This window comes from Symphalangus syndactylus, chromosome 17 (genome assembly GCF_028878055.3).
Source record: "Symphalangus syndactylus isolate Jambi chromosome 17, NHGRI_mSymSyn1-v2.1_pri, whole genome shotgun sequence".
NCBI classification, from domain to species: Eukaryota; Metazoa; Chordata; class Mammalia; order Primates; family Hylobatidae; genus Symphalangus; species Symphalangus syndactylus.
In genome coordinates, this window is record NC_072439.2 from 56909824 (window position 1) to 56981912 (window position 72089).

The 72089-nt window shown below is 37.7% G+C and overlaps 1 long non-coding RNA gene across 1 annotated transcript; it reads left to right on the forward strand.

Annotated features, from left to right (window-relative positions):
- Window positions 1-10741: 10741 nt before the first annotated feature.
- On the forward strand, window positions 10742-53510 carry LOC134732914 (uncharacterized). The gene is made up of 3 exons (XR_010116471.1): window positions 10742-10798; window positions 51637-51864; window positions 53304-53510. It is a non-coding gene; the product is annotated as an uncharacterized lncRNA (long non-coding RNA).
- Window positions 53511-72089: the final 18579 nt, after the last annotated feature.

Below are 72089 nucleotides of genomic sequence, written 5' to 3' on the forward strand. Positions count from 1 at the left end.
GGTTGCCTGTTCACTCTGATGGTAGTTTCTTTTGCTGTGCAGAAGCTCTTTAGTTTAATTAGATCCCATTTGTCAATTTTGGCTTTTGTTGCCATTGCTTTTGGTGTTTTAGACATGAAGTCCTTGCCCACGCCTATGTCCTGAATGGTATTGCCTAGGTTTTCTTCTAGGGTTTTTATGGTTTTAGGTCTAACATGTAAGTCTTTAATCCATCTTGAATTAATTTTAGTATAAAGTGTAAGGAAGCGATCCAGTTTCAGCTTGGCTAGCCAGTTTTCCCAGCACCATTTACTGAATAGGGAATCCTTTCCCCATTGCTTGTTTTTGTCAGGTTTGTCAAAAATCAGATAGTTGTAGATATGTGGCATTATTTCTGAGGGCTCTGTTCTGTTCTGTTGATCTATGTCTCTGTTGTGGTACCAGTACCATGCTGTTTTGGTTACTGTAGCCTTTTCTTTGAAAATGCCTGCACCTTATGGTCTCCCTTTATAATCGCAATTGGTATATATACAAATTAACTGCATTTATGCATTTAGAATTTGTAGAGGGATACGTTTTCTAGTTTTAAAAGCATTTTTTATTAAACTTTTTAGTGAAGCTTAATAAACATAGAGAAAGAGCCTATTTATAGAGCACAGCTCAATGAACTTTAATGCACTAAACACATCCATATAACAAAACCAAGCTCAAGTAACAAAACATCAGGAAAACCAGAAGCCTCTTTGTGAAGCCTTCTTGTCACTACCTGCTCCCTCTAATAGTATCAATTTTTCTGACTTCTAACAGCAAAGATTGGTTTGAAGGCATTTAATTTTATCAGTCAGCTTTTTTAAATGTTTATTCTGCTTGACATTCATCTAAAATTAGTGTGTAAATACTTTTGAATGATCACCCGTTTTATTAAAACATATTTTGTACATATCCCCTGCTATTTATAAATTACACAAATATCAGGTTTTAAAAACTTGAATTATTATTTCCTAGCACAATATATACCTGAGGCATGGTTCATTATAAATCTATTTTTCAAATGGATTTTCAGATAGTTACAGTTTTATAACATATTTCATAACAGATTTCTCATATGTAATTCAATAATGATTTTTTTATTGGAATGTAGTTATGAAGTCTCTTGAGGCTTATTTGTGCTGAATTTTAACATAATCTCAACTTGAGTTTTTATATGAGAGAATCTTTAGACCACCTGTCTGTTTTGTGAGGATGAATGTAGTTAAAAACTGATTAATATTTTCTCTAAGTCTATATAGCTAAGCATACATAAATGGCAATACATCCCAGATTTCTAAGGGACAGCAAATAAGTGATGGCTCCACTCTCATTCCTTCATGGGGGTGTATTAGTCAGAGTTCTTCAGAGAAATAGAAACAATAGGCTATCTCTCTCTCTGTCTTTGCATATATATAGATATATATATGTATGTATATATAATCATATATATTATTCATATATCATATATATCAAATATATATAGAATCATATATATGATGCATATATCATATATATATATATTGTGTGTGTGTGTATATATATATATATATATATATATATATATATATAAAGAGAGAGAGAGAGGTATTTTAAAGAATTGGCTCACACAATTGTGGGGCTTGGTGAATTCAAAATCTGCAAGGTGGAGATTCTGTCAGGCTGAAGATCCAGGGGAGAGTTGCAGCGTGAATCTGAAGGCAATGTGCTGGCAGAATTCATTCTTCCTCTGAGAAAGGTCAGTCTGTGTTCTATTAAGGCCTTTGACTGGTTGGATAAGGCCTATCCACACTATGGTATGTAATCTGCTTTAATCAAAATCCACCAATTTAAGTGTTAATCTCATCCAATAAAACACCTTCATGGAAACATCCAGAATAATGTTTGATGGATTGCCTGGTGCCTTGGCTCAACCAAGTTTACATGTAAAATTACCCATCATAGGGTGGAGCTCATCCTTCTGATAGGATGGCCTCCACATCCTCACATATTGACCAAATGAGGGCTCCTAGGCCAATCTATGTTTCAAAATGTAATAAAGTAAAACATCTTATTTGTTTAACATTAAACATGATATATAATGAGTATATGAAAATAACAGTATAAATATTTTTAAATGCAAATAAAAGATGTAATATTGTCTTCTAGCCACAATGGATTGTACTTTAGTGTCTTCCAGTGTTTTCCTTCTAAAAGATGCCAGGATTTTTAGAAACCACTACTGCTGAAAGTGAATAAGGTTTGTCTTAGTCTATATAATTTAGTAAAATCAAATATTTGGTATTGATTGTATTATAATTTCAAATAGTGTTTTTCTATTCAATTATTTTATTCATCTTAACTTGGCCGTTACCTAAGCTTTACTTTAAACTTTCTTAGAACCGAAGAGCTTAATCACACAATGATCTGGAAATTCATTTAACTCATGGGAAACTAAATTGTCTATGAAATATAAATGCATCCTTTTATAACATATAAAATACCCTATTGTTTAAGTATTTCATGTGTTGTATTTCCTAAATAAAGATTTTATTGGGCAAATGGACATTTTGGGGGCTCTGTATTTTAGGTAAGTAAGAATCTGCTGTTTAAATAACAAGAGGAAATGCATCTACCTCAGACAATGGAAGTTTAACAAACTCAGTTGCATTTTTATTAGGATTCCATTGTGAGAAATAGCTGATATCGTTACTTGCTTTGTCCTCCTTGGTGATTCAATTTCACCTTTGTATATTCAATAGTGGAGAAATGCTGTAGCCTGGACCATAGTTTTCATTTACATTTCGTCTCCTAGAATTTCATTACAATAGTTTTGTTTGGCATCCAAAGTCTATGTAAGTCCCAGTTTATATTCCCCCTCAGCTGAATAATTACAAGTCACCACATTTCCATAATCTTTGCCAACATTTTTTCCTTTCAGTGGTAGTGGAAAGTAGTTTTTGTTCTGATTGTCTTTGTTTGCCAAGGGCATTTATTACCAAGACTTGGTAAAGGCGCTGATTGGGCCACATTTTCTTCAGCTGGTTCCACTCATGCTCCCAGCCTTGACCAGTGTAGTTGGTTTGTTTGCTTAAATTCAGAGTTATTTTTTCTCCCATTATGTGCTTTCATGATCTGGAAAGTTTTAGAAAATAATTTCTTAAATTAACTATGAGAGCTTCTGAAAACTCAAAGTGTAGCCAAAATAATTTCACTTATTAAAAAACAAAATAGCATATGTTAAAAGCTCAGTCTTTAGGCCCTTGGGGTAGACATGTGGTTTTGAGTCCTGGCTCCACAACTTATTAATCTGTCTTTGCCCTTGTTGCCTGGTCTTACAAATGGGAGAATTATTAGTATCCTAATTTAAAAGGTTGCTGTAGATAATGCCTCACAGCATTATATATAATGCTGTTTGTTACACATGTGCCAGATACACTCTGTCTTTGGAGTAAGTAGTTCAATAAATTAAACCACTTAGCTATTTACTGAGCTCTCTAGCAAGCTAGTTGATTTAGTCAATGGAATGTTGCAGTCTCCATACAGTTAGATAATTTCTTTACGTTCAATGGATTTAAATTTAGAAGCATTAAGTTTAGTGATTCTCCTGGGAGTAAATATTAATCATAAACCTAGGTATCTTTAAGTTATAGGCAAAATGATAGCTCACTCTTAAAAGTCATTAATTCAAGGTTGGGTGTGGTGGCAATTGCCTATAGTCCCAGCTATTTGGGAGGCTCACTTGAGACCAGGAGTTTGAGGCTGCAGTGCGCTATGATTATTGTATCTCTGAATAGCCACTGCATCCCAGCCTGGACAACAAAGCGAGACCCCATCCCTGAAAAAATAAAATAAAAGATTGTAAAGACAGCTCATGTTATTAGGATACAGTTTATAATCTGTGATTGCAATTACAGTCAGCCAGACCTTGCCTAAGCATTCTCAATCTCAGTCACAGTTTTCATATTCTCATCACTTCTATGGAATTAAATGCCTTGTTAATAATATATGTGTTGGGTTTAATTGTCTTTTAAAATGTATTTTAAAAGATTACAATATAACTGAGCATTAACCCAAAAAATTATTGTATTTGCAGTAAAGCGTGGAAACAGAACATTGAGTATACATTTAATACTGAAGAAGCAGATATTTGTTTTTGAAAAGATAGTCACGATTTCATTTTTTCTTGCAAAGCAACTATCAAGTGCTCTACGGAAGCTAAGAAAGGACAGTACTTACAGGCATGAAAAGTTACAATATAGTTTACTCCTAAAATACACGTAACTGCCCCAGACACTTTTTAGTAAGGCCAGTAATATGGGGAGAAAAATCTGCAACTAATGTTCAAGAAATCTTTAAAGAAATGCCATCTTCTCAGCTCTGAGGCAATATTGTGTAGAAAACACAGACATTAACAACTGTAAGCTCAAAAGTGAGTCAGAAGCATTGGACTCAGATTGTAAAGAAGTTTAGGAAATATCTTCTTCATTAATTTATTGCATTAACATTTTCATTTTATACCCACATAAGACTAATATGAAATTCTTTAAAGTTATGTTAAGTCCAAAATTGTATTTACTTTACTAAAAGAGCTCTTTCAGTAAATATAAGATTTTAAAAACTAAGTGATATACAGGCCTTGTGGATAGCTTAATTGGTAGCATTGTTTTCTTCTTTTGTGTTAATATATAAATATTATAGCACATGTTAGATTGATGAAATCATATGTGGTGAAATATAATAAGCATAAGTAACAGTATAAGCCTATCTGTGGTAAAGGACCTAGTTTCAACTTTCGATTTGTCACAGGTATTTTGTAAAGTACAAGAAAAATGAAATTTAAAAGATATAAAAATATAATAAGCTAATTCTTTAAATTATTAGATACAACAAATGTAAAATTACTTTGTCAAATTGCTCTAAAATTTTCTAGGTGCTCATTCTCACTTTCTGAACTTATCTTGCCCCAGATCAGTAACAATCCATGGATCAGCAGTTTGTGGGCCACACTCTGTCACTGATCTGTGCTGCTATTGAAGTGATAACACTGAATATCAGATATTCTCAGGAATGGCTGGTGAAGTTCAGAAAAAGATAAACCTTAGGTTTTCTTTCTCATACACATCAACATAATGTTTTATGTTTGTATAGAACTTTGCAGTTTATGAAATACTTGCACCAATAAAGCCTTCCAGCCAAGTTGTCTGGATAAGTTGACTCAACACAATATTGCCCCAGAGCTGAGAAGATAGCATTTCTTTAAAGATTTCTTGGACATTGAGTATGTTTCTTTGATGCATACTCTCCACTCTAAACACATATATAGGTTGATAACAGCGAGACCAAAAAGACATGGCCCATCTCAAAAACAAGATCAGCATTTTTCTTGGACAGAAATGCCAAGCAAAAGCAGGGGCAAAACTCAAGGTAGACAATAGCAATCAGGAGCTTAGCCCTTGTCAGTTAAAGACCAGAGAGTGCTCCACCCAAGAAGGCAACAGAAATACTCATTTCTCAAAGCTGGAGACTGGAATGAGGCTCCTGCTCTCATGAAAGGAGGAAGACAAAAACCGCTCTGACTCAACTGTGTAAGAAGCTGTGAGCCAGGAGGCAAGAGGGCAAAGACACCATTTTATGATTTGGTGCTGGGGCATAAGCATACCTCGGGCAGGTTCCAGATTGGAACACCAATATCTTCAGGTGTCAAAGGGGTTTTTTTGTCCATTGCTCCAGGGGTTTCCCCTCAAATGCCCTGAGAGAAACTGGGTGTGTAGAATGATTCCTATCGCACAAATGAGAAAATTAAAGCTCAGAGAGTTTACCTAGGAGCATGCAGGACTAATGCCCAGCTTACTGTGCTACCTCAAAAAACACAATCTGAGTTGTGTAGTCAGAGTTAATGGAATTGATAGTAGAAAACTTATTCTTTCCTTGAAAATTGTTGTTGTTGTTGTTTGTTTGTTTGAGTCAGAGTCTCGCTGTGTCACCCAGGCTGACATGCAGTGGCACGATCTCAGCTCACTGCAACCTCTGCCTCCTGGTTTCAAGCAATTCTTGTGCCTCAGCCTCCCAAGTAGCTGAAATCACAGGCACACACCACCACACCTGGCTAATTTTGTATTTTTAGTAGAGATGGGGTGGGAGGTGGGGTTCACCATTTTGGACAGGCTGATTTTGAACTCCTGACCTCAAGTGGTCTGCCTGCCTTGGCCTCCCAAAGTGCTTGGGTTACAGGCATGAGCCACTGCAAATGGCTGAAAATTCAGGTATTTTTAAATTACAACTGAATAGATGTTATAATTTGTGGCTTTTATAATCATTTTCCCAAAGAATATCAGTTTTTATGATAAAATTTTAACAATAGGTGGAGTAAATAAACTTTTGTCTCTTACAAGTTAGTATATTGGTTTCTACATGGTAGTATCAAACTCTAAGATACAGCATTTTCCTCCAAAAGATGGAGAGGGTCTTCATATTTTATTAGATGGGGAGAAGCCACTGACAACATGATCTACAGCCTGGACAATAATTTTCAAAAGGTTGAGAAAACAATTGAGAAATATATGCCAGCATACATCCTGGAATTTTCAAAATAGTCCCAATTTCATATAACCTTATTTCTTCTACTTACCTTTTCTTAACAGATTATGGATATGTGATTTAATTTCAATGGCTTTGTAAGATGCACTATATAAATCAAGGCAAACAAGTAGAAAAAAACTTTCATCAAACATCTTAACTTGATTTTTTTTATTCAGAAGCTCTAGGCTACATTTGAGAGAGGTCCCTGAAACCAAGCAAAGTACCAATCAACAGGCATGTGGATTCAGCTTGAACAGATACGGAAATTAGTACAGGAAGCACAGTCATAACAGCAAGCATGGGTAATCTCATAAACTAAAGCCACCCTCACCTTGCCCCAGTTTCTTTAAAAAAAATTCCCCCTGAGTTTACTTAGTCCTAGCATCTGCCCATTTGTCTGTTGACAAATAAAAATTTGGTTCTCTAGTCTCATCCTTCTTTATCCCCACCAACTGCTAAGTTCATCCAAGTAACACAGTACCATAAGACATATGGTACTGTGTTTCTTGAAATTATGTGTAGGATTTTGTTAGAACTTATAGAAGATGTGGTTATGCTTTTTAATTTAAAAAGTAAATATAGGATTTTTTTATTCTTGTTCAATGCTTCCTTCTTCTCATTCTGACATTAAAATTCTGACATTAAAATAAAATCTGACATTTGACATTATACAGTCAAACATTTGGAGTGTTTAGATGTACACATTTCTTGCATACATGTGTATTTTACATAGTCTTATACATCACTTGACATGTAGCTCCTAGTTTTCACTTTGAGGATAAGTCGTCATTTTCATGCATACAGTGGAAGGAAATGAGCACATCTTGCTTTCTTGCACAGTGGATCAGACACGCCCTTAACCATGAAATCCATTAGGGAAAGGATTCCACAGTTATTAGCTCACTTAAAAATAGTTCATGCTTTAGGACAGTTTGTTTCTTTCAAGGTTATAAGACTGGATAAATAATGTAGAGACTTTTGAAATGTTGAGTTTACATCTCAGCAATTAAGAGTATTCAAAAATAAACCATAAACGCTTGTGATTTATAGTTTGGCAAAGCACTTATAAATTGAGGTTTGCTTTTTTCTTCTTAATCCCAGAATGGGAATTTTCTATTTGATTTAAGAAGTTTGAAATTTTTTTTTCTTTTTTTCCTCTACCTGGGTAGAGGAATTTCCACAGAATTTTGGTGTGTGGAGCCCATTTTCAAATAACATCTGCCAATTGTTCTTATAGATCAGATTATTTTAAGAAAAAGAAAGAAAGAAAAAGGATTAGGCCAGTTATGACACCAGCTTGTAACCAAAAATAATGGCTGAAATTAATGTGTTTCTAACTGTTTAGGCACCTAAGTGATGTTTAAAATCTCTCCCCATGTGTAAGAGAAACTTGCCAAAACTCGCTCAGTGCTAGTTCGTTCCTGATTTAAAATACTCCATGCTTGCAGAAATTATTCAGCTCCAAATAAGCTATTAATTGCAGTACACAGATACTTATTTATAGTTTTGTGGTTGGCATATATGTCTGGGTTCGGGACTCCCACTGCTTTGAAAAACACTTAGCAATGTCTGCCAACTGACATTCGTAGATATATCATTATCTATTATTTCCCAGGTTTGAAAGAGAAACTAAAAAAATCTTTTATCAGACCTTTTACCTAATTTTTTTTAAAATTCAGAAGCTCTAGGTTATATCTGAGGAAGAGCCCCTAATTCATATATAGGAGTTAATGAATTAAGACATTTATTTGATAAGCACTACTAAATACCTCATATATCATACAGTATTTTGGGTGCTGGTGATAAGACTAAGACATGATTCATACCCCCAAAGAGTATAAACAGTTTAAGTGGAAGAGAAGGCTACATAAACAGGTAAGTGGAATGAAGCTTTATAGGTGCTGTGATGGAAGTATTCATGGAGTATGATGAGTTCATAAAGGAAGGAGTCATTGCCAACTGGGTGAGGCCATGGGAAATCAGGATGTTAATCAGTGGAGAAGGTGGGGCTTGAATTAAGTCTGGAGAATGTACTCTTATTCATCAGGAAGTAAAGGTGGTGTGAGTCTACAAAGAAAAGTCATGGCACAGTTGTATGGTACATTTGGAGAACTCTGGATATTTCATTGTGACGTGAATGTAAGATACAGTAAGAACTGGGTTCAGTTAGATATGAAGCTGAAGAGAAAAGCGTAAACCAAAGTAGAGAGGATCTTGTGTTCCAGCACAGGTGTTTAAATAAAACCTTACCAATAAAAGGCAACCTTTGAAAAATTCTAAAAGGGTAAAATCCAAAAGGGTAGGGACATCATCAGATTTGAAATTTAGAGCTAAAAGTCTGGGAGCAGTGTGAGAACAAACTGGAAGGGATTAGATAAGAATCAGCGACCATACAACAAGAGGCTATGAAAAAGATGGTGAAAATCTAAATAAAGGCAGCAGTGGTTGGGAGCAGGAGGAGACACAAAGGAGAGATATTAAGGAGGCAGAATCCAAATAGCTTGATCACAGATGAAATGAATCTTTGAATGGATAGATCAATGTTTTGCCTATCAATTCTCTATGGCCCATTATTATCAATACAATTAACTTCCAAAGCACCTGAATTTGAAAATGAATGGCCATGGGGAAAGGTAATCTTTCTATCATTTAACAACCACATATTTTATAGCCCAGGCACTTAGTCTGGTCCTCAGCACAGAACCAGGGCCAGGAATGTCTTTGCTGTGTCAGGTATTAACCTCTTAGTTGTTGAATAATCAATTACTTTTGCACCACTCTAAAAGCATGCCTGCGAGAGATTTACCCCATTTCTAAACAAGCCAATAACCACATAAATTCATAGACATCCTCTTCTATGCATCACCAAACACCCTACCAGCTCAAGATTTGGTGAGAAAGAGAAAGGTTAAGAGCTGAGAGATCTAGGTTGGCATTCTGATTCTGCCCTTTGGTATTGTATGACCTCAGGCAAATACTTAACATTTCTGAACTTTATTATTTTCCTTCATAAAATGGAACTAATAGCGTTTATCCTACTTCCTCCCAGGGATAAAGGGTGGATCCAGTAACATAATATATACAAAAGATCTTTGTAAATTGTGACGCTGTCTCTGTAAAAGGTGGTTATTGTTACAATACGAATGCTGTAACCTGAGTTTCCCTAAGCATCTGCAAACTGTGGAAGCCTTAATGACATTGGAATGACATTAATTTAAGTTGCAATAGATAGTCTTTTTTCCCACCTGCTCTGTCAAGATCTCAGCCCCTGCAACATTCTCCTGATGACTTGCCAGAGCTCTTAAAGCAGTCCAGCCTTCAATCTTAGTGACACATCTTCTTCTGCTGAGCACCACTATCTTGTAGGGCACGGCAGTTGCCTCTTCTGATTCCAGTGACCACCTTCCTGGGGCAATGCAGTCATCTCCATCTGGACAGATCACTACTTCCACTGTGTCCTCGCAGCTACTGCATTGCCCCACCAGGCAGTATGGCTGAACACCATAGCCACATTCTGCTGGAAATTTTCTTTGGTCCTCCAACAAGTGTCTAGAGCAGTGATTCTCAACACCTGCTATACACTAAGTTCTCCTGGGAGGATTTTTAAAAATATAAATGCCTAGACCCTGCTCTTACCAGACTTTTGGAAACCAAATCCTGAGGTTAGAGCCTGGGCATCAGTGTTTTTTAAAACATGCAGGTGATTCTGATGCACACTGAGTGTTGAGGGCCACCCTGTGCGATGCGGAAGTACCTCTCTCTCCCCTGTCATGTGTCCTCTGGTAAAGAGGCCACAAAAACTGTGCTGCATGTGCCCCCAGCTTAAAGAGGTTCTCTGGAGCCTTGAAAAAAATACGGAGTGAAAGAAATAGCTACATGAAATTTTTCTTCATATTCAAATTTGTAGTGATAGTATATAGTTGGCCCTCTGTATACATGGGTTTCTTATGCATGAATTCAACCAACCGCAGATAAAAAATATTTGGAAAAAAATACAATAAAAAGTAATATAAATTTTAAAATACAATATTAAAACTATATAGCATTTACATTGTATTAGTTATTTTAAGTAATCTAGAGGTGATCTAAATTGTACAGGAGATGCCTGGGTTATTTGAAAATATTATGCCATTTTATATAAGGGACTTGAGCATTCATGGATTTTGGTATCTGCAGGGGTTCCAGAACCAGTCCCTCACAAACACCAAGGAATGACTGTATACTCCTTCAGGTATGAGAAAATGCTGTTTCATTTTTATACTCTTATGTTATTTTAAGTGTGTATTTTATAATGTAGTACATAAATAAGTCAAGTGTATATAATTGTACATGCTCAAAATATGTTACTTACAGGGATGTGGGGTCAAAAATTTATACAAGACTGTTTTCCTTCTAGCATTTATGACATTCTATAGTTTCTTACTTAAAATTGGCAATTTTTTCTCATCTAAAGAAACCCTACAACTCATTCAATAAATTACCTCATATATAGACTGTTAAAAATTCATAAAGTGGTTGAAATTTCTAATACTAAGGTACTAGTAAAAGCCATAAGTTGAAAGGGAATTTTTTTTTTTTGGCAGATTGGTCTCCTGATTTCCAGAGTTTTTTTTTCAAATATTTAAATATTATGTGTTTAAATACTAAATATTAGTGTACATAGATGGAAAACAAAGAAAATTTTGTCTGTGAATAACAATAGCACAGTACACTTTAAAATTACAGAAAGAGACTTTCTCACATGTTTCTAATCTGACAGTAAAATAACAATCTGTGTTTTAGCCAAGTGGAAGGAGTCAACCGTAATACTTTTCTTCGTTCAGGATAATTTTGTAAACAACATGCTCCTTAATTAAGCAGCATCAAAATGCACATCTAAGTGATCTATCTCTACTATATTTCTGAGGGATTGAAAAAGGATTATAATTACTAGTATCGGTTCCCTGCAAACAGTTTTACACGCGCACACACACACACACACAATCTTTTTCATTCTACACTGTGAATTATTTACCTCATTATACAACATAAGTTATCAAAGCAAAGTAATTATAGAAAGACTGAATGGTCATGTTACAAAAACTTGGAATTTTATTGGAAAGTGGAAAAAACATTTCCTGTGATTCTCAGATCAAAACTCCCTTGGGCCTCATCACAAGGCCTTTCAAAAGCAGCGGTTGAAATGGAGGTAAGGAAATTTTGCCTACATAAGAAACTCCGGTCTGCTTTGTTTGGGAAGTGATGACTAAAGTTTAATTCATTGGATCACAGGGCCTGGAAATGCTGTGCCAGCTTGGATCTACTTTGAGTTTCCTTAAGAAATCTGGTATGTTTTAATTCAAAGATGTGGAGACCTGTTGGCAACTCTTTGGAAGCATTTAGCAAACTATATTAAGGCTACCTTCAGGCACTTCATTTATAAGCTGTAAGAATTCCAGCTGTTTTCCCTTGAGTCTATTTTTCTAGAGAATACTTTTCTTCCATTAAATTCTGTGTCACAGATAAAATAATTTTCTGTAAAACATATGCATTAATTTGCTTTTATCTAAATATCTATGCAAAGAAAGTTGTCTAAACTCTTCAAGCAGCTACTTGTATTAGAATGTCAAATTCTTTTCTAGATTTAGCTAATAGGTTGGGAATGTTAACTTGATTTTGGTTGCTAATATTACTCGTTTTAGATCTTTCCAATCACATAATTTTATTCTAAGCTAAGTTTTCCCTTTTCCTTCTCATCCTATTTTCTTTGGTCATCTTAGAAGGTGGACTTTCTGTTAAATTCCTCCTGCTTACGCATTACAGATAAGAGGCATTTTTTTTTTACATTGTACTCACCATGGCCAACAAAGTCACTCCAGATCTTCCTTATATATGTGCCCCCGCTTAGTAACAAAAGAAGAGCATCAAAGATTGTGCTTTTGTAAACAATGAATTCAGATTCAGATAATCTATTAATGAAGAAATATAAGTAACTTTAAATTTCTTTACAGTGAATTATTTCAGTCTGCTTCTGTTTTTTAAAAAATGGAATTTTCAAGAATTAGTCCCATGAAAATCACTCTATGGTAAGTCTATGAATAAATAGGTCTCGTTTCTTTTAAGGCCAGTCTAGGAACTGTTCACTTCCTTTATCAAATCCATTTTTCAAATTTGTTATCACTTAAGCAGTAACATTAGGGAGGTGAGTCTACAGAAAAGCAGAGTATAAATATGGAGTCAAACAAATGCTACAAAGATACAATTAAGTTCAATATTAAATAACCTGTAATTGTCAAGGACTATGACAAAAGTTCCAAGAATAGGCCAAGATAAAAGAAGGAAAGATGAAAGAAGAAAAAGCATCTTACAACATTTTAGTCAAAGGTATAGAGAAAAAAACAAAGCAACAGCCTTTGCAAATAGCAACCTATTACGCATAAGGCTGGTTTTGCATAGAGAAAAGTAATTTAAGCTATAATTTTCTATTTTCACTGATCCTTTTTTTACATCAAAAACATATGTATACATGACATAACAATGTGTAACTTTAGAAACTTATGGAAATAATGTATGTATAAAAATTTTCGAAGAAAATCATATATGAAGAATGATGTGGTTTGAATGTTTGTCCCCTCAAAAATCTCATGTTGAAATTTGATCCCAAATGTTGGAGGTGGGACCTGACAGAAGGTGTTTGGGTCATGAGGGCGGATCCTTCATGCATGTCTTGCTGCCATCCTCATAGTAATGAGCGAGTTCTCGCTCTGTGAATTCCCATGAGAACTGATTGTTAAAAAGAGCCTGATGCCTCCTCCCCTCTCTGTCTTGCTTCTATCCTCTTACCATGCAACGCTTGCTCCTCTTTACCTTTTGCTGTAAGTGGAAGCAGCCTGAGGCCCTGACCAGAAGCAGATGATGGTACCATGCTTCTTGTACATCCTAGAGAACTTTGAGCCACATAACCTATTTATGAATTACCCAGCCTCAGGTGTTCCTTTATTGCAATGCAAATTGACTAAGAAAAAGAAGAAAATTATCAAAATACACATTAGGCAATTGTAAAGATGTATTAAACACCATTTATTAAATTAGTAAACAAGCTAAAATCTAACAGTATAGCTTTAAAACTGTGGTATTATTTAAATTAATTATTTTTGTTTATAAAAGTAAGCTATTATCATTAATGAAAATTCAACAAACATAAATAAAGGAGAAAGGAGAAATATTATCTAGTGTTTCACCAGATGAGTGTATAAGAGAAGAGAAAAAAATACATCAGGGTTAATTTTGGTAACAAAGAAAAACAGAAGAAAACTTCACGTTCTACAAATACGTGGAGGATGATGGCAACGAATTACTTTAAACCAGGGTTATAAAAAATTTGGTTTATTATGTTGTATGTAGCTTCAAGCAGGGAGAGAAATAGAAATAATCTTTGTTGAGAATCTACTATCCTCTGCTATCTCAATTTAATGTCCCAATAACTTTGCAAGCTAAGCACTGGTACAACTATTTAACAGATAAAGAAAACAGATCATAGATGGGCTAACAACTTTTCCAATGTTACTTAGCTAGAAAGCAATGAAAGCAAGATTCAATTCCAGGTTTCTCTGGCAAATGTCAATTTTGGAGCTTTCAGTTGCATTTGGTAAAGGCCTATGTATTCTCAAATGTGCCAAAGGGTAAGAGAGAAGAAGGCCAAGGAATTCGGTCTTAGGTCACTGCTCCCTCTTTAAATAAAATAGTTATAACTGAAACTTGTTTTTTACTAGACATTTATGTATATTTCAGTAAAAACAAACAAAAGCTCACCTGAAAAAGCTTAAAAAACAATCCACCCCACAATGTTGCCTTACAGCACAGCTTTCAGAAGTTCTGGCCAAAAAAAAAAAAAAAAAAAAAACCTGTGATAGAAATTGGGGGAGTGACATTGGCAAGATGGCTAGCTACAGACACCTGGCATTCATCCCCCCTACAAGAATGAACCAAAGCAAAGAATCCATAGCTGATTTGACTGGAGTATTGAAGGGAGATCATTAGAACGCAGTAGGAGAGTAGAGACACATTTGTGGTGATTGGAAGCCCAGGAGGGCAGTGTGGAGGCACCTAGCCTCTGCAGCCCCATCTCTCTCACCCAGATCAGATTTGCCTAAAGTCAGGAGGGACGTCCTGTTTCAGGGAGAAGGTATGCAGAAGATCCCCACCAGCCCCCATTGCCACCATAAACACCTACAATCCTTACAACAGGAAAATCTTAAGTTCTCACAAGCCCTGAGCCCAGTTTTGAAATATACTGGGAATTCACACAGTTGTATTGCCCAGATTAGAAGCTCAAGGTGTGTACTCCTCTCACCCAGCCATGGTGAGCCAACCTGCTGCAGCATGGTGCCATCTTAAGATCAGTGTGTGCCCTCTTCTGGGGCACTGTAGCTACTGCTCTCCTGCATTGGGGCTCCATCTTCATTAAACTAAGCCTACAAATGTGACAGAATGCCACAATCCTAGCTGTGTGAAGGCAACATAGACTGACTGAATGGTTACAAAAACAAGATCTATCTCCATACTCCCTACAAGAAGCTCATCTTGTTATTAAAGACACAAATAGGATGAAAGTGAAGAGATAGAAAAAGATACTCCATGCTGACAAACACCAAAAATGAGCAGGAAAAGCTATACTTGTATCAGACAAAGAGATTTCATTTTAAAAGCTATAAGAAGAGACAAAGAAGGACATTATATAATAATAAAGGAATTAATTCAGTGAGAAAATATAACAATTGTAAAAATATATTCACCCAATACTAGAGCACTCAGGTATATAAAGCAAATATTATTAAATCTAAAGAGAGAGATAAACCCCAAAACAATGATATCTGGGGACTTAAAAACCTCACTCTCAGCACTAGACAAATCATCTAGACAGAAAATCAACAAGGAAACATTGAATTTAATCTGCACTATAGACCAAATAGACCTAACAGACATTTACAGAACATTCCACTTAACAGCTGCTTGGGTGACCATATGTTAATTAAGCATAATTAACATAATTAATGCATTAATGTTAATGCTTAACATATGGTCATTTCTCCAGGACTGATCATATATTAGAACATGAAACAAGTCTCCAGAATTTTTAAAAATTGTGACCATACCAAGTATCTTATCTGATCACAATGGAATAAAACTAAACACCAATAACAAGAGTAACATTCAAAACTATACCAATACATAGAAATTAAATAGCATGCTCCTAATGACCAATAGGTAAAGAAAGAAATTAAGACTAACGTTTAAAACTTCTTTGAAACCAATGAAAGTTTAAGCATAACATACCAAAACTTATGGAGCAAAAGCAGTATTAAGAGGTAAGTTTATAGCAATATATGCCTACATCAAAAAACTAGAAATATTTTAAATAAACAATGTAACAATGTGCCTTGAAGAACTAGAAAAGCAAGAACAAATGAACCCCAGAATTAACAGATGGAAAAAAATAATGTAAATCAGAGCATACATAAATAAAGCTGAGAGTAAAAAAATACAAAAGATTCATGAAACAAAAGGGTAGTTTTTGAAAATATAAACAAAATTCACCAACCATTAACTAGACTAAGAAAAAAAGAGAAAAGTTTCAAATAAATAAAAATCAGGAACAAAAAATGACATATCTCAAAGATAACATAGAAATAGGAAGGATCATTAGAGATTACTATATACCAGTAAATTTAAAAAACAAGAGAAAATGGATAACTTAATGGACATATACAACCTACCAAAATTGAAACAAGACAAATAGAACACCTAAACATATAATACTAATAACAATTAATGAGATTAAATCAATAATAAAAAGTCTTCCAACAAAAAAAGTCCAGGACTGGATGGTTTTACCATTGGATTCTACTAAACATTTAAGGAATTAACACTAATTCTTCTCAAACTATATTAAAACAGAGGGAATTTTTCCTAACTCATTCTATGAGGCTAGCATAACCCTGTTAGCAAAAGAAGAATAGGATCCAACATAAAAAGAAAACTACAGGCCAATATCTAATGAACATAGAAATAAAAATTCTCAACAAAATCTTAGCAAACTAAATACAACAACACATCAAATTAATCATACACCATGATCAAGTGGGATTTATCCCAAGAAAGCAAGCATGAGGCAACATATGAAAATCAATACACATCATACATCACATTAATGGAATGAAGAACAAAAGCCATATGATCATCTTAATAGATGCAGAAAAAGCTTTTGATAACATTCAACATCCCTTCGTAATAAAAACTAATAAATTAGGTAGAGAAGTGTTGGCGAAACCAGTCCCACACCACCCAGTGGGTACTCGGAGTCCACTGGAGACAAAGGAGTTAAGAGACAGAATAAGTGTTTAAAATGTGGGTCCAGGGGACCAGAGCATCAGAGGTTTGCTCACAGCCCAGAGCTCTCAGGCTCTGCCCAATTTATTGGTTTAATTGGTTTACAAGCTCTTTGTTCTTAGGGCAGATGGGAGGGGGAGGAAGGGATGAGGAAAAGGATTAATCAGTGAAGGAGAACTCGTGAGTTATTTGATAAAATGTACAGTGGTGGTTTCTGTGAATTTCCTTGAGCAAACGTGTGTGTATAAACTACTGAAGATCTTTAACTTATCTGGACTGAAACGGGTGGGAGCAGGTTTCAGGAGGAGCCAAGATGTTTGATTATACTCCACTGCTTCAAGGAAGGCTTATCTCCCTGAGCAACCTATGGAATGCTGCTGAGTGGTTATGCTCTTGGGGCATAAAGGCATGAAGGCAATAAGGAGACTTATCCTCGGAGTCCACCCATGGCTTTCCATGGGTGTCTCACACAGAGGAGACCAACCAGAAACTCTCTTTCCCACAAGAAGGAAAGCAGCTCAACATACTAAAGGCCATATATGGAAAATCCACAGCTAACATCTTACTGAATAGAGAAAGGCTAAATATTTTCCTATAAAAACTGATAGAACACAACATAGAACTGGAAACCCTATCCAGCACAATTAGCAAGAGAAAGAAAAAAAGGGCATCAAAATTGTAAAGGAGGAAGTCAAATTGTCCCTATTTGCCAATGATATGATCTTATATATAGAAAAATCTAAAGACGGGGAGTCTGTTCCAAGATGGCCAAATAGGAACAGTCCCGGTCTGCAGCTCCCAGTGTGATTGATGCAGAAGATGGGTGATTTCTGCATTTCCAACTGAAGTACCTGGTTCACCTCATTGGGATGGGTTGGACAGTGGGTGCAGCCCATAGAGGGTGAGCTGAAACAGGGCAGGACATTGCCTCACCCTGGAAGCAAACGGGGTGGGGGGATTTCCCTTTCCTAGCCAAGGGAAGCCATGACAGGCTGTACCTGGAAAATCGGGGTACTCCTGCACAAATACTGTGCTTTTCCAATGGTCTTAGCAAACGGCACACCAGGAGATTGTATCCTACACCCGGCTTGGAAGGTCCCACACCCATGGATCCTTGCTCACTGCTAGTGCAGCAGTCTGAGATCAAACTGTGAGGCAGCAGCCTGGCTGGGGGAGGGGCATCTGCCATTGATGAAGCTTGAGTAGGTAAACAAAGTGGCTAGCAGGGGAAGCTCAAACTGTGTGGACTCCACCATAGCTCAGCAACACCTATTGCCTCTGTAGCTTCCACCTCTGGGAGCAGGGCGGGGCGGACTGACACCTCATACAGGCAGCTGCCCCTCTGGGACGAAATTTCCAGAGGAAGGACCAGGCAGCAATATTTGCTGTTCTGCAATATTTGCTGTTCTGCAGCCTCTGCTGGTGATACCCAGGCAAACAGGGACTGGAGTGGACCTCCAGCAAACTCCAACAGACCTGCAGCTGAGGGACAGTGACTGTCCGAAGGGAAACTAGCAAACAGAAAGGAATAGCATCAACATCAAAAAAAGGACATCTACACCAAAACCCCATCTGTAGGCCACCAACATCAAAGACCAAAGGTAGATCAAACCCCAAAGATGAAGAGAAACCAGAGCTGAAAATTCTAAAAACCAGAGCACCTCTTCTCCTCCAAAGGATCGCAGCTCCTCGCCAGCAATTGAACAAAGCTGGACAGAGAATGACTTTGATGAGCTGACAGAAGTAGGCTTCAGAAGATTGGTAATAACAAACTTCTCCAAGCTAAAGGAGGATGTTCGAACCCATCGAAAGGAAGCTAAAAACCTTGAAAAAAGATTAGACCAATGGCTAACTGGAATAAACAGTGTAGAGATGACCTTAAACGACCTGATGGAGCTGAAAACCATGGCACAAGAACTATGTGACATATGCACAAGCTTCAATAGCCGATACAATCAAGGGGAAGAAAGTGTATCAATGACTGCAGATCAAATTAATGAAATAAAGTGAGAAGAGAAGTTGAGAGAAAAAAGAGTAAAAAGTAATGAACAAAGCCTCCAAGAAATATGGGACTATGTGAAAACACCAAATCTACATTTGATTGATGTACCTGAAAGTGATGGGGAGAATGGAATCGAGTAGGAAAACACTCTTCAGGATATTATTCAGGAGAACTTCCTCAACCTAACAATGCAGGCCAACAATTCAGAAAATACAGAGAACACCACAGAGATACTCCTTGAGCAACCCCAAGACACATAATTTTCAGATGCACCAAGGTTGAAATGAAGGAAAAAAATGTTAGGGGCAGCCAGAGAGAAAGGTCAGGTTACCAACAAAGGGAAGCCCATCATACTGACAGTGGATTTCTTGGCAGAAACTCTACAAGCTAGAAGAGACTGCGGGCCAATATTCAATGTTGTTAAAGAAAAGAATTCTCAACCCAGAATTTCATATCCAGCCAAACTAAGCTTCATAAGTGAAGGAGAAATAAAATCCTTTACAGACAAGCAAATGCTGAGAGATTTTTGTCACCACCAGGCCTGCCTTACAAGAGCTCCTGAAGGAAGCACTAAACATGGAAAGAAACAACCAGTACTAGCCACTGCAAAAACATGCCAAATTGTAAACATCTTTGATGCTAGGAATAGACTGCATCAACTAACAGGCAATATAACCAGCTAATGTCATAATGACAGGATCAAATTCATACATAACAATATTAACCTTAAATGTAAATGGGCTAAATGCCCCAATTAAAAGATATAGCCTGACAAATTGGATAAAAAGTCAAAACCCATCAGTGTGCTGTATTCAGGAGACCCATCTCACATGCAGAGACACACATTGGCTCAAAATAAAGAGATGAAGGAAGATCTACCAAGCAAATGGAAAGCAAAAAAAAAGCAGGAGTTGCAATCCTAGTCTCTGACAAAATGGACTTTAAACCAACAAAAGAGACAAAGAAGGCCATTACATAATGGTAACGGGATCAACTCAACAAGAAGAGCTAACTATCCTAACTATACCCAATACAGGAGCACCTAGATTCATAAAGCAAGTCCTTAGAGACCTACAAAGAGACTTAGACTCCCACACAATAATATTGGAAGACTTTAACACCCCACTGTCAATAGTAGATGGATCAACGAGACAGAAGGTTACAAAGGATATCCAGGAATTGAACTCAGCTCTGCACCAAGTGGACCTAATAGATATTTACAGAACTCTCCACCCCAAATCAACAGAACATACATTCTTCTCAGCACCACATCACACTTATTCCAAAATTGACTACATATTGGAAGTAAAGCACTACTCAGCAAATGTGAAAAAATAGAAATCACAACAAACTGTCTCTCAGACCACAGTGCAATCAAATTAGAACTCAGGATTAAGAAACTCACTCAAAACCCCACAAATACATGGAAACTGAACAACCTGCTCCTGAATGACTACTGGGTACCTAACGAAATGAAGGCAGAAATAAAGATGTTCTTTGAAACCAATGAGAACAAAGACACAACATACCAGAATCTCTAGGACACATTGAAACCAGTGTGTAGGGGGAAATTTATAGCACTAAATGCACACAAGAGAAAGCAGGAAAGATTTAAAATTGACACCCTAACATCACAATTAAGAGAACTAGAGAAGCAAGGGCAAACACATTCAAAAGCTAGCAGAAGGCAAGAAATAACTAAGATCAGAGCAGAACTGAAGGAGATAGAGACACAAAAACCCCTTCAAAAAAATCAATGAATCCAGGAGCTGGTTTTTTGAAAATCAAAACTGATAGACCACTAGCAAGACTAATAAAGAAGAAAAGAGAGAAGAATCAAATAGATGCAATAAAAAATGATAAAGGGGATATCACCACCGATCCCACAGAAATACAAACTACCATCAGAGAATATTATAAATACCTCTACACAAATAAACTAGGAAATCTAGAAGAAATGGGTAAATTCCTGGAAACATACACCCTCCCAAGACTAAACCAGGAAGAAATTGAATCTCTGAATAGACCAATAACAGGCTCTGAAATTGAGGCAATAATTAATAGCCTACCAACCAAGAAAAGTCAAGAACCAGGTGGATTCACAGCCAAATTCTACCAGAGGTACAAAGAGGAGCTGGTATGATTCCTTCTGAAACTATTCCAATCAATAGAAAAAGAGGGAATCCTCCCTAACTCATTTTATGAGGCCAGCATCATCCTGATACCAAAGCCTGGTGGAGACACACACAAAAAAAAGAATTTTAGACCAAAATCCCTGATGAACATTGATGTGAAAATCCTCAATACAATACTGGCAAACCGAATCCAGCAGCACATCAAAAAGCTTATCCACCATGATCAAGTTGGCTTCATCCCTGGGATGGAAGGCTGCTTCAACATATGCAAATCAATAAACGTAATCCATCACATAAACAGAACCATCAACAAGAACCACATGATTATCTCAATAGATGCAAAAAAGGACTTCAACAAAATTCAACAGCCCTTCATGCTAAAAACCCTCAATAAACTAGGTATTGATGGAACGTATCGCAAAACAATAAGAGCTATTTATGACAAACCCACAGCCAATATCATACTGAATAGGCAAAAATTGGAAGCATTCCCTTTGAAAACTGGCACAGGACAGGGATGCCGTCTCTCATCACTGCTATTCAACATAGTGTTGGAAGTTCTGGCCAGGGCAATCAGGCAGGAGAAAGAAATAAAGGGTATTCAATTAGGAAAAGAGGAAGTCAAATTGTCCCTGTTTGCAGATGACATGATTGTATATCTAGAAAACCCCATCATCTCAGCCCAAAATCTCCTTAAGCTGATAAACAACTTCAGCAAAGTCTAAGGATACAAAATCAATGTGCAAAAATCACAAGCATTCTTATACACCAATAACAGACAAACAGCCAAATCATGAGTGAACTCCCATTCACAATTGCTTCAAAGAGAATAAAATACCTAGGAATCCAACTTACAAGGGGTGTGAAGGATCTCTTCAAGGAGAACTACAAACCACTGCTCAATGAAATAAAAGAAGACACAAACAAATGGAAGAACATTCCATGCTCATGGATGTGAAGAATCAATATCATGAAAATGGCCATACTGCTCAAGGTAATTTATAGATTCAATGACATCCCCATCAAGCTACAAATGACTTTCTTCACAGACTTGGAAAAAACTACTTTAAAGTTCATATGGAACCAAAAAGTGCCCACATTGCCAAGTTAATCCTAAGCAAAAAGAACAAAGCTGGAGGCATCACGCTACCTGACTTCAAACTATACTACAAGGCTACAGTAACCAAAACAGCGGGTGCTGCGGGCCAGCCTGGCACATGTATACCTAAGTAACAAGCCTGCATGTTGCGCACATGTACCCTAGAACTTAAAGTATAATAAAAGTAAATAAATAAAATAAAGTGAAGCAAAAAAAAAGAAAACCCTACAGACTCTACAAAAAAAAAAAAAAAAAACCCAGCAACTTTGAACTGATAAGCACATTAAATAAAGTTGCAAGGTATAAAATTAATATACAAAAATCAGTAGCATTTTTGTACACAAACAATGAACTAGCTGAAAAATAGTTCAAGAAGGCAATCCATTTGCAATACGTACAGAAAAATAAAATACCTAGGAATATATTTGACAAATGAGATGAAGGACATATACATGGATAACTACAAGACACTGATGAAAGAAATTAAAGAGGACACAAACAAATGGAAAGACATCCCATGCTCATGCATCAGAGGAATCAATATTGTTGAAATGACAATACTACCCAAAGCAATCTACAGATTTAATGTAATCTCTATCAAAATGTCAATGACATTCTTCACAGGAATAGAAAAAATTCTAAAATTTGTATAGAACCACAAAAGATCTCAAAGAGCCAAAGCAATCCTGACCAAAGAGAACAAAGCTGGAGATATCACACTACCAGATCTGAAATATACTACAAAGCTATAGTGACCAAAAAAGCATGGTACTGACATAAAAACAGGCACACAGACCAATGGAACAAAATAGAGAACGCAGAAATTAATCCATATATCTACAATCAATTGATATTTGATAAAGGTCCCAAAAACACCTATTGGGGAATGGTCAGTCTCTTCAATAAATGGTGCTGAGAAATGGATATTTATAGGCAGAAAAACTAGAACCACAACTCTCATCCTATAAAAAAAAAAAACTCAAATGGCCCAAAGATCTAAATGTAAGACTTGAAACAATAAAACTACTAGAAGAAAACACATTAGAAATGATTCAGAACATCAGTCTGGAAAATATTTTGGGAAGAAGTCCTCAAAAGCATAGGCAACAAAAACAAAATTAAACAAATGGAATTATGTCAAACTAAAAAGCTTCTTCACAGCAAAAGAAACAATCAACAAAGTAAAAGGGCAATCTACAGAATGGGAGAAAATATTTGCAAACTACTCATCTGTCAAAGGATTCATATCCAGAATATACAACAAGCTCCAACATTGCAACACCAAGAAAAGCAAACAATATGATTTTTAAATGGGCAAGTGATCTGAATAGGTATTTCTCAAAATAAAGCAAACAAATGATCAACAAATATATTTTAAAATGCTTAACATCACCAGTCATCAGGGAAATGCAAATCAAAACCTCAATGAGGTATTATTTCACCCCAGTTAGAATGGCTATTATCAAAACAACAAAAAAATTAAAAAATACTGGTGAGGATGCAGCGAATAGGGAACTCTTAAACACTCTTTGTGAGAATATAAGGTAGTACAACCACTATGGCGAGCAGGATGAAAGTTCCTTAAAAATGACAAATAGAACTACCATATGATCCAGCAATCCCAAGGCTGGGCATTTATCCAAAGGAAAGGAAATAATTATAATGGTTGGGGATCCACTGGCTCATCTTGCAACTGCCAAAAATATGATTTATATTTATAAGTCCCTATTAAATATTTCTCTCTGAGAAAAAAATAATTATATCAGAGAGACATCTAAACTCCCATGTTATGGCGACACTATTCATAATAGCCAAGATTAGAAATCAACATAGGTGTCCAGTAACAGACGAATGGATAAAGAAAATGCGGTATGTATACACAATGGAATACTATTCAGACATAGCAATTAATGAAATTCTGTTATTCTTTACAACATGGATAAAGTGGGAGGACATTATTTTAAATGAAGTTAATTGAAATATTACTATGTACCCCATGAATAGGTACAGTTATAATTTGTCAATTTAAAACAAAATTTTAAAAACTTGTAAGAAATGAGAATGTCCAATGTCCAGAGAGCTCTTTCTCTGAAGACTTTAAAGCAAAAAATATTATATTTTGAGAAAAAATAATATATTCACTTTTCTTCCTTAAAGTATAAGAATATAAGAGATTATTACTCACATACTTCCTAGAACAAGGATGACAAATTTAAAGCTCCTAAGCCCTAGGCCATCATGGCTATTCTGTCACCACTGAGCCAAAATAGAGCTCCAGAACGTTTTTCAGTTGAGCATTTCCAGCCATTTAACCTGTCAATAACAGATATAGGAACTGTTTCATTTTATTTATACACCTGCCTTTCCCAGAATTAAAAAAAAATAAGAAGGCTTGTGCTTCATTAAAGGGGACTATTGACACAAAACTAAACTCAAACCATAAAGAAACGAATAACATACCCTGAAGAAATTTCCCTTTCTCAGAATTAAAAAGGCTTCAACCTTGAATTTTCAAAATAAACTCATCTCAGAGCTGCCACTGTGGTTAGTAAAAACTATTAAGCTACAGACTTTGTACTGATGTTACTGCTTCTCTATTCACTACCTGTGACCCATAGCCCTAACCTGTTTCTCTTCTGCTCTCTGCTTTCATAGGTCTCTGTTGGGTCACTTAGCTCAAGCTAAATAGAAAGAGTAGAAAAAGAGGCTTTCTTTAGCCTTCCTGTCAGCATGCAGGCATATAACCTCCCTGGAATCAGAAAACCTACAGATTATCACACTCCAACTGTCACAAATGACATCAGAACTGAGTTCATGTGAATACCAATTCTAACAGCATTTTTTAAAAATCAGGGCATGGTTTGTGCCCTCAGTAGAAAATGTTAGAAAAAGAACCTGTTGTTACCCCAATCCCTATCCCCATTTTACTTTCACCTTCTCTAGGTGAAAGGACATGTCAGGCATCAAGATCAAAGTCACACTGATAGAGAGCTAACAGAAATAAAAAGACTAAAGGAGGGAGAAAGGATGTTTATTAAATTGGGGGTCAAAAAAGGAGATAAATAGTATTCTCACCCCTCCTGTTTCAAGAAGAGGTAAAACAGGCTGGAATTTGAGAAACTTTTGTTAGGTAAAAGGAAAGGATTTTGAAAATCAAAAAAAAAAAATGTTGATGGTGAGGGCAGAATTTCTCCATTGTACTTTTTTAGGTATAGAGTTTCAGATGATGGGCATTTGTCTAAAACATTTTCAAGATTTCAGGAGACTTTATAAACCTGTGGAAGTGGATAGAAAGGTAGGCAGGCAGGTTAGGTGTGCTTTCAAATATACCAAAGAAGACCAAGATTGAGCCTCTAGACTACTGGCTAAAGAATCAGTGGGGGCCTTCAGATGATCTTCTTACTTGTCCGAACAAATCTACCATTAGGAGAAAAGGCAGATTTCTGAAGAATTACTTTGAAGAAATAAAGATATTTTCAGGCAAGAAAAGCCACATTATGCTGCAGTGACAAAATCTTATTGACTTAAAATAATCAAGTCTTGTTTCTTGTTCAATCTACACATTCACCTACTCTGCTTATAATATTCATTCAGGGAACAGTCACCATCTCAAACATTAAACATTAGAGAAAAGGGAATTCTGAAGGTTCTCACCTTGGCTATTAAATGATTGCCCTGGAAATATCATGTGCTACTTTTGCTCATAACTTATTATTCAGAACCAATCACTCAGACACAATGAGGATGAAAAGTATGATACCATGTGCCTAGAACAGGAGACAGGGGAAATATTTGAGTACAGCGCTAATAACTACCTCAAGAGGGCATCCTCCTGTTTCTCAAGAACCTAAGCAAGTATAATGGAGTCTCAGAGTCAGAAGAACATTTATAACATGTCTTCTGCTTGTAAGTATGCATATAAAACAGAAATGGCATAGAGCATAAATAAACTCTAAGCTACCTGATTCCCCCACTTCTGGCATGCAAGATAAGGTTTATAAATACTTGGAGCATCTAGAAAATTGATTCCTCGATATATGATTGATTGATAGCTAGATAGCTAGCTAGAAACGAAGGAGGCTAGACTAAGGGTTAAGAGAAAATTATTTTTCCTTCTTCTACAGATAGATATAGCAAAGATATAATAGAATTTCATTAATTAGGGCTGGAATGGGAGAAATCCACACTGATTTAGTCAAAGGTATATATTATGAAATATATTAAAATTAATTTAATGTTATTTTAAGAAAATGATATTGTCAATATTACAAAATATTTAAGAGAATATTACACACAAAACCTCAATCAGATTTAGTTCATATATATTGACTTAAATAATAAGGAATGCAATACATACCAAAAATTTGGCATACGTAGTCACAGACTTACAGACCCATTGATGTCTCTACTACCAAGTTATTGGTTTCATGGCCATCCAACTTTCCTTTGGACTGAAAAAGGATTCAGTTAGCTCGCCATAACATTTTATGATAAATTCATGGTTAAACTATACTTTTAAAAGATAACTACTAATTTCAGTTTGAAAACTAATGCACACTTTATCTAAGGTCATAAAAGACACATTAGTCATTGTTATTTATTCTTGCTTTACTCAGGTTTTTGTTGTTTTCTATTGTGAGAATGATCAATTAAGATTGCAGAAAAAACTCTGAATAATATTACCAAAAAGGGAATATATTGAGAGGATCACAGCCAGTACAGGTGAAAAAGCCTACAATGGGCTTAAAAAAAAATAACACAAACTGGGGAATCAGAAACTAGACCATTATACAGGAGTGAATTGGCTACCATAGGATAAGGACACACCTATCATTGTTTAGGGTTTTGCATCATTCTCCTCAAGAGTCTACATCCTAGAGCAGATGCTATTTAATCTACTTAAAGTTGTGTTTCCATCCCCTTGGTTAGAAAAAGTTAAGATACTTTGATTGACAGGCTTCTTAATCTCGCACACAGTGAAGAGATAATTTCCCAAAGAGGATATGGGATTTTTTCCCAGATCAAGGGAAAACAGTGTAATGAATACTCAATAAAATAGGAAATATCTACTATACTAGAATCTGCTCCTAAGAACTTTAAAATTCAACAACATTCTTTTTAGGGGCATATACAAACTTCCTCTTATGGTTTGTAGTGGAAGCTAAATGATAAAGGACCTTTTATGTCAGGAGTTTAGAATTCTGCCAAGCAGGTTATGAGGTGCTACTGCAGTGATATGATTTGTGTTTGTGTGTTTATTTGCTTAACCACTAATGGAAATGTGTGAAGTGGGTTATAGGAGTAAACCCAAGTATTAATAGAAAGACTAGTTAGGCAGCTGGCAAAAATTTAGTCAAAGCAAAATTATAGGAACCTAATGTAAGAAAATGTCAGTAGAGCTAGAAAAAAGGGATCTGTATTAATTAGCATTTTGTATACAAAAAAAAACTCAAAACTTACAGATTTAAAGCAACTACCACTTATTTAGCTAATTGGTCCTCAACCAGTGAAGTGGGGAAGTGGGTGGGACATTTGGCAATGTCTAAAGACATTTTTGGTTGTCACAGTGGGGGTGAGGATGCTGTGGTCATCTAGTTATTAGAAGCCAGGGATGCTGCTAAACATTTTGTGGTGCACAGGAAAGTACACCTCCTCCCCAAGAATTATTCAGTCCAAAATGTCAATATTACCAAGGTTGAGAAACCCTGATTTAGCTTAAGACCCTGCAGGCCATCAGTATGGTTTGGGCTTCATTGGAATTCTGCTGATCTGAGCCAGGCTCACCTGATCTCAACTTGCTGATTCATACATCTCTGGTGGACTATTAATAGCTGGTCAGGTAGGAGCTGGCTAAGCTAAAGGACTCAGCTGGAACAGCTCCTTTTTGATCCCTGTGGTTTCTCATCCTTTGGAAGAATGATCAGGCATTGTTCATACAGTGAAGGCTACAAGAGATCAAGAAGAAATATGCAAGGCCTCTTGAGATCCAGCCTCAGAATGCACACTGTTGTGTGTGTCAGTCTCATTCTATGAGCCAAAGCATGTCATCAGGCCAACCCAGAATTAAAGAATGGAGAAATAGACTGTATCTCTTGATGAAATGGCTATCAAAAAAAGTGATCATTTTTGTAATCTACCAAAGAGAGAATTTTGAAATAGCTAGAATATAGAATAAAAAATAGTTGGTGGCTGCTGGTAAAAGGAGAAAGATAGTGAAATTACAATTATACTGACCAGAGATCCATGATTAATTGAATCCTGTTTTTGCCACTTACCTCTCCACATGGTTCCCAGAAAAAAATATAGACACAGAAAAAAAAAGCAAAGTAAAATTGACCCATTTTATTTCTATCTGAAGAATTTGACTCAAAAACCAACAGAGATGTGTATTAGTCCATTCCCACACTGCTATAAAGAGCTACCTGAGACAGGGTAATTTATGAAGAAAAGTTTAATTGACTCAACGTTCCACAGCCTGTACAGGAGGCATGGGTATGGAGGCCTCAGGAAACTTACGATTATGGTGGAAGGTGAAGGGGAAGCAAGCATGTCTTACATGACGGGAGCAGGAGAGAGAGAGAGCAAAGGGAGAAGTGCTATACACTTTTAAACAACCAGATCTCATGAGAACTTATTATCACAAGAACAGCGAGGGGGAAGTTCGCCCACATGAGCCAATCACTTCCCACCAGGTCCTTTCCCCAACACTGGGGATTACAATTCAACTACATGAGATTTGGGTGGGGACATAGAGTCAAACCATATCATTCTGCACCTGGCCTCTCCCAAATCTCATGTCCTTTTCACATTTCAAAACACAATCATGCTTTCTCAACAGTCCCCCAAAGTCATATCTCATTCCAGCATTAACTCAAAAGTCCAAGTCCAAAGTCTCATCTGAGACAAGGCAAGTCCCTTCTGCCTTTGAGCCTGTAAAATCAAAAAGAAGTTAATTACTTCCGAGATACAATGTGCATACACGGATAGGGTAAATGCCCCCATTCCAAAAGGGAGAAATTGGCCTAAATAAAGATGCTATAGGTCCCATGCAAGTCTGAAACCCAGCAGGACAGTCATAAAATCTTAAAGCTCCAAAATTATCTCCTTTGACTCACTGTCTCACATCCAGGCCACAGTGATGCAAAGGGTGGGCTCCCAAGGCCTTGTGCAACTCTGCCCCATTGACTCTGCAGGGTATAGCCTTCATGGCTGCTTTCACAGGCTGGCATTGAGTGCCTGCAGTTTTTCCAGGTGCACAGCGCAAGCTGTCAGTGGATCTACTATCCTGGGGTCTACAGGATGGCAGCTTTCTCAAAGCTCCACTAGGCAGTGCCTCAGTGGGGACTGTGTGTGGGGACTCCAACCCCACATTTCCCCTCCACACTTCCCTAGTAGAGGTTCTCCATGAGGGCTCCACCCCTGCAGCATATTTCTGCCTGGTCATCCAGGCATTTTCATACATCTTCTGAAATCTAGGCAGAGGCTCCCAAAGCTCAATTTTTGTCTTCTACATGGCCGCAGGCCCAACACCACATAGAAGCTGCCAAGGCTTGGGGTTTGCACCCTCTGAAGCAACAGTCCAAGCTGTACCTTGGCCCCTTTTAGCTACGGCTGGAGCTGAAGCAGCCACAATGCAGGGCGCCATGTCCAGAGCCTGCCCAGAGCAGCAAGACCCTGAGCCTGGCCCGTAAAACCATATTTTTTTTGCCTCCTAGGCCTCCAGGGCTGTGATGGCAGAGGCTGCCATGAAGGTCTCTGAAATGTCTTGAGGCATTTTCCCCATTTTTTTGGCTATTAACATTCCGTTCTTCTTTACTTGAATCCACCCCCAGAAAATGGGTTTTCTTTCCTACCAAATGGTCAGGCTGCACATTTTTCAAACTTTCCCTCATCTTCTTGTCTTCTTCTGAGCCTTCCAAACTGTTTCAACCTCTGCCCATTACCCAGTTCCAAAGTGCTTCCACATTTTCAGGTATCATTATAGCAATGCCTCACTTCTCTGGTACCAGTTTTCAGTATTCATCTGCTCTCACGCTGCTATAAAGAACTACTTGAGACTGGGTAATTTATGAAGAAAAGAGGTTTGATTGACTCACAGTTCTGCAGGCTGTACAGGAAGCATGGCTTGGAGGTCTCAGGAAACTTACAATCACGGCAGAAGGTGAAAGGGAAGCAAGCATGTCTTACTATGGCCAGAGCAGGAGAGAGAGTGAAGGGGGAAGTGCTACATACTTTTAAACAACCAGATCTTGTGAAAACTCATTCACTATCACAAGAACAGTAGGGAGGAAATCTGCCCCCATGATCCAATCACTTCCCACCAGGTCCCTCCCCCAACATTGGGAATTACAATTTGACATGAGATTTGGCTGGGGCACAGTGCCAAACCATATCAAGAGGTCTTATGAATTATCTGTTTTCAAAAGAAGTTTCTTTTGCTAGGCAAATTCAGTCTTAAAAATCGACAAGAAAAGCAGAATGAAAGATCTGTCTAGTCCGCCCAAAAATATAAATCTTTCTTCAAAATGCAGAAAGTTCACACCTATGGGATGGGATGGGAAAAGGGAGGAAAAGAAGGAAAGAGAAGAAAGAGGAAACCCATGGGAGTGTAAAGGAGAGGAGAGAAGATGAGACAAATGAATGATATATGGGGGATCTCCCAGGGAGCCTACAGTCCTGAGGGAAGAATGCATCCTCGAAAGACTTTACCGCTGTACACTGGCCTCACAAGGCCAATGCTAAATATATGCTCCTGAACCTGAGCAACTTTTGGCAATATTTCTCCTACAAGGGAGTGCACAAGGGAATGCTCTTCAACTTTCCTTTGGGAGGAAAATGTGGGGAGAAGGAAACTATTTGGCTTCAGCTTCCATCTCCTCACCAGCTGTGAAACATTAGATATGACAGATGAAAAAAGGGAAAAGGTCAAGAATGACTCCCAAGTCACATATTGGGGACTTGGGAATTCAGAGTTTTATTTGGACTGGATGCAGACATTTGGGCATACCAACTTCAACACCAACTTCAGCATAGTTGATAGTTGATGTTGCATGTATGAAGAAAACTACCTGTGGAGGGTACACAAAGTGAGAAGAGAAGAAAGTCAGTAACAGAACCTTGGAAAATATTAACACTTAAGCAGCAAGTAGGAAAAGAGGAACTCATAGAGTTGACTCAAAAGATTGGCTGGCAATTTGTAAGCAGAAAATCACGAAGGGACATGGATGTATAAAACATCCAGGAGGAAGAAAGTTCTAAAAATAAGACCATGCTCAAAATAGTCGAATGCAGCTGAGAGTGAAAGTAAGATTAAAGACTGAAATGAATATTGGCCTTAGCAATGATCATGGGTGATACATTAGTTTCAGGAGTCAATAGAAAGTGAGATTAAGATTGTGGCTAACTATTATTTTATTGCATAGAGAAGGAGGAAGAACAGAGATATTGGAACATGTGTGGGTTAAGAGATTTTTTTTTTATTTAAAGAGATTTGAGATGTGTCTACCTGCTGAGGGGAAGAATTCACTGGAGTGGCTGAAGATACAGAAAGGGGGAGAAACTCAGCGCAGTAATAGCCCAATATACACAGAATAAATGAGATGAAGGGCATGTTGAAGAAAGAATCTCTTGTAAGGTAGAGAGAAGTAGAACCTGGTCAGTGAAAAAGGTTAGGAGTTGTGGATTTTCAAGTGGATAGCTGTTTCTTTCTCTGTCAAGCAAGAGACAGCCATCAGTTACCTGTTCTGGGAAAGGTAAGGAAGGGGCATGGGGTAGCGTGGATTGGAAGATTGGAGGACAGTGATGAATATAATATCATACGCTACACATATAATTTTTATTTTATAAAGAATGTGACAAACTAGTAGTAAAAAAAGCATAACTAAAAAATAAAAGAATACAAGTATTTAAATGGAAGATGATCTAGCAATGTTTAACTTCATATATAGAAGATAAACAATTTGGGAAACACACAACAGCAAGAACTGCAATGCATTTATTCTGCATTTATTGAATAACTTTGCCAGGTCCTCCAGAAAGTAATAAGGGATCCTATGCTAGCTCAGAATATGGCAAGGAAGAGACCCAAACAAATCATTGTAAGAAAAGCTAACCACAACAGAGACACACATGATGCTCTGGAAGGAGATATGCAAACACTCCTTCCAGAAGGGAGGAAATGAATCAGTCAGAGAAGATTTCAAGAAACAAGCAGCATTTGAGCTGAGTTTCGAAGATAGAAAAAAGTTCATTCGGAAGCTGGGGCCTGGGTCAGAAAGGGCATTCTAAGAAATGGAACTAATGTGGAGAAGTGCAGAAAAGTATCCAGAAGAATTGAATCCAATGGACAGACAAGTAGGCTTCATCTCTCTACAGCTGCATAAGTAAAAATAAGAAGCTGAGCATGGTGGCTGATACTTGTAATCTCAGCACTTTGGGAGGCTGAGAAGGGAGGATCACTTGAGCTCAGGGGTTGGAGACCAGCCTGGGCAATATAGTGAGACCTTATCTCTACTAAAAATAAAATAAAATAGAAAATTAGCTGGGTATGGTGGCTCATGCCTCTGGTCTCAGCTACTGAGGAAGCGGGAGGATAGCTTGAACTAAGGAGGTTGAGGCTGCAGTGATCATGCCAGTGCACTCCAGCCTGGGTGACAGAGCAAGACCCTGTCTCAATAAATACATAAATAAATGAACAAATAAATAAATAGAAGGAGTCTCACTCTTTACCAACTAAGCTTGCCAGGCACTTAAATAATCCCTGTGTCCCTTTAAAACTCTCCAGCTCCTCATACATATTATGGGTAAGAAAATTGGAGCAAGAAAATTAGGGCTTTTTCCTCCTCCACTATCTCGTAAATACTTGGTAATATTTTTCCCCCATCCCCAAGTTCTTGCTAGGTAATTTGATAAATACATTTACCCAGAAGAGTCACAGTTTAATCATTGCTTTGCATTTAACCCCTTAAACAGGTATTTGCATTCTGCTCTCGTACTTCTAGACACAAAGCCTTTCTAAGAGAGAAAGTTTAGGCCCTGAGGAGGAAGAAAAGGAAAGTAAATGGAAAAGGGTGTCTCTCAGCATTTCTCCTCAAATCATATGTCACATCATTTACTCTGCTTATACCTTAATGCTGGTCCTGAATAACTGAAAAGGTTGCATTGTGTCCTGAATTTTAAAAAGTAACATAATATACAATCCATTCACCACATTAATTCAGGTGCAACCTTAGACAAATTGCTTTGAACAATTTCAGCCACTAGACAAGTTTAACTGCAAAATGCTCCATTCTCCATGAGGTAAATGTCTGGGAAATATAGTGAATTTGAAATTGTAAGAGTAATTCAAATGTGTACAAAAAAGATAGAACAAAAATATGGTTTCTAAAAAATTGGTTAAAAATGCTATCCAAGTTCAATTTGAAGTACTATTATTCAAATCTTTCTATTAAAAGATAAAACATGAGAGAAAATATTACATACTTTTATAACCTTTGCTGACACGTAGAAATGCAATTTATTTTTTAAAGAACACAAACACTACTACAATTCTTGAAAATACCAAGCTTTGAAATCATCTTAGTTAAAAATAAAGTTTTGGGAGGGGACTGCCTAGGGATGCAAAGAAAAGTATGAAATTTTGCATTTTTTAAGTAATTATAAAATCTATTTTATAATGCCCTCACTTGTCACAGCTAGCAGCAAACAACACTAGCTTTGTCCTTGGTTCCACTTATAAAGGTGAGGGGACAGATGCCAGCAAGATTTTAAAACCTCAAATCATGTTTTTCTCAGAATATGAAAGGGAAGTTTGACTATATCACATAGTTTCAGGTGACATTAAATGAGTTCCACTGCATTTTGTTTTTCACTCATAAAGCCCAAGGTAGGCTGGGGGGTCTAAAAATAGGAACAATAAGATCCATGGGGCAACCCACAGCACACCTGGATCATTTGTTCTCTTCAAAAACCACAATCTCTCTGTATCTCTGTCTCAGTTTCCATCTCTCTCTCTCCCTTGTGCTCTCTCTCTCTCACACACACACACATACACACACACAGAGTTCCAGGACTTATGTTATGGTTTTTAAGCCCATAGTGTTTTAAATTTCTTATTTTTAAATGTTAATATTATTAATTTTTTTCCAGCCACAAAATAGATAACATTTTCAGAGTCTTCCCAGTCCTCATCAGAAAAGACCAGTCAAGATGACTGAGTACTATTACTATTATTCCCTTATTACTACTATAATAAGAGAATTATGCCTTATTCCCTTACATCTCTGTTAAAATGAAAAAGTACACAGTGCACACACGTAAGTATTCTTTAAAAATTGATATGTAAATCAATAGCGCTTGATAAGGAAAAAGCTTTTTTGTCATAGATCTCAATTTCCTAGACAAAATGGCATGACTACATAAAAATCTCATTAATGCAGACTTTTTACTAAGTCGGAATTTATGATCACTCAAAACTGAGCCAAAGTGTATCTAATCGTGTACAATTATTACAAAGTTGTTTTTCTAGGCATGTAAATTCCTTTTAGATATTTTCATCTATGAGAATGCATAAAATTAGAAGAAGCTGTTAGACAGCATTCCCCTCTCCATCCCACTCCCCAAGCCTGGTTCCCTTTTTATTCATTTCCTCCGCCTCCGTAGGCAAGAATCTTGGAAGCATCCTAGATAAAAGATTACTGGTGCCTACTCTCAAGGACTCTTTGCAAAACCACCTCACCCCAAGACATGGCCCCACATCCCTCTACCCTTTCCAGACAGTTACACATGCCCATATTTCCAAAGCAGTTTATACTTTCTTTTCTCTTATCATTTATCTATTCTCATTGTCATTATGTGTCATTACTCCTTCACCCTCCATCTTCTTTCTCTCCCTGGAACACAAGGTATTTCTTTTGGACTCCAGACTTTTTACCACCTGGACTGCTCTTCTTCCAGATCATCACATGACCTGATCCTTCTTATCATTCAAGTCTCATTGGTGTTGTCACCCAATAAGAAATGCCTTCTCTGAACACCCTGTTCCTTTATCCTGATTTCTTAGTATTTTTACTGATGCTATGTCATTTGCTTGTTTACTTAATTATTATCTATCTTCTCCCTCTTCCCTGTCCCTGCTACCACCACCAAAACATAAGCCCCTTAGTGCTTAGAACAGTGGCAGGGGCATGATAGAAATTCAATGTACATTCTTGGAATGAATGAGTGAAAAATGAATGCTTATCTCCCCTACTAGACAGTGAATTTATGCAGGGCAGGGGCCATGCCTCATTCATTTTCTTTGTGTCTAACATTTTGGGTAAAGGGAAATCTAGTAGGGTTCAATAAATGGTCACTAAATAAATGATCTATTAATCACAGAATAAATAATAATAATATTTTTATTATACACACAGGAAAATGTTGAGCTTGAAGAGATTATCTGCCTAGATTTGGTTAGACAGTTTTAGAAAGGGCAACAAAGGCAGGACAGCTGCAGGGACTCAGATTTAGGGAGTGGATTTTGAGTGCCTTAAACTTTCATTGTCTGTTTCAAGTTGAAAGAGGTAAAGTGATTTATCCATGGTGTTTAAAAGTAATAAAATTATATCTTTTTAAAACAAAATGTATTTAATTGTTTGCAACACTACAGGCTAGCCTTCTTTCCAAGGCCACAAAAATTGTGGCTTTTGTATGCTGTGAGGCTCAGAAATGTTGCCAATTGTTCAACTTTAAAGCTTGAGGTCCTCAAAGAGAGTGGGCAGTTTAGTGCAGAGGCCAAAGCCAGGAGAGCTGGATAGACAGTCTATCACAGCCGTGTCATATCACCAGGGGACCGAGACTCTCTAGGGACAAAGGGTTGCTGCCCTTGGGAAGAACTCTTTAGTTATGTTGATTATATTTACCAAACCAAATATTGTGACATGCAATCTAAGCAGATCTGTGTACAATATATAGGATGTCTGAATCTAATGCCAGCTTAGAAAATCTAGGGCTAACATTTGCAATATTTATAGGAGAACAAATTAGTTTGCATACTCTTCCGTAGTTGGGTGAAGTGTCCCACAAAACTTCTCATCCCTTCCAACACTATTTGATTTTATTGATTCCAAATTTTAGTTCAGTTTTGAGGTGTTTTAATACTCCTCAAAGGATCCTCATATTTTGAATTTGTTCTGATTTCTAGGAGATATTATCTTAGAGATGGATTATGAACGTATCTACCTTGAGTTTCATTCGGGCTGAATCACAGTTTCAGAGGAGAAAAAGCCAGAAGGTTCTTCTCAACTCTGAGATTTTATGGTTCTGTGATTCAATTCTTTGGAGCCTAATGACCCCAGTTTGAACTGATATACACTGGTAGGTGAAGTGATAGGACAGAGGAATGGATGCTGGAAACTGATGACAGAAGTCTGAAGTCCTCCTATGACACTTGGCCTCATGAAATGGAAAAGACTTCTACTTTCTTACCTCAAAAGTCTGTGCTAGAGAAGTTAGCTACTGTGTATGGGTAATTGCCCCCACTCTGGACTCTAAACCTCTACCTAGGCCACACCCTATTTCTAGAAAACTGTTATCATCACCAGATCATCAAGGTTATCTCCTTTCTTCCCTTACACAGTCTTTAGAATCCACTCTCACCATGTTGCCTCTCCAAAGCAACAAGAGAGCAAGTAGCATACCTGCCGTGAGTTTTCTGTCCTAGGTAAATTACTTATCTACTCTGCATACATATGGTCTCAATAAGCAAAGATGTGTTGTGTCCAGTTTCTATTTCTGAGCATGTAATTGAAAACATATCAAACTGGGCCTGAGCAAACTTGGGAGGTGGAAAGTATGGGCCAAATTGGTCATATTTTCTGAGTGAGAGGATCATGAGCCAAGTTACATTAAAAGGCCTGGCAATCAGTTTCAAGGCATTCAACATTCAATAGAGAAACTGCAAGAAAGTGGGGAAAGTCATACGTATTTTAAAAATCACCTTTATCTTTTAATCAGACAACCCCTAAATTGTCAACCAACTAAAATATACTATACATTGAAACACACTTGATACTCAAAGTGTGGCCCATGGACCAGCAGCATCTCTCAGGAGATTGTCAAAATGCAGAATCTTCCCTTGAGCCCAGGAGTTCAAGGTAACAGTGAGCCATGATCATGCCACTGTACTCCAGCCTGGGCAACAGAGCAAGACTCTGTCTCAAAAAAAAAAAAGCAGAATCTTGAGCACCACCCAGGACCTACTGAATATGAATGTGTATTTTCAAAAGATATCTAAGTGATTGGTATGTGACTTAAATCTTGTAAAAGACTTTCCAAGACCAGCAATCCTCAAAGTGTGCTCTCCAGACTAGCAGCATCAATTGGCATCAACTGAAAACTTACTAAAAATGCAGAACTATCTGCCCATTCCAGACCTACTCAGTCTAAAATTTTGGAGTAAGGACCAGTAATCTGTGTTTGGTTTTTTTGTTGGTTTTGATTTTTGGGTTTTTTTTTTTTTTTTTAGACAGAGTCTGTCTCTGTCATCCAGGCTGGAATGCAGTGGCGCAATCTCAGCTCACTGCAACCTCCGCCCACTGGGTTCAAGTGATTCTCCTGCCTCTGCCTCCCGAGTAGCTGGGACTACAGGCGCCCGCCACCGCGAGTGGTTAATTTTTGTATTTTTAGTAGAGACGGGGTTTCGCCATGTTGGTCATGCTGGTCTCGAACTCCTGACCTCAGGTGATCCACCTGGGCCTCCCAAAGTGCTGGGATTCCAGGCGTGAGCCACAGCACCTGGCCTAAGTAATCTGTGTTTTAACATACCCTCAGTGATTCTGATATATCCTCAATTTGGAGAATTTCTGCCTTTGGCCTTTTACAATTTATATTAAAGAAGAGCCATCTTTTAACAAAAGTTAATTTAATTCTAAATGTTTTAAATGACTAAGAGAACAATATACCTATCTGGACAATTTTTAAAATATTGTGACAATGCCCACCAGTATTTTCCAAAGATATATCCTTACGATTTTATTTAAGCACTAGTCAGAATTGATGAATGTGTATGTTGAATACCATTTGCTAATTCATCTGGCATCTGGCAAAACCATATCACGTTAATATGATGGATGATCCTGCTTCTTTGGAATGAGAAAACTTCCACATGGAGGCACAGTAATTATTCCTGAAGGAATGAACATAATGTAAACTGTCATTATGGATAAGTTTTGTGGGCAAAGGATGCCCAGGAGAAAGGCATTATGTTAAGCCTTTATTCTCAGCAATGGTGCTCTGCAGACTTGCTCCCACTTAAAGTCATTACCAGAGCTGCCTAGACCTTTCTGCCCTTTGTGGCTTTGTGCTTCATTTAGCGGGTTATGGGATGTTTCAAACCTCTACTTAATGCATTTGAAATATTTTCTACTTTGAAACTTTTTCTCCCTTCAAAGGCAAGGTAGCTATTGGCATCAAGAAGAAACCCAAATGAGCACAACAAATGCACAAGTGTCTTTCACAAATGTAGCTTTGCCGAGATGAATTTTTAAAGGTATTTTATGAAGAGTGTTAAAATACATGAAGTTATTTTCTAAAGCAACCCACCTAGCAATTTTATTTCTAGAAATGTATATTAAAATATATCGCCAGATGAATATATAGACATATGTACAAGAACATTCATTACAGCATAGATTGCTGAAAACAAGCAAAATGTCCACAGTCACAAGGAGTAACCAACCAGAGCAAGTTCCCTTGGGGAGGCCTCTGGTGTGTGCCAGGAAGCAGCTCTTTAGTTTCCAGATTATGAGAGAAACAAGTGTATCAGTCTCCCAGGGATGCCATAATAAAATACTGCAGACTGGGTGGCTTAAACAACAGAAATTTATTTTCTCACAGTTCTGAAGGTTAGAAGTCCAAGACCAAGGTGTCCACAAGTTTGATCTCCCCTCAGAACTCCCTCCTCGGCTTGCAGACAGCTGCCTTCTGACTGTGTCCTCGTACAACCCTTCCTCTGTTGGTACACATCCCTGGTGTCTCTTCCTCTTCTTATAATGATATCAGTCATATTGGATTAGGATACATCCCTAACGGCCTCATTTTAACCTCTTTAAGACCTATCTCCAAATATGTTCACATTCTGAGGTCCTGGGGAATGGAATTTTAACATACAAAATTCGGGGATACCATTCAATCCACAACAACCAGTCAGTCTTAGAGAGTAGCTGGGTCATAGAGGGTTATTTACTAAATGGTTCAGAAGTACTTTAATATTTTCAAAACTGGTACAGTTTTCAGTAAGTAGTGGCTGATTATTAACCCTGGCATGGGCTCTGCAACAATTGTAAAAACATGTTGTGAAAAAACCTTAAAGTTTGGAGGAGCCCCTTCAGGGACCTCCAAGATTGAAGATTGAGGCTAGGTAGGTGGGCTCTGAGACTATTTCTGGAATTTAGTTATTTTACATCTAATAGACCAAATAATGTGCTGTGGTTATAAACATAGGATTTGGAATCAGAAAGAGTTTGCATTTCTGTTTCCTACCTGTAAAATAAAAATGATAATAGTACCTGTCCCTAAGATTGTAAGAAATAAGATAACGATATAAAATGTTGATGATATGCCAGACTCAAAGTAGATACTCAATAAACAAGACATTATTGTACCTTTATATAAGCTTACTTTTCTAAATAGTCTTACACACACACAAACACACAAACACACACACACACGCACACACACAGTGTTCCTTATAACAACTGTACTAGGCCTCTAAAGATACTTTTAGTTCTAGAACTCTTATTCTAAGTGATACTTGGCCACAAGTGATTCACAGAAATGGAGTGAAATTTTTAAATACATTTATTGCTTTTATTATAAAAATAAATTGTGCTTTCCTACTCTATGGGAATTCTACTTTTAGCAGTCACATTGCTTGATTTAACTGGCAAGTATTAAAATAACAGTGTAGTGCTCACCTGATAAAACATTGCAACTTCTGTTAGATTACTTTTTATATAGTTATATTATTAAACTGCCATTTATGTATTACAAATTGAGTTAAGTAATATGTAATCATTAAAATAATGAAATATGTATTTCACGTACCAATATGGAATAATCTTAAAGATGTATTAGTGATGAAAGCAAAGTACACAGAAATACTCAGAGTATATGTTTTTTAAAAATAGGTTTTTATATTGTTTAAATTTTTACCATGTGTATGAATTACCTTTTGAAAAAAATAGATTTTCTCTCATAGTAAAATATAAAAGGAGAGGACAGACACTCAAGATTTCATTTTCAAACAGAAATCGCAATCAACAGCACCAGTAGCAGCTGCTATTTATCTGTATTTGATAAGAGCAAAGCAACAGATAAAAATGAAAAATAAACTAAATGAAAAAGGCATCTACAGAGATCAAATTCCAGGCGACTCCTTTCCCAGTTGCCCTTGTTGTAAGTTCCAGAATAGTTTCTCAGCACTAAGAAATTCTCTGATTTAATGGAAACAACATAGGATGTGGCATCAAACTGAGCTGGGTTCCAATTCTACTCTTCTGACTTTCTAGCTTGGCAAACACAGAAAATTCCTTTTACCCTCTGAACCTCATTTTCATCAGCACACAAGCATCAAAATGTCTGTCCTTCCACCACTTAGAGTGGTTTTGAGGCTTAACTGAAATCAGATGTATACAAGTGCAAGGCAAACAATATAGACCAATATGCTCCTTTATCTCATTCATAAATTTCTATTTAGCTTGTGGGATACGGATATGTATTCATTAATTTATTCAACAATAACAAATAGACCCTTCTAAATACTGGAACTAAAATAGATAGCAGAACACGTTCATTCTCTGCCTTTTTGAAGCAGAGACTCTCGTAGAAAGATAGAAGACAGAACAGACATCCATCACATTAAATTGTGACAAATGCTATGATACAGATAGACAGGATACCCTAGAAATGCATATAAGGCACATGTACTCACCAAAAATATCTGGGAAGGCTTCTGGAGGAAGTCGTGTTCAAGTGAGGCCTGATGAAAGAGTAGGAGTTCACTAAGTGACCCAGGGGAATGTCGTAGGCTTCCCACTGGCTTGGCTGACCCCTGAAAGATAAAACCTGACAGGTGAACAGTACAAGTTGAGGGCTCTCAAAGCAGCTCCCTTTGCATTTGACTTGTTAGAGCCAATCTCTTCCATTCCTCTTATGAAAGTAGTTGTTGGACACAAATAAGAAATGTGAAAACGGCAGCTCAGAGAAAAGAAGTTGAAGGTCACATAGCTATTGAGTGGCAAAGCCAAGATTTTGATTGTCCCAAACATTTGAAACACTCAATTGATGGAATTTTTAATTTTTATTTATTTTTTATTACTATATATTGATCAGTGGAGTGTGTCTTATGATATTGAAATTCTGACTCAGCACTGGGTATGTCTAGGATTTCAGCCACACTGCAATACATAGAAGAGTGCTTGGTGCCTAATAAGTATTCAGTAAATATCTCTTGAATGAATTAATAAATCCCAAGTTTGAAGGATCACTTAGAGGCATCTTTTGTCTTTTGAATAATTAATTCATGCTGCCATCCTGGAATTGAAATTAAACCATTTTAAAGGTCTTAGGGAACTTCAGAATCCTCCCAAACCAGGGTGTTTTGAAACTGGATTGGATCTTATTTCTTTCCACAAAATGCTAAGGAGGCATCATGGCATGTAAAGCCAACTCCATCAAGAAGTCCACTTGGGCTCTGAGATGTGTGAGAAATGACACTGCACAAGAGTCCCACTGAAATAATTCAGGAAATAGCCCAAAGGATTAAAAATAGTATTGTGTAAGGATTAGGAATTTAGCTTAAAACATGGCTCCCTAGTATAACGTCAACATGACTCATTCATTTTGAGTTGGCTGAAGAAATTTGAGATGCATTTTGAAAGATCATCTGGCTTTCCTCTTACAACATAGATTTGATCCTTGCACCATCCAAACCAAACAGTCTAATGCATTGAAAAATGTGCCTGAGAAGGAAAAACAGAATCATCATGACTTTTTCCTTTTCCTTTTACTTGAAACCTAGGTGTGAGGTTCTTGAGAAATTAGTCTTAGTACATTGACCAAACACTAATGCTTTCTGGAAAACCTCGTTCTTCTGGAATTGCACGGAGTATACTTTTAAACATGGCATCTGCATCTTAGATGCCCTATTTTAAGTCTGATTAATCTAATCCGGGGAGGTAAATTAGGCCCTTTAGTAGTCTATTAACTTTTTCCTGCCCCGAATGGAAAATTTATTAAATTATCTTTATGTGTTCCAAGAAAGCAAACTTTGAAACTGGCCAGCAAGCTTGTAAGAGCCTAATGATGATCGCAGCATGAGTTTCCATCAGCTTTTGGTGTTATTTTAATACAATCCAAATGTAGACTTAAGCTATTAGTGTGTACTCACGTTCTCTCTCTCCCTGTGCCTGTCTCTTTCTCTTCCTTAACATACAAACACATGCACACACTGCCACTTTCTCTTTCTCAACACACACAGGCTTGAATAATTTCTATTTATTTCTCAGTTCTCCTTTCCCCTCAGAATTCCTTTCCTGACCCCCAAATCTCGGTTCAGGTGTTCCGCTAATGCACTCTTACTGCAACAGCTAACTTGTCCATCTCTACACTAGTCTGCAGACAATATGACAGGGACTGTTTTTGTAATTGACCTCTGTATCCCCTGGGCCCTGGCAAAGTACCTAGTATGTGGAAAGCACTCAATACATTTTTGTTAAATAAGGAAATGAATGAGTGCATTAATCTAGCCCTTGTATGCTTAGATCTGCCAAAAGACAAAGCTACAACAAATTTATCTTAAAGATCTCAATTGGCTTTATTGCAATTTTAGAATTGGGCGACACTTCATTCCATAAAATAGAATAAGTGTTCCAATAAGCTGAGCGGAAGAGTTTGGTTTTATAGACAGAGAAGATCTGAAGAAAGCAGAAATGTAGAACAAAATTTGACTTGTCATTTCAAAGCTATTTCCCTTGTAAGGCAGGAACAGAGAAACAATAGAGAAATAACTGGTTGCTTAACATCAGGTTACTTCAGGTTACCTTCCCCTTAAAGATTAAAGGCAGAGGGAACTTCATTACCCTGTAGGTTGAAATCAGTCTGTTTGGGAAATTAAGCTGTTATCTCTCCTTTTGGGCTTCTCCAGAGGTTAGATAACTACTCAGTTTTGGTTTGGTAATGTGGAACCACAGCGTGAGCGACTCCATTTTAATTTTTAGTCTGATCTGTTGGGGTCTAGTGTAGGAGTGTAGCTCAAAACAATGGCCTCCTGTAATTTTTTATTTAGCAGAAATAAAAGGAAATAGACAAATGTAATCCATTCCTTGATGATCCCCTATCAAGAGGTAAGTCATTAATTTCCCCAGTTAAAAAAACAATTCATCTTCCTAGAACCTCTGGAATGAACAGTTTTAGACCCCAAACTAAAAAATACATACAGTCAAGCTAACGCTGTTTAATTAAATGTTTTCCATAAGTATTGAAAAACAACTTTTGAGCAATGTGAATAGCTATTGTGTACAAAAGTTAGGTAGAAGATAATATTATCCTTATTTTTCAGCAATTATATATTGACAATATATACTTGTTTCACAAAACAAGAGAAACATGCACATTTTTTTTACTCCCAGTTTAGTGGCTCGTCAATACAACATGCCACTAACAAAAAGGTATTAGAAAGAACCAAAAGAAAATTCAAAATTCAGAAATGGCACAAAAAGATGATCTTTGTTGTAAATAAGAAAATAACCGAAGCAAATTTCTACAAGTATGCACTAAAACATACAGGGAAAATACCATACATCATAATTTAGTCCCTAGGATGAATTTTGAAAGTCAAAACTTCATTTTATACCTCTGCATTTCACAAGATCACATACCAAGGAACATATGAGTTCTTCAATTCTTGGGAACTAAGTCTGTGGTTTACCTCCCAAGGTCTTTCCCAGGTTTTTGTTATCACTGGCAACAGAACCACTGTTGGAAGCCCACTGCAGAATTAAGAATTCACACTATCTGAAACTGCTTATGTCAGGCCTTTCATAAGGGTGAAAATAATATTCAACAACTTTCAGCATGTGCTTACCACATCTGCACCCATTTTGGGTCAATCAGAAAAAAAAAATGCTGGAAAGAAATAAGCCACCCATTCAAAAGTAAAAACAGGGAAAGCCAGCTGCATACAAACCCTGCAGATTGTGCTGATGAGATCCATGGAGGGGCAGAAAGAGCTGCTTCAGGAAAAGAAAATCTAACTTCTGAGCAAAAAGGCTGAGAACATAGATAGGACAAAAATGCTCTGCATTAAATGCAATTCCTAAGAATTCAGGGAAGGTGTTTTATTCTATCCCAAAAGTAATCACAAAATAGTCTTTCTTTCTCATATGTACTGATTGATTCATTGATTGACTCTACCCCCTCATCATGTTTTTTATTGAAAGAAATACGGAGAAGCACAAAGAAGTGAAGATTTTAAAAAATCACTCACGATCTCATCACTCAGTAATACCTGTTATATGTCCACTGATGGCTAAAATCTCACCCACAATTCCTCACAGCCATCAATAAATTAGACAGAGAATTTTTTCTATTAAACTTTCTTCCAAAGAATTCATGTCAGTTCTTTCTACAATCAAACTTCTCTTTCAGTATGAGTTTTTAATCAGCAAGACAAAACTCAAGATAGAATCTAGTGTGTTCCATAGTTGTTCAAATTGTTTAACAGCTTAAGTTTCTCGCCTTTGCACTGAGTGAACTGAGACACAATTATGCTGGAATAGGAATAGATCTGAATGTTTAGAGGGGTCCAAGCTCACGCTGGTGTCTCAGAGATATGAGGGAGATAGTTGAGTCCCAAGGCACACCTCCAGGGTCTAAATGATGAATCACCTCACGTCTGCAATTGATCTGCCTTCTTTGCTGTTTGCTCGTTAGGTTAGAGTTCCAGGTTTAATTTTGGCATAAGCCAGTTACTTTTCTCTTTCCCAAAGGCCACAGAGAGCAACATTAACTGGTTGTCTCTCAAAAGGTGCCATTCATTAATGAAGAGATTGGGAAAGATCATCCAGATGCATTTGTACAAAATAATCCGGGTAGGAAATGGACTCTTCTGATGGTTATTCCATCTCAGGCACATTATCTACATTACATAATGTACTCCTAAGAGTAGAATAATTGTTATTATTATTATTAGATGAGAAAATGAGATGCAGGGAGATTAGTAACTAATGCAAGACAATACTGCTGATAGAATCAGGATTTAAAACTCCAAATCCATACTTTTCCCACTATATTACCTTACCTGGTTGGGGAGAACAAACCTCAAATATGCCTATTTGATGATAAATGTGTGAGAATATATATATATATATATATATATATATATATATACACACAAACATATATATATATGCACATATATATATAAAGTAGGTATATTATGTATGTATATCTCACAGTGACTCCAAATTTTTATTTTTATTTTTATTTTTTGGAGACAGGCTTGCTCTATCTCCCAGGCTGGAGTACAGTGGTGCAATCTCGGCTCACTGCAACCTCTGCCCTGTGGATTCAAGTGATTCTCCTGCCTCAGCCACCCAAGTAGCTGGGATTATAAGTGCACGCTAACACATCTGGCTAATTTTTGTATTTTTAGTAGAGACGGAGTTTACCATGTTGGCCAGGCTGATCTCGAACTCCTGATCTGAAGTGATCTGCCTGCCTCAGCCTCCCAAAGTGCTGACATTACAGTTGTGAGCCACCATGCCCAGCTGACTCCAAAATTCTTAAGGTCCTATAATACCAAAGCCAAAATTCCCAGGGAATTTTTAGTAAAACACATCAATCTCATATCTGTATGTTATTTATGTAAGAATGGCACCTCTATTTATATAGTTTTCATGATAATTAAACAAGAAAGTGGGGATATGATGTATAAACTATAAAGCACCATGAACACAAAAAAGGTTATTGTTTGAAGAGTCTTCGAGGCCTTAGCTGACAAAAAAAAAAAAAAAAACTCTGCAAACAATAAATCAATCAGTATTGACAGTGAAGTTCAAAAACGTTGATATTTCTTCTAAACTGTCTGGTGAACATGCCTTTTAAATCCTCGTTCGAGTCACTCAATCCATAACAATTTATGGAATCCTTTCGTATTTTGACAACAAGTCTATACACATACAAACCCGTTTTCCTTTTGTGAGATTTCCATAAGTCATCTGTCTCTAAACCTATCTAGGAATGAAAGTAGAATGTATCCAGCAGTTCAAGTTATCATTAGTCAGTGCTATGTGATGTGGGATAATGCCTACTCCAATCTCTCTACAAGCTAAGAAGAAAATCGTTTTCTACATTCTCCTTGCTGGACCTCTGGATGCACAGAGGGAGAACAGATGTGACTGGCCTGGTCAGTAGAAATATTTACTTATCTGATGGCATGAATAGCCAAATGACCTAAAATTGGCCATGAAAACTGGTTTCTATCAATAATACTAATACATTTCCTGGATCAAAATCTTAACTCTAAAAGGCTGAGCTTTATAAGGGATAACTGACATTTTCTTAAAAATTGCTCAACATGACATGTACTGAACCTGTCAAACTGCTGGGAAAACTACAGAAAATAAATTTTAGGGTGATTGGCAAAATGGCTTTGGGAAAATGATTTATTATTTCCAATAAGGAATGAGAAGGTGAAAAATGAGATATAAAAAGACAAGGAGAAGAACAAGAAAGGAAAATGGAAAAGAAGAAAAGAGAGAGAAAGAATGAATCCCATGCCAGCTTAATTCGACCATCCACTATCGTATGCAAAGGCCCAAGTAAGGTACTTGGGAGGCTACAAAGGAAACTAAAATGTGTCCATGCAACAAATTCAACAATTATATATGGAGCTAGGAAAGAAGCAACTATCTAATATGCCACAGCAACTGGAAATATATCTAAGATTACCTGAATGAAAAGTAAATCAGAAGTGTACTTGAAAAGTAGTCTGTTTATTTAAACAATTGTTAAAAGACGATATTTTCTTAAAGAAGCAATCTTGATCTTTTCCCGAAACAGAACTGGGTGATGGCTGTTACTTGTGTCTAATCAGATTGGCCCAGAACCACCATGCACAGAGAACATTCCATCATCTTTTAGCAGGGCCAACGTCATATAGACAATTTAGTGGGGATAGTAACTTTCCAGGGGTTTTCTGATTTTAGCATCATACAGCACAGGGATAAATAAGCTGTAGTTTCCTACATTAAAGTTCTAAATTCAGCTATGTCACTAATTACCCTTGAGATAATTACAGTCGATGATCCAGCATTTATTTTTTATCTTAACAAGATTTTGACTCAATACATAGTATTTTCAAATATTATTTTGAAAAAAATCTCTGAAATAATTATATAATGAACATTCAATTCTTAGATCTTTCTACTTTGAATAAGAAAATATAAATGTATTTCAGTTAAAAGGCTTAAGAGTAGGATGAGTCAAGAATAACCATAGTCATGAATCACTTAAGAACAAGGATACATTCTGATAAATGTATTAGGTGATTTTGTTGATGTACAAACATCATAGAGTATACTTACACAAACCTAGATGATATAGCCTGTGACACACCTAGGCTATATGGCTATATGGCTATATTGCCCCTTATCTATAAACCTATACAGCATGTTACTGTACTGAATACTCCAGGCAATTGTAACACAATGATAACTATTTGTGTATCTAATTGTATCTACACATATGAAAGGTACAGTAAAAACACCATAATCTTATGGGACCATAGTTGTATAAGTGATTCATTGTTTGTCAAAATGCCATTAGTGGCACTTGACTGTTTTGTGAACATGAAAGAGTAACTGGCCTACAAAACTTCATTAAATTGTTCCTGTATCTTCTTGACCATATCCAAAAATCTGCCAGCTAAGCTTCAAATTTAAGTGTAAGCATTGTTTTAAAGAACTGCTGCTGGTTCAGCGGCTCACGCCCGTAATCCCAGAACTTCAGGAGGCCAAGGTGGGTGGATCATCTGAGGTCAGGAGTTCAAGACCAGCCTGGCCAACATGATGAAACCCTGTCTCTACTACAAATACAAAAATTAGCTGGGCATGGTGGTACATGCCTGTAATTCCAGCTACTAGGGAGACTGAGGCAGGAGAATTGCTTGAACCCGGGAGGGGGAGGTTGCAGTGAGCCAAGATTGTGCCACTGCACTCCAGCCTGATGACAGAGCGAGATTCCATCTCAAAAAAAAAAAAAAAGAAAAGAATCAGGCCGGGTGCGCTGGCTCACACCTGTAATCCCAGCACTTTGGGAGGCCAAGATGGGCAGATCACGAGGTCAGGAGTTTGAGACCAGCCTGGCCAACACAGTGAAACCCTGTCTCTACTAAAAATACAAAAAATTAGTCAGGCGTGGTGGTGGGCACCTGTAATCACAGCTACTCAGGAGACTGAGGCAGGAGAATCACTTGAACCCAGGAGGCGGAGGTTACAGTAAGCTGAGATTGCACCATTGCACTCCAGCCTGGGTGACAGAGTGAGACTCTGTCTCAAAAAAAAAAAAAAAAAAAAGAATCACTACTATAAAACCACAGGAGTAATATAAAAAAAATGAAGCTGCTCTTATGCACTGGTTTCCAAATGAAGCATACAGCTATATTTTGACTGAACAGAGTTAAAATGTTTCTGACTTTATTTCTGCCAAGATTTATTCAAAACATGTTTCTAGTGCTGCTGGGAAAGAAATTGTATCTGGAAAAGACAATAACTGGCACTATAAATAATGAATAAATGAGTACAAATTCCCAGGAAACACCTCAAATTATTCTCTGTAAATCAAAAAGATGTGTGGTTGAATTCATAACATGTATATTTTAACTTGCTTCATTAAAAAGCATATTTTCTCTAATGGTAAATACATATACAGACTCTAAGTATGCTTACCTAGTCCTCCACACCCACTCAACAATATGGAGAGAAAGGAAATTCCTAACTTCCAAGGGAACACCTATCAAATATCAGGAAGCCATTAGGAGATTATTATTGGCTGCACAGAAACCTAAAGAGGTGGCAGTCTTACACCGCCGGGGTCATCAGAAAGGAAAGGAAAGGGAAATAGAAGGGAACCGCCAAGCAGATATTGAAGTCAAAAGAGCCACAAGGCAGGACCCTCCATTAGAAATGCTTATAGAGGGACCCCTAGTATGGGGTAATCCCCTCTGGGAAACCAAGCCCTGGTACTCAGCAGGAAAAATAGAATAGGAAACCTCACGAGGACACAGTTTCCTCCGCTCAGGATGGCTAGCCACCGAAGAAGGGAAAATACTTATGCCTGCAGCTAACCAATGGAAATTACTTAAAACCCTTCACCAAATCTTTCACTTAGGCATTGATAGCACCCATCAGAGGGCCAAATCATTATTTACAAGACCAGGGCTTTCAAAACTATCAAGCAGATAGTCAGGTCCTGTGAAGTGTGCCAAAGAAATAATCCCCTGCACTGCAGGCCATACATTTCAATCCCTGTATCTTTAACCTCCTTGTTAAGTTTGTCTCTTCCAGAATCGAAGCTGTAAAACTACAAATCGTTCTTCAAATGGAGCCCCAGATGCAGTCCATGACTAAGATCTACCGTGGACCCCTGGACCGGCCTGCTAGCCTATGCTCCGATGTTAATTACATCAAAAGCACCCCTCCCAAGGAAATCTCAACTGCACAACCCCTACTATGCCCCAATTCAGCAGGAAGCAGTTAGAGCAGTAGTCAGCCAACCTCCCCAGCTGCACTTGAGTTTTTCCTGTTGAGGGGGGGGGACTGAGAGACAAGACTACCTGGATTTCCTAGGCCGACTAAAAATCCCTAAGCCTAGCTGGGAAGGTGACCATGTCCACCTTTAAACACGGGGCTTGCAACTTAGCTCACACCTGAACCAATCAGAGAGCTCACTAAAATGCTAATTAGACAAAAACAGGAGGTAAAGAAATAGCCAATCATCTATCGCCTGAGAGCACAGCGAGAGGGACAATGACCGGGATATAAACCCAGGCATTTGGGCCAGCAATGGCAAACGCCTTTGGGTCCCCTGCCTTTGTATGGGAGCTCTGTTTTCACTCTATTAAATCCGCAACTGAAAAAAAAAAAAAATTCATATTTTCTCAAAAAATGCTTCATACAGTCTAAATGGTCACTTTAGTTCAATGTTATTTGTATCTAACATCAGTTATGTGATATCAGTTTGTTTTTCTAAATATCAAAGGGAACAAAATGTTATTTCAAAGGTTAAAACAAAAGCAGAATTTGCCCAGATCCACCATGCACAGAAAGCATACATCACATGGTAACAGGGCCAACATCACATAGATTACAAAGATCCTCTTTATGCACGAAGAGAGAGGGGAAGTGAATTATTGTAGAAATGGTTTCTGTTAATTAAAGAATTTTTTTATTAATTATTTATTTTTTTTGAGATGGAGTGTCACTCTTGTTGCCCAGGCTGAAGGGCAATGGTGCGATCTCGGCTCACCACAGCCCCTGCCTCCTGTTGAAGCAATTATCCTGCCTCAGCCTCCTGAGCAGCTGGGATTACAATCAAATGTGGAATTAAATAAGCAAAAAAAGAATTGAGTCTTTCCATTTAATAGCAAGCTATATGACAGCTACAAAATATTCTAGAGCAAATAAATCTTGGAGAAATAAGGAATGGAGGGGCTACTTGTCCCCTTGTGTGGCCTTTAACCACAGGGAAAGCCCAGTTTCTCATTTAATCTAATACATTTGCACCCAACAAATCCCATAACCTTGGAGGCAGATCAAGAACTTACTACTGTCACCTCTCTAGAAATTTGAACATCACTCCAGTCTCCCAGTGAGTTTTCTTGAGAGGAAAAAGAGAAAATATTAAATACCAACATCGTCACCTGTAAAGGCTATGTTGTTTGTTTGTTTGTTTGTTTGAGAAGGAGTCTAGATCTGTCGCCAGGCTGGAGTTCAATGGTGCGATCTTAGCTCACTGCAACCTCTGCCTCCCAGGTTCAACAGATTCTCCTGACTCAGCCTCCTGAGTAGCTGGGATTACAGGCATGCACCCCCACATGCAGCTTAGTTTTGTATTTTTAGTAGAGATGGGTTTCACCTTGCTAGCCAGAATGATCTTGATCTCCTGACCTCGTGATCCACCCACTTTGGCCTCCCAAAGTGCTAGGATTGCAGGCATGAGCCACCGCGCCCAGCCAAGGCTATGTTTTTAATCAAGTTTTTAATCACTTTAAATAACAGATAATAGCCTTATTTGGATTATGATGATAATAGTAGAATGTTTTGTGGGATTTTTTTGACTATTTTACTTTTTAAATGGGTCTGTTACAATTTTATTTTAGTTTAATTCTCTTGAAATGTTTTTATGAAACATCTCTTTTGTTCCAGGTACCATGAAAAGACACAGCCATTAACATATGTACTCAACTAAACACAGAGCATTGACTTGAAACCGTACAAGATCAGAATGAAGACAATACTATAAGGAACTACAGGGAGAAACTAATATTGTCAGGGTGGAGAGGATAATGGAGAAAACAAAGAAGGAGGCATTATACCTAGGACTCCAGGGTGAGAAGGAAACGGGCAAAGAAGCACATGAACATGAAACTGCAGGTGTGTTGACACACGGGTAAGTGAAAGGACATTAGGTTAAAAATATAGTTATGGGCTACATTATGAAAATCCTTGAATGTCACGTTGAGGAATTCAGACCTTATCCTCCCTACAGTCAAATTTGTGGGGGATGGATAGAAACAGGTAAAACTTTTACTATATTTTATATATTCTAAGGTGTACATTTTTCACTTTTTTACAATTCTGCCATTACAATGTATCTTTCAATGGATAGTTCTACAGTAGGAGTTGTGACGTAATTGTCATTGTCTATACTTGCAACTTATATTTTCCATCTTATGCATGCACAGGAATGATACATAATAAATCTGACAAAATAAGTCTAAAAGAGATTACAGGTATAAAATGCAAAAGTCTAGGTGATAAGAATTATTTTATAGCTTAGTTGATAGCACTTTTTTTCTGGTTTGGTGATACATAAAATGAATATGTGGTAGATTGCTTTAAATATGTACTGGTCATATTGTGAAATGCTTAAACAGGGAATGGCATGATCAAATTTGTTTCCAAAGAATATTTCCTGTGAAATGCTAGTGGATATACTGGAAAAGGGAGATGTGAAGTCCAGTGACAAAGCTGAAAGCTATTCTAAGTCTAGACAAGAAAAGATGGGGTACGAACTGCAGTCATGGTGTAGGGATTCTAGCGAAAGAGTCAAGATGCATTTTAACAGTATAGTTGATAAGAATCAGTGCCCATCTTGATGTCATCTGATGAGGGAGAAGGACTTAACAGTAACCTTTTTTTTTTTTTTTTTTTTGAGACGGAGTCTTGCTCTGTCACCCAGGCTGGACTACAGTGGCGCTATCTTGGCTCACTGCAAGCTCCACCTCCCTGGTTCACACCGTTCTCCTGCCTCAGCCTCCTGAGTAGCTGGGATTACAGGCGCCCGCCACCACGCCCGACTAATTTTTGTATTTTTAGTAGAGACAGGGTTTCACCGTGTTAGCCAAGATGGTCTTGATCTCCTGACCTCGTGATACGCCCTCCTCGGCCTCCCAAAGTGCTGGGATTACAGGCCTGAGCCATCGCGCCCAGCCAACAGTAACTTCTTTAAGATTTTGTGATGTTGTTGTGTGTTTTTGTTTGTTTACTATTGTCTGAATTCTTTATTCATTGAAATCAAAGTTCTGGTGTACGGAAACAATCTTGTAAATAGTCGTGATGTCAAAAAAAAGGAAATGAAATGTCTTTCTCCCTCTGGTTTTGTCAACAGGCCATTTTATAAGAGCTGTCATTTTGGTCCGTCCACATAGTCTTTATGACTTTGAGGATGACCTGTGGCTAACACTAATAATCTGACCCATAAAACCACTCACCCAGACAACCAGCTGAGCCACCAGCTTAAATTTCCCAGGAGATTGACCTTTGCACCAAAATTACTGGGGAGACCTTTGGAACATCTGTTTTATTTGCAGGGTCATCGGTATTTATTTGAGGAACTAAAGTCATGATCTTCAACATCCATAACTTTCTGACACCAAATAAGCCTCCTGATGGGGCCACAACATGTACCAAAAAGGAAGGACAGCATGCTCAGAGGAATTTAGTTTTGGAAAACTGCTATAGTCCTATACATTTAATAGCTGTCTTTAAGCATGATTAAAATAAAGCACCATAACCAACGTGTGAGAGTCTCTCTAATGTTTATTTTTTCTTTGGTGTACTTCTAATAAAATCAAAAGGCAAGACTGAGATCTCTCAGAGAAGAGTTTGATTTTTCAGGAAAACAAAGAGGTTGACTAGGAATGGAATGATCCCCTAAAGGGCTCACAGCATCTAATTGCATGGTGATTATCGCTTTTGGCACAGAAATCATCTTATTAACCACCTTGTAACTCCTAGATAACTAGGACATTGGAATCCAGAACTCCAAAGAACAAAGGCTGTGTAACATGATGGAACATGCCAGTCTCCAGCCCACCTGAATAAATGTTAATTCTCTCGAGTTAAAAAAAGAAGACTAAATCATTTACTTTTTAATACAAGTTCATAAATTCAAATGCAAGAGATATATTGTATTTAGATGGACACATTTCAAAGTATACTGTAAAAACATACAGGCTTAGCTTTGAATCCTTCCCACTACCCCCACCTCCATTTTGTTAGCTCGTTAACTAGAAACATCTTAATTTACCTAAACTTCTGCATAATTCTCTTAATTATCATTTGACTACTTATTGCTTGACAATGGAATTAACTTAACAACATTCTCAATAATCCTCAAAGTTTTCTTTATAGGTCCCAGCATTTTAGGCTAACTCTTACTCTAGCCTCACTGCACCCTGTAAGGAGAGAGTATCAAAATCCTGTGCATATGATGAACTCACCAAATTTTTTAGTGGCATATCAGTAGGTGGACCATAGAATTTATTATCTACACTAGGACATTTTTTAGAGTGAAGGAGAACATTGTTAATAATTATACAGGAATAATGGTGTAATCCAGCTCAGGAAGAATGGTCATATTACTTAAAAGGCTCTGAGTGATCTGGCCTCTGGCTAGTTCCCCAGCTTCATTTCCCTATCATGTATTAAAAAAAAAAAAAAAAAGACTGTTTGTATGGAAACATTCTTTCTCTGATTTAATAAATTCAGAATTGAGCAAACTATTTCTTCAGAAAACTAAATTCTAATAACTACTTGCCAATAGGTTATGTTTTGACCAAAAGCCCTTGCATTGAAAAGGAAATATTTTGTTAAACTAACTTAGTATTATGACCTAATAGTCCTAAAATAGAGTTGAAAGATAAGGTTGAAATAGTATTTCTTTAGACATGATCCAAAGGGTATTGATAGTAGGATTTCAAAAAAGTTCTGTGCCTCAAGAATATTTAAAAACTCGGGTTAAATGATATTAAAAGGATTTCCTTACTGCGGACCATCTTAGAACCTCTGACTGTGAACCTCCAAGAGAGGGATGACAAGCTGTATTTTCCTAACTTATGAGACCCTGAAAAGCTCTTTTCAGGAGATAAATGTTTCTCCTGTTTCATAGAACACCTTTTAAGAAATGCTGATCAAGAAAAAAAGTCAGGAAACAACAGGTGCTGGAGAGGATGTGGAGAAATAGGAACACTTTTACACTGTTGGTGGGACTGTAAACTAGTTCAACCATTGTGGAAGTCAGTGTGGCGATTCCTCAGGGATCTAGAACTAGAAATACCATTTGACCCAGCCATCTCATTACTGGGTATATACCCAAAGGACTATAAATCATGCTGCTATAAAGACACATGCACACGTATGTTTATTGCGGCACTATTCACAATAGCAAAGAGTTGGAACCAACCCAAATGTCCAACAATGATAGACTGGATTAAGAAAATGTGGCACATATACACCATGGAATACTATGCAGCCATAAAAAATGATGAGTTCGTGTCCTTTGTAGGGACATGGATGAAACTGGAAAACATCATTCTCAGTAAACTATCGCAAGGACAAAAAACCAAACACCGCATGTTCTCACTCATAGGTGGGAATTGAACAATGAGAACTCATGGACACAGGAAGGGGAACATCACACTCCGGGGACTGTTTTCGGGTGGGGGGAGGGGGGAGGGACAGCATTAGGAGATATACCTAATGCTAAATGACGAGTTAATGGGTGCAGGAAATCAACATGGCACATGGATACATATGTAACAAACCTGCACATTGTGCACATGTACCCTAAAACCCTAAAGTATAATAAAAAAAAATAAATAAATAAAAAAATAAATAAATAAATAAATAAAAAAAAAAAAGAAAAAAAATTGTAACTCACTCCTGAATGACTACTGGGTACATAATGAAATGAAGGCAGAAATAAAGATGTTCTTTGAAACCAATGAGAACAAAGACACAACATCCCAGAATCTCTGGGACACATTTAAAGCAGTGTATAGAGGGGAATTTATAGCACTAAATGCCCACAAGAGAAAGCAGGAAAGATCTAAAATTAACACCCTAACATCACAATTAAAAGAACTAGAGAAGCAAGAGCAAACACATTCAAAAGCTAGCAGAAAGCAAGAAATAACTAAGATCAGAGCAGAACTGAAGGAGATAGAGACACAAAAACCCCTTCAAAAAAATCAATGAATCCAGGAGCTGGTTTTTTGAAAAGATCAACAAAATTGATAGACTGCTAGCAAGACTAATAAAGAAGAAAAGAGAGAAGAATCAAACAGATGCAATAAAAAATGATAAAGGGGATATCACCACCGATCCCACAGAAATACAAACTACCATCAGAGAATACTATAAACACCTCTATGCAAATAAACTAGAAAATCTAGAAGAAATGGACAAATTCCTGGGCACATACACCCTCCCAAGACTAAACCAGGAAGAAGCTGAACCTCTGAATAGATCAATAACAGGCTCTGAAATTGAGGCAATAATTAATAGCTTACCAACCAAAAAAATCCAGGACCAGATGGATTCACAGCCAAATTCCACCAGAGATACAAGGAGGAGCTGGTACCATTCCTTCTCAAATTATTCCAATACATAGAAAAAGAGGAGATCCTCCCTAACTCATTTTATGTGGCCAGTATTGTCCTGATACCAAAGCCTGGTGGAGACACAACAAAAAAAGAGAATTTTAGAACAATATCCCTGATGAACCTCGATGCAAAAATCCTCCGTAAAATACTGGCAAACTGAATCCAGCAGCACATCAAAAAGCTTATCCCCCATGATTAAGTGGGCTTCATCCCTGGGATGCAAGGCTGGTTCAACATATGCAAATGAATAAATGTAATCCAGCATATACACAGAACCAAAGACAAAAACCACACGATTATCTCAATAGATGCAGAAAAGGCCTTTGACAAAATTCAACAGCCATTCATGCTAAAAACTCTCAATAAATTTGGTATTGATGGAACGTATCTCAAAATAATAACAGCTGTTTGTGACAAACCATAGCCAATATCGTACTGAATGGGCAAAAACTGGAAGCATTCCCTTTGAAAACTGGCACAAGACAGGGATGCCCTCTCTCACCACTCCTATTCAACATCATGCTGGAAGTTCTGGCCAGGGCAATCGGGCAGGAGAAAGAAAGAAAGGGTATTCAATTAGGAAAAGAGGAAGTCAAATTGTCCCTGTTTGCAGATGACATGATTGTATATCTAGAAAACCCCATTGTCTCAGCCCAAAATCTCCTTAAGCTGATTAGCAACTTCAGCAAAGTCTCAGGATACAAAATCAATGTGCAGAATTCACAAGCATTCTTATACACCAATAACAGACAAACAGAGAGTCAAATCATGAGTGAACTCCCATTCACAATTGCTTCAAAGAGAACAAAATACCTAGGAATCCAACTTACAAGGGATGTGAAGGACCTCTTCAAGGAGAACTACAAACCACTGCTCAATGAAATAAAAGAGGATACAAACAAATGGAAGAACATTCCATGCTCATGGATAGGAAGAATCAATATCGTAGAAATGGCCATACTGCCCAAGGTAATTTATAGATTCAATGCCATCCCCATCAAGCTACCAATGACTTTCTTCACAGAATTGGGAAAAACTACTTTAAAGTTCATATGGAACCAAAAAAGAGCCCACATTGCCAAGTCAATCCTAAGCCAAAAGAACAAAGCTGGAGGTATCATGCTACCTGACTTCAAACTATACTACAAGGCTACAGTAACCAAAACAGCATGGTACTGGTACCAAAACAGAGATACAGACAAATGGAACAGAACAGAGCCCTCAGAAATAATATCACACATCTACAACCATCCGATCTTTGACAAACCTGACAAAAACAAGAAATGGGGAAAGGATTCCCTATTGAATAAATGGTGCTGGGAAAACTGGCTAGGCATATGTAGAAAGCCGAAACTGGATCCCTTCCTTACACCTTATACAGAAATTAATTCAAGATGGATTAAAGACTTAAATGTTAGACCTAAAACCATGAAAACCCTAGAAGAAAATCTAGGCAGTACCATTCAGGACATAGGCATGGGCAAGTACTCCATGTCTAAAACACCAAAAGCAATGGCAACAAAGCCAAAATTGACAAATGGGATCTAATTAAACTAAAGAGCTTCTACACAGCAAAAGAAACTACCATCAGAGTGAACAGGCAACCCACAGAATGGGAGAAAAATTTTTGCAATATACCCATCTGACAAAGGGCTAATATCCAGAATCTACAAAGAACTCAAACAAATTTACAAGAAAAAAACAAACAACCCCATCAAAAAGTGGGCAAAGGATATGAACAGACATTTCTCAAAAGAAGACATTTATGCAGCCAACAGACACATGAAAAAATGCTCATCATCACTGGCCATCAGAGAAATGCAAATCAAAAACACAATGAGATACCATCTCACACCAGTTAGAATGGTGAACATTACAAAGTCAGGAAACAACAGGTGCTGGAGAGGATGTGGAGAAATAGAAACACTTTCACACTGTTAGTGGGACTGTAAACTAGTTCAACCATTGTGGAAGACAGTGTGGTGATTCCTCAAGGATCTAGAACTAGAAATACCATTTGACCCAGCCGTCCCATTACTGGGTATATACCCAAAGTATTATAAAGCATGCTGCTATAAAGACACATGCACACGTATGTTTACTGCGGCACTATTCACAATAGCAAAGACTTGGAACCAACCCAAGTGTCCAACAATGATAGACTGGATTAAGAAAATGTGGCCCATATACACCATGGAATACTATGCAGCCATAAAAAATGATGAGTTCATGTCCTTTGTAGGGACATGGATGAAGCTCGAAACCATCATTCTCAGCAAACTATCGCAAGGACAGAAAACCAAACACCGCATGTTCTCACTCATAGGTGGGAATTGAAAAATGGGAACACTTGGACACAGGAAGGGGAACATCACACACCGGCACCTGTTGTGGGGTGGGGGGTGGGGGAACGGATAGCATTAGGAGATATACCTACGTAAATGACGAGTTAATGGGTGCAGCACACCAATATGGCACGTGTGTACTTATGTAACAACCCTGCACATTGTGCACATGTACCCTATAACTTAAAGTATAATGAAAATATATATATTTTTTAAAAAATTGTAGAGAGTGACGTCAGCAAGATGGCTGAGACACTTCGCACTCACCCTCCCAATAAGAAACTAGGTAACTAGGACACTGGAATCTGGAACTCTCAAGAACAAAGACTCTGTAACATACTGGATCATGCCAGTCTCCAGACCAAGGCAGTGAATCCACAGCTAAGATTTGACTGGAGTGTCAAAGTGCAAGTGCTAGAGTGCAGCAGGAGAGTGGAGACACACTTGTGGTGATTGAAAGGCCAGGAGGACAGCATGGAGGCACTGGGCCTCTGTAGCCCTGTTTCTTCCACCCAGAGTGGGATCTGCCTAGAGTTAGGAGGGACTTCCCATTTCAGGGAAAAGGTAAGAAGAAGATCCTCACCAGCAACCATTGTCACCACAAACACCTACAGTACTTACAACAGGAGAATTTCAAAGTCTTGTAAATTGTAGAGCTGCCAAGAATTCACACAGCTGCATTGCCCCAAATTAGGAGCACAAGGTGGGCACTCTCCACCCTCCATCTACCTGCAGTGAGCCAAGCTGTGCAGCATGGTGCCATCTTGAAACCAGAGCCACCTCTGGTGTGTGCCCTTCTCTGGGGAACAGTAGCTGCTGCACCTCTCCAGCACTGGGGCTCCATCTTCATTATACCAAACCCACACCAGGGGCTGTATGCCACAACCCCAGCAGCACAGAGACTGGGCACAAGATCAGCTGTGACTCTGGTCCTACACATCAGGGAAACCAACTTCTGCTGTCCTCACTTCCAGACAGAGGAACAGTTTAATAATAGTCCTGCCCCAGATGAACCCACTCTTAAGCCTGCCAAACCATTGCACTCCATCCTCCATATGAGAGAGGCCCTCAAACCTCCAAGCCTCCAGCCCTCCAAGCATTCCTGAGCTGGTGTAGCAACTAGGAACCTGCACCCAAGGCCTGAGAAATAGCCCTGAGGTGCTCCTCCTCCTGCAGACAAGACCCTCACCTGCTCAATGGACCTGCATTCACAATCAAAGTCTGAGAAATAGCTCTGTGGGCTGCCCCTGGCAGAAATTCCCCCAGGCTGGCCAAACAACTACACCCAATTCCCAGAAATGAGCAACAACTCCACATGCTGTTCCAAGGAGGCATTCCTCTATGCTGGCCAAGGAACTATGTGCCCTCATCCTGGGCCTGAGAAGAACAACACCTTGGGAGATCCCTAAGAGACACATTCCCAGAACAGCCAAGAAGCTGTGTGCCTGCACCCTGAGCCTGAGAAACATCCCTGTGGGCCACTGCATGCAGACAAACCCCTAGGATAGCTAAGAAGCTTTGGTCCTGTGTCCCAGGCCTGAGGAGCAGCCCACAGGGGTGCCCCCAGGTTAGTCAAGCAGCCTTGCACCCATATCCTAGGCCTGAATTTCTGAACTTGAAGGCAGGTTTTTTGACATAACACAGCCAGACCAAAAAAAAATATTAAAGATTAAAAAGAATAAAAGTCTGTTTACAGGATTTATGAGACACCGTTAAGCAAACAAATATTTATATTATAGACAATTCAGAAGAACAGACAGGAAAGGGCGAAGAAAACATATTTAATAAAATAATCACAGAAAACCTCAAATCTTGGGAGGGAGATGAACAATCGGGTTAAGGAAGCTCAAAGGATTCCAAATAGATTCAACTGAAGCAAATCCTCTTCAAGGCATAATATACTCAAATTGTCAAAATAAAAAAAAAGGATTTTAAAAGGAGCATAAGAGTGTGAAGTTAAATATATGGAAATCCCCATTACACTAACAGCAGATTTCTCAGCAGAAACCTTACAGGCTTGGGGAGAATTGGATCCTATATTCAAGTATTGAGAGAAAAAACTACCAATCAAGATTATTATAGCCAGCAACACTCTCCTCTGGAAATGAAGGGCAAAATAAAATTTTTCACATATAAGCAAAAAATAAGAGAATTCATTACCACTCAACTGGAATTACAAGAAATGCTCAAGGGAGCCTTACATCTTGAACTGAAAAAACAGTAACTACTGTCAAGAAAACAAGTGAAACTAGAAAACTCACAGGTAGAGCTGATACCCAAAGGAGAAAGAGAAAAGAGTCAAACCTTTTTACTACAGAAAACTACTGCACTGCAAATGTAAACAATGAGAGAATGTAAGAGACAAAGAATACACAAAACAACCCAAGACAATCAATATAATAATAGTAGTAAGTCCTCACCCAACAGAAAAAACCTTGAATGTAAAAGAATGAAATTCCCCATATGAAAGATACAGACTGGCCGAATGTATACAAAAACAAAACTCAACTATATGCTGCCTACAGAAAACCTCATTTCACTTGGATAGACACACAGAGACTGAAAATGAAGGGATGAAAAAAGATATTTCATGTAAATGGAAGTAGATTTACTTCTATCAGACAAAACAGATTTCAATTTAAAAGCTGTAAAAAGAGACAAAGAAAGACATATTATAATAAAGGAATCAATTCAGCAAGAAAATGTAACAATTATAAAAATATATGCACCCAGTACCAGAGTATCAAGACATATAAAGCTGGCCGGGCCCAGTGGTGGTTCACACTGGTAATCCCAGCACTTTGGGAAGCTGAGGTGGGTGTTTGATGACCTGAGATCAGGAGTTTGAGACCACCCTCACCAACATAGTGAAACCCCGTCTCTACTAAAAATACAAAAAAATTTAGCCAGGCATGGTGGCATGCTCCTGTGGTCCCAGCTACTCAGAGGCTGAGACAAAAGAATCGCTTGAACCTGGGAGGCAGAGGTTGCAGTAAGCTGGGATCATGCCACTGCACTCCAGCCTGGGCCACAGAGCAAGACTTCATCTCAAAAAAAAAAAAAAAGAAAGATATATAAAGCAAATATTATTAGATCTAAAGAGAGAGACAGATGCCAGTACAACAATAGCTGGGGACTTCAACACCTCACTCTCAGCAGTAGGCAAAGCATCCAGAGAGAAAATCAACAAATAACATCAAATTTAAACTGCGCCATAGACCTAAAAGACATCTACAGAATATTTCACCTATGGCTATAGAATACACATTCTACTTAGCACGTGAAACATTCTCTAGGATTGACTATATGTTAGGGCACAAAATGAGTCTCAAAAAGTTAAAAATATTTAAAGTCATAGTAAGTATCTTATCTTACCACAGTAGAATGAAACCAGACATTAATAACAAGATAAACACTCAAAACTATGCAAATACATGGAAATTAAAAGGCATTATCTTGAAAAAGTAATAGGTAAAGGAAAAATTAAGGCCAGGCGTGGTGGCTCACACCTGTAATCATAGCACTTTGGGAGGCCGAGGTGGGCGGATCATGAGGTCAGGAGATCGAGACCATCCTGGTTAACACAGTGAAACCCCGTCTCTACTAAAAATACAAAAAATTAGCCAGACATGGTGGTAGGCACCTGTAGTCCCAGCTACTCAGGAGGCTGAGGCAGGAGAACAGTGTGAACCCGGGAGGCGGAGCTTGCAGTGAGCCGGGATTGGGCCACTGCACTCCAGCCTGGGTGAAAGTGTGAGACTCGGTCTCAAAAAAAAAAAAAAAGAAAAAGAAAAGAAAAGAAAAAAGAACGAAATTTTCAAATTTCTTAACACAAATATAAATGGAAACACAGCATACCAAAACCTACGGGATGCACCAAAAGGAGTAGTAAGAGGAAAATTTTAGCATAAAATGTCTACATCAAAAAACTGGGAAGAGTTCAAACAAACAACCTAATGATGCACTTTAAGGAACTAGAAAAATAAGAATAAGCCGAACTCAAAATTAGTAAAAGGAAAGAAATAAGAAAAAATAAATGAAAGAGCAAAAATAAATAAAATTGAGACTAAAAAAATACAAAAGATCAATAAAATAAAAATTTTGTTTTTTGCAAAGGTAAACAAAATTGACAAACAATTAGACTAAGAAGTAAATAGAGATGACCCAAATAAATAAAATCAGAAATGAAAAAGGAGAAAAACAACAGATAGTCTCCCAAAGAAAAATCCAAGAATGGATGGTTTCACTGCTGAATTATATCAAACCTTTAAAGAAGAATTAATACCAACTATTCTCAAACTACTGAAAAAAATTGAAGCAGAGGGAATTCTTCCTAACCCATCCTATAAGCCCACCCTAACCCTGATACCAAAACAAGACTAGGACACAACAACAAAAAAGAAAACTACAGGCCAATATCCCTAATGAACATAGAAATCAAAACCCTCAACAAAATTCTAGCAAACTGAATTCAACAACACATCAAGATGATAATATACTGTGATCAAGTGGGATTTATCCAGGAAGGCAAGCCTGGTTCAACATATGCAAATTAATACACATCAAATATCACACCAGTAGAATAAAGGACAAACACTATAAAATCATCTTAATAGATGCAGGAAAAAGCCTTTAATAACATTCAACAACACTTTGTAATAAAAACTCTAATAAATTAGGTAGAGACGGAAAAGCAGCTCCACATGATAAAGGTCATATATGACAAATCCATAGCTAACATCTTACTGAACACAGAAAAGTTGAAAGCTTTTGCTCTAAGAACTGGAAGAAGACAAGGATTCCTATTGTCACCACTCTTATTCAACATAGTACTGGAAGTCCTAGCCAGAGCAATTAGGCAAAAGAAATAAAGGACATCCAAATCAGAAAGGAGGAAGTCAAATAGTCACTGTTCGCAGATGACATGATCTTAGATATAGAAAATCCTAAAGACTCTACCATAAAATTATTAGAACTGATAAATGAATTTATCAGTTGCAGGATACAAAATTAATATATAAAAATCAGCAGTGGGCCAGGCATGGTGGCTCATGCCTGTAATCCCAGCACTTTGGGAGGCTGAGGTGGGAGGATCACTTGAGGTCAGGAGTTCAAGACCAGCCTGGCCAACATGATAAAACCCCATCTCTACTAAAAATACAAAAATTAGCTGGGTGTGGTGGCAGGTGCCTGTAGTCCCAGCTACTCAGGAGGCTGAGACAGGAGAATTGCTTGAACCCAGGGGGCGGAGGTTGCAGTGAACTGAGATTGTGCCACTGCACTCCAGCCTGGGCAACAGAGTGAGACTCCATCTCAAAAAACAAAATAAAACAAAACAAAAATCAGTAATATTTCTATACATGAACAACAAAATAGCTGAAAAAGTAATCAAGAATGCAATTCCGCACTTTGGGAGGCTGAGACGGGTGGATCACCTGAGTCAGGAGTTCAAGACCAGACTGGCCAACGTGGGGAAGCCCGTCTCTAGAAAAATACAAAAAAAAAATTAGCAGGGCATGATGGCAGTGCCTGTAATCCCAGCTAGTTGGGAGGTTGAGGTGGAGGAATCACTTGAACCCGGGAAGCGGAGGTTGCTGTGAGCCAAGATCATGCCATTGCACTCCAGCCTGGGAGACAAGTGCGAAATTCTGTCTCAAAAAAAAAAAAAAAAAGAATGCAATTCCATTTATAATAACTACAATTTAAAAAATAAAATACCTTGGAATAAATTTTACCAAGGAGGTGAAAGATCTCTGCAAGAAAAACTAAAAAAAAAAAAAGAAAAGAAATTAAAGAGAATACAAGCAAACGAAAAGACATCCCATGTTTATGGATCAGAAGAATCAATATTGTTAAAATGACAATACTACTCAAAGAAATCTATAGATTCAATGAAATCTCTATGAAAATACCAATGACATTCTTCACAGAAATAGAAAAAACAATCCTAAAATGTGTATGGAAGCACAAAAGACCCCAAAGAGCCAAAGCAACCCTGAGGAAAGATAGCAAAGCTGAAGTTATCATCCTCCCAGACCTCAAAATGTACTACAAAGCTATAGCAACCAAACAAGCATTCTACTGACATAAAAACAGATACGTAGACCAAAAGAACAGAGTAGAAAACCCAGATATTTAACCAGTACTTGCAGCTAACTGATCTTTGAAAAAGGTACTAAGAGCCCTCACTCGGGAAAGGACAATCTGCAAATATATGATGCTGCAAATATATGATGCTGGATATCTATATATACAGGAATGAAACTAGACCTTCGTATTTTACCCTATACAAAAATCAACTCAAATTGGATCAAAAACTTAAATGTGAGACCCAAAACGATAAAACTACTGGAAGAGTACATAGGAGAAATGCTTCAGAACATTGGTCATGGAAAAGATTTTATGAAAAATACTTCAAAAGCAACAAAAGCAAAAATAAACAAATGAGATTGTATTAAACTGAAAACCTTCTGCACAGAAAGGAAGCCATCAAAAGAGTGAAAAGACAACCTACAGAATGAGACAAATGTTTGGAAACTACTCATCTGACAGGGGATTGATATTCAGAATATTCAAGGAACACATCTCACCAGGAAAAAAAAAAATCCGGTTAACAAATGAGCAAATGATCTGAATAGACATTTCTCAAAAGAAGACAAACAAATGGCCCACGAATATATGAAAAATACTTAACATCACAAATCCTCAAGGAAATGCAAACCAAAACTATAATGGAGTAGAATCTCATTCCAGTTGGTATGGTTACTATCAAAAAGACAAAAAAAAAGTGCTGATGAGGATGCAAGGAAAAGGAAACTCTTATACACTGCTGGTGGGAATGTAAGCTAGTACAACCACTATGAGAACAGTATGGAAGTTCCTCAAGAAACTACCAACAGAACTACCGTATCATCCAGCAATTCCACTGCTAGGCATTTATGCAAAGGAAAAAAAATATATCAGTGACATCTGCACCCCCATGTTTATTGCAGCACTATTCACAATAGCCAAGATATGAAATCAACCTAGGTGTCCAACAACAGATAAATAAATAATATGTGATCTGTGCACAGTGGAATAGTATTCCTCCATAAAAAATAATGAAATCTTGTCATTTGCAGAAGTATGAATGGACTGGAAGTCATTATGTTAATTGAAATAAGCCAGGAAGAGACAGTGAGACATCACATGTTCTCAACTCATATGTAGAAGCTGAAAAGTTGATTACATAGAAGGAAAAAAAGTAGAACAGAGGACATCAGAGGTGGGGACAAGTAGAGGAAGGAAGGAATAGAAAAGAGCTGTTAAAGGATAGGTAGGAGGAATATGTTCTAGTGTTTTATAGCACTGTGGGATGACTATAGCTAACAAAATATTACATAGTTTCAAATAGCTAGAAGGAGGATATTCATTGTTCCCGACATAAAAAAAAAATAAATATTTGAGATGATGGATATAATTACCTTGATCTGATCACTATACATTGCATGTATCAAAATATTGCTATGTACTCCATAAATATATATAATTATTATTTGTTAATTAAAAAAATACAATTAACCTTTAACCTTTTACAGGGTTAAAGGAATTAAAAGGCCTTTAAATACACATAATTGTATTTATAAAAACAAAAAAAGAAGAAAATATTATACCTTATCTCCATTTAACTGGCCAAAGTGCTTGTTTTTTGTTTGTTTGTTTGTTTGTTCATATTTACTGCTTCCATATTTATTTACAAGCCTGAAGTGGCAGTTTATGTTGACTTGAGGGTAATTATTTCCTTTATCAATTTACTCTTTTCCTTGATATTGTTTATGATTAGGTCTGAGAAAATACATAAATGCAGCTATGAGGCTTGGGGGATATAAACTTTGTTAATATAGTGTGTTTGTGGGGAGGAGTTTCTCCAATTCCATAAGCAGCTTTTTAAAGTGTAAAGAATGTATAGCATTCCACTCAATCTTTTAATTATCGGTTTCTACATTCTTTTTAACAACATCTTTTCTATTAAATGAAACCAACCTGGATGTTTTCTTTCTGGATAATCAGTAGACAGGCCATGCTCCCTCTTGTTTGATAATACTATCAGGATGTGAAAAATAAATCTTGGCAGAGCTATTGAGATAAATCCTCAAATGAAACTCAGATAAAGACACATGTAAACTTAGTAACTTTATATCCTTTTCAAGGAAAATAAAACAAATGTAAAAGGATCCAATGAAAAATTTAAGACCAACCATTAAAGACAATTTTTTAAAATGAAAATTCAGAAACACTGTCTTCCCGAGTATGATTTCTGAAGAAAACCTAATTTAAACATAAATCTCTATTGATAAATTGGTAAGTTATTACACTCAGCATTGGAGTTTTAAAATATTTTCCACATGTCCTCTGATAAAACAGTTAAGCCTGAAAAAGACCCTATGAGATTTCTTATTGTCAGGTTTATTTATTTATTTATTTTGCTTTGTAGCTCCAACACCTATGAAATGTTTTTCATATAATTAATTTTTAATTATAATTCTTTTAGAATGTACTTCTGAAAAGAGAAAAGAAACATTGACCACTAATTATCTGTATTAGTCCCTAAGCTGCACACAGCAGTGGTAGGGGCCCTGGGCCTGGCCCATGAAACCATTTTTTCTCCTAGACCTCTGGGTCTTTGATGGGAGGGGCTGCCATGAAAGTCTGTGACATGACCTGGAGACATCTTCCCCATTGTCTTGGTGATTAACATTTGGCTCCTTGTCACTTATGCAAATTTCTGTAGCAGGCTTGAATTTCTCTCCAGAAAATGGGTTGTTCTTTTCTGTTGCATTGTCGTTGGGCTGCAAATTTTCAAAACTTTTATGTTCTGCTTCCTCTTGAATGCTTTGCCACTTAGAAATTTCTTCTGCCAGTTACCCTGAATCATCCCTCTCAAGTTCAAAGTTCCACAGATCTCTAGGGCCGGGGCAAAATGCTACCCATCTCTTTGCTGAAGCACAAGAGCCACCTTTGCTCCAGTTCCCAAGAAGTTTCTCATCCACATCTGAGACCACCTCAGCCTGGACTTCATTGTCCATATCACTGTCAGCATTTTGGTCAAAACCATTCAACAAGTCTCTAGGAAGTTCCAGACTTTCCCACATTTTCCTGTCTTTTTCTAAGCCCTCCAAATCATTCCAGCCTCTTCCTGTTACCCTGTTGCAAAGTCACTTCCACATTTTTGGGTATTTTTACAGCAGCTCCCCACTCTCTGTGGTACCAATTTGCTGTATTAGTCCATTCACACACTGCTAATAAAGACATACGCAAGACTGAGTAATTTATAAAGGAAAGAGATTTACTTGACTCACAGTTCTGCACAGCTGAGGAGGCCTCAGGAAACGTACAATCATGGCGGAAGGGGAGGCAAACATGTCTTTCTTCATATGGTGGCAGCAAAGAGAAGTAGGGAAAGAAGTCAGGTGAAATCTTCTTATAAAACCATCAGATCTCATGAGCACTCACTCACTGTCACAAGAACAGCATGGATGTAACTGCCCCATGATTCAATTACCTCCAACCGGGTCCCTCCCATGACATGTGGTGATTATGGGAACTACAATTCAAGATGAGATTTGAGGGGGACACAGCCAAACCATATAAATATCATAATTAACCAAATATATCAAAAATACTCAGCTTAAGTCATGGAATGGAGAGTTAATGGGTAATATGCCAAATGTTGCCACCTTGTTTGAAGAAGAAGGATTAGATCACCAGTATATTCCTCATTTCTGCATGTTTCTTGAAAAATAAATATTGCAGTGGCTCAGACCTCAGACTTCAAGTCAGACAGCTGTAGATATAAGTCCTAGCTCTATCACTGAGTACTGTGACAATGGGTGAATGTCTACACATCTCTAAGCCTCATCTGCAAATGGAATGCTAATTATAACTCACTTATGAGCTTCTTGTAAAAATTTAACAAACAGAAGCATGTAAAATATTTGACCCAAGTTCTGGCATATAGTAAACACTCAATACGTGTCACTACTAAAGAGATTTAGTATTTAAAAATGCTTTACTTGAAGGATAGTTTGAATTGTCTCGGTATGTTCCAAGACTCTAGGTTTCATTCACTAACAAATATTTAGCATGTCTACTATATATACTAGATATATATCTGTGTTGCTATACATCTTTTGTCTAAGTCATTATACATCAAGAATAGAGCTTTTACCAGCTTCCCCTTTCTCTTCTCTTTCTTTTACTAGCTTGTGCTTTCCTTTTCTTCCTCTCTTTCTTGGGATGCCAGTTTTGAAAATGCAACACTTGTTGTTATTGAAGGAAAATCTACAGAGAAAAGAAGTCTAAATACAATAACTGTTAGATTCTACCTATCAGTGTTTCCAGGAGTCAAAGATTGCTGCCCAACCTACCCACCACACCTTACCATCACTCCAGAAAAATAAACCAATACAAACAGTCTGAGCCCTTATGTTAGTCTGCTAGAGCTGCCATAACAAAATACCAAAGACTGAGCAGATTATACCACAGAAAGTTATTTTCTCATAGCTGTGGAGGCTAGAAGTCCAAGATTAAAGTACCATCAGTGTTGGTTCCTGATGAGGACTGTCTTCTTGGTTTATAAACAGCTGCCTTCTCACTGTGTTTTTCCATGATTGTTCTTTGTGAGTGTGTGGTGAGAGAGATCTCTGGTGTCTCTTTCACTTCTTTTTTTTTTTTTTTTGAGACGGAGTCTCACTGTGTTGCCAAGGCTGGAGTGCGATGTCATGATCTTGGCTCACTGCAACCTCTGCCTCCTGGATTCAAGTGATTCTTCTGCCTCAGCCTCCCTAGTAGCTGGGATTACAGGCACACACCACCATGACTGGCTAATTTTTGTATTTTTAGTAGAGACAGAGTATTTCCATGTTGGCCAGGCTGGTCTTGAACTCGTGACCTCAGGCGATCCACCCACCTCGGCCTCCCAAAGTGCTAAGATTACAGACATGAGCCACCATGCTGGGTCTTCTCTTTCACTTCTTATGAGAATATTAGTCCTATCAGATTAAACTACCACCCTTACCACCTCATTTAACCTTAATTACCTCTGTAAAGGCCCCATCTCCCAAATACAGTTACATTTAGAGTTAGGGCTTCAACATATGAATTTGAGGGCAAAACAGTTCACTTCATAACAGCTTGCTTTTTCCCATTACCAAGAGACCGTATAAGCCCTTTCTCCCCCTATATGCAGGCATCTTTTTGGGGAAAGGTGCATAGGAGGAAAAGGCTCATTCAGGGGAAGAAAGCAATGGTAGATGTCTGAAGTGGTTCAAATAATAAATTTATTTTTTGCACCTTTTTAAACAAAAGGTCAGATATTTTTGGAAACTAAAGCATAACACTGATTTCTCAACGGCTTTCTTTCCCTCTGTCTTAGTCAGTTTGGGCTGCTTTAACAAATATACCATAGACTGTGTGTGTGACTTAAACAATAAACATTTATTTCTCATGGTTCTAGGGGTTGGAAGTCCAAGATCAGGATGATGAGTTCTGGCTTGCAGACTGCCGACTTCTCCATGGATACTTACATGGCAAACACAGGGAGCTAGCTAGCTCTCTGGCCTCTTCTTAGTATTGCCTCTAAGGGAACCACTTTCATGGCCTAATTACCTCCTAAAAGCCCCACCTCCAAACATCATTACCTTGGGATTACTCAACATATGACTTTTGAGGGGACACAAACATTTAGTCCATTGCATCCTCTAATGAACTCTTACAGCACCTTCCTATTTCATAACACCTGTGGTCTCCTACTTTGCAATATTTAGTTGTTTACATGTTTCATTTTTTCTAACTATGCAAATGTCTTGAAAATGAAAGCTGTATCCAGTTATTTTGTTCCTCATAGTAATTAACAGTGTTTCCAGAAAGCAATATTTCACTGATTCGATGCATTTTGAGTCAGTGCCTACCATATGCTACACTACTGCAATTTAATGAGAATTTCCTAATAAATACATAAATGAACTTATAAATAAATTATAAAACATTTAAGGATACTTGAAAAGCTGGATGTGATAATATTCTGATCTACCTTTTAGATATTTGTAAAGTACATTTAAATTCATCATTACTCCTGCCATATATATGAGCAAACATATGGCTCAAAAATATTTTATTTTTGGCTCTATATTACACAGAAGTTTTGCATGTAAAAATTCTAAATAGTCTTTTTCACAATGAGGGAAGAATTAAATTTAAATTGCCCAGCACTATGCCTGACACATATCCATTGCATGGTAAATATATATAGTAATTCTATGTACCACTGGATAGCAGATTCCTTAAGGGCAGAAACTGTTTGTTTGTTTGTTTGTTTGTTTGTTTGTTTGTTTTTTAAGTCTTCGTGATGGTTGATTTAATGTGTCAACTTGGCTGGACTAAGGGATGGGCTAAGCAGATAGCCGGTAAAACATTATTTCCGGGTGTGTATGCAAGGGTATTTCTGGAAGAAATCAGCATTTGAGGCCGGGCGCTGTGGCTCATGCCTGTAATCCCAGCACTTTGGGAGGCCAAGACGGGCAGATCACAAGGTCAAGAGATTGAGACCATCCTAGCCAACATGGTGAAACCCCGTCTCTACTAAAAATACAAATATTAGCCAGGTGTGGTGGCATGCGCCTGTAGTCCCAGCTACTCAGGAGGCTGAGGCAGGAGAATTGCTTGAACCCAGGAGGCAAAGTTGCAGTGAGCCGAGATTGCGCCACTGCACCACAGCCTGGGCGATAGAGCAAGACTCCTTCTCAAAAAAAAAAAAAAAAAAAAAAAGAAAAGAAAAGAAAGAAAGAAATTAGCATTTGAATAAGTAGTTTATGTAAGAAAATTCACCCTCACCAATGTGGATGGGCATCTCTTGAGGGCCCAAATAAAACAAAAGGATGGCCAGGTGCATTGACTCACGCCTGTAATCCCAACACTTTGGAAGGCCACGGTGGGTGGATCACGAGGTCAGGAGATCAAGACCATCCTGGCTAACATGGTGAAACCCCGTCTCTACTAAAAAAAATACAGAAAATCAGCCGGGCATGGTGGCGGGCGCCTGTGGTCCCAGCTACTAGGGAGGCTGAGGCAGGAGAATGGCATGAACTCGAGAGGCAGAGCTTGCAGTGAGCTGAGATTGCGCCACTGCACTCCAGCCTGGGCGACAGAGTGAGCTCTGTCTCAAAAAAAAAAAAAAAAAAGGACAAAGGAAGAGTGAATTTTCTCTCTTCAGAAGCTGGGACATTCACCTTCTCATTCCCTTGAACGTTAGTGCTCCTGGTTCTCATGCCTTCAGACTCTGACTGGGACTTAACTTATGGCTCCTCTGGTTCTCAGGTCTTTGGGCTTG